This window comes from Perognathus longimembris, chromosome 18 (assembly GCF_023159225.1).
Source record: "Perognathus longimembris pacificus isolate PPM17 chromosome 18, ASM2315922v1, whole genome shotgun sequence".
Lineage (NCBI taxonomy): Eukaryota > Metazoa > Chordata > Mammalia > Rodentia > Heteromyidae > Perognathus > Perognathus longimembris.
Window position 1 is genome coordinate 46530820 of NC_063178.1, and position 72089 is coordinate 46602908.

Sequence of the window (72089 nt, forward strand, 5' to 3'; positions counted from 1 at the left end):
TAAAAACTTAAAAAAATTTTTTTTTAATTTTTTCACTTCTGAAACGTCATTGGTTTTTTTTTTGTTTGTTTTCCATTTTTACCGGTTTGTTTTATCAAGTCTTTTTGTTTGTTTGTTTGGGTTGTTCCTTTTCTGTTTTTTTTTTTCCTTATTATTTTTTTTCTTTTTAAAATAATTTTTCTCTTTTTTGTGCATCTGTCTTCCAGTATTTTTCTTTATTTCTCTCTTTGTGTTCTCTTTCTTTAAAAATTACTTTCCTATGAATAACACCTCCACTCTTTTCTGCTAACTCTCCATTGTCTATCATTTTAACCTTGTTCTTTCTACTGATTCTACTCTTCTCCACATTTCCACATCACTGAAACTAAACCAAAATCACCACCACCCCCCCAACACATTTTACTCTATTCTCTTTACTACCTCCAACTTACCCTCCTGACTTACTGCCTGGACCTCCAGGTTCCATTTACTCCTGGTTATTGGATAGAGAATATTCCTGCTTAATCGCCAAGTGAATCAAGGGGGTTCATAGAGAAAGCCAGTCCTAAAGAACTTAATATATAAAAAAAGAATTGCGTAAAGGGTTGTAACAGTAAAGAAGTAACTACTGATTACAGGGCCCAGGATCGGTTGTTATATTGAAATTGTATTCTTTAGGAACACCAAATCGAGTATAGACAGGTATACAAGGTATCTGTATATAATTGTGAACTTGTAAGATTTACACAACAGTGCTTGGTAAGGGCTGCTTTGGGTCTTAAAAAGTGCTCACAGGTGCTGGTAGACTGGCATTCCCAATTCTAATGGGCAGAAGGAATACAAAAAAGATGGCAAACAATGAAGTCTTATCCCCCACTTAAAACAAGCAGGAAGCAGAGCAGTCAATCGAAGACATAGAGGGGAACCCCCAAAATGCCCTACAAAGTCTACTGATAAACATGATGAATGAAAAGTTTGAATCTCTTCAGTCAATTATTCTAGAGCGTGAGGAGGCAAAGCAAAAATTATTGGAGATTTCATGGCATCCACAAATAGAAAGATAAATGAATTTCAAGAGTCAAATGAAAAGATAGCTACCCAGCTTAAAGATGTGAGAGACAACAGTCAAAACCAAAGTAATGAAGTTAATGAAGTAAAGAAATCCATACAAGACCTAAGAAATGACATGGAAATCATCAGGAAAGACCAGTCAGAAGGAAAAGAGATTCGAAATCAAGTAGCTAGCCTACAGTCCCGACTAACTGAAGCAGAGGATCGAATCTCAGGAGCTGAAGATTCCTTAGATTCTATGGAGAAAGATCAATAATCAGGACAAATCCAGTCCAAGCAACAAAACAGATCACTACAGGAGATTCAAGACACGATCAGGAAGCCCAATTTAAGGATAATAGGTATTGAGGTAAACTTGGAGAAAGAGGTTAATGGGATAGGCAATCTATTTAACAGAATATTAGCTGAGAACTTCCCAAATATCCAGAAGGAAAGGCCTATACAGATACAAGAAGCATGTAGAACCCCAAACCGACCAGACCAGAATAGGACATCCCACTGACACATTGTGATAAAAACAGGATCAGTAGAGTACAAGGAAAGAATCCTTAAAGCTGTTACGGAGAGGAAAACAATCACATATAAAGGAAAAGCAATCAGAATTACCCCGGACTTCTCATCAGAGACCATGAAAGCAAGGAGAGCCTGGACTGAAGTATACCAAACACTAAATAAAAATGACTACGAACCAAGAATTCTGTACCCAGCCAAACTCTCCTTCATAGCCGAAGGTCAAATAAAAGTCTTCCACAGTAAGGAAAAACTGAAATAATATATCTCCACCAAACCAACGTTACAGAAAATCCTCAAAGATGTACTATACAAGGAAAATAATCAAGATCCCAATAGAGACAGAGAAATGACCCTTAAATAATTAACATCAGATCAAGAAATGGGAAGACATAGCTTAAAACAAGATAGTGATAATGAAAGGAACAAATGATCATATCTCAATCCTAACTCTCAACATTAATGGACTTAATTCTCCAATCAAACGACATAGGCTCATAAGTTGGATCAAAAATCAAGATCCATCTTTCTGCTGCCTTCAAGAGACACATCTATCCAGGAAAAGTAAACATCTTCTAAAAATGAAAGGCTGGAATCAAATCCATCAAGCAAATGGCCCCCATAAGCAGGCTGGAGTTTCAATCCTAGTATCAGACAAAATTGACTTCAAATTAAGAAAGGTAAGAAGAGACAAAGAAGGTTACTATATACTAGTAAAGGGATCTCTCCTACAAGAAGATATAACCATTCTAAATATCTACACACCAAATGCAGGATCACCCAACTTCATCAAACAAATACTACTGACTCTAAAAACACTCATAGACCCAAACAAATTTATAGCTAGGGACTTTAACAATCCACTATCACCTCTGGACAGATCAACACGCCAAAAACTGAACAAAGAAACCACAGATCTTAATAATTGCATAGACCAACTAGACTTAACTGACATCTAGAGAATATTTCACCCAGCAACAACAGAATACACATTCTTCTCCACAACACATGGAACCTTCTCCAAAATGGATCACATCTTAGGGCAGAAAGAAAATCTGTACAAATTCAGAAGTACCAAAACCATTCCCTTCATTCTCTCAGACCACAATGGAATAAAATTAGAGCTCAACTCAAACAGCCACCACAGATAATCCTACAATTCATGGAGACTAAACAACACACTGCTGAACCATCAGAGGGTCATTGAAGAAATTAAAACGGAAATTCAAATGTTTATGGACTTCAACGAAGTTGAGGACACAAAGTACCACCTCCTTTGGGACACAGCAAAGGCAGTACTCAGATGAAAATTTATATCTCTGAGTACATACATCAACAAACTGGAGAAACAGCAACTCAATAATTTAAGGAAGCACCTTAATTTTCTTGAGAGAGAACAGCAAGCCAAATCCCAAGTCAATAGATGGAAACAAATAATTAAAATCAAATCAGAATTAAATCAATTAGAGACGAAAAAAAACCATCGAAAGAATCAACCAAACAAAGAGTTGGTTCTTTGAACAAATCATCAAGATAGAAAGACCCCTGGCAAACCTGACCAAAAAACGAAGGCAGCACACTCAAATAAACCAGATAAGAGATAAAACAGGTAACATCACCACAGAAATAACCGAAATTCAGAAAATAATAAGGGACTATTTTGCAAACCTTTATGCTAACAAATTCGAGAACTTGGAAGAAATGGATAATTTCCTAGAAAAAATTCATATCCCCAAACTCAACCATGAAGATTTAAACCTTCTAAACAGACCCATATCAAGAATTGAAATAGAAACGGCAATAAATGATCGCCCATCCAAGAAAAGCCCAGGTCCAGACGGATTCACTGCAGAATTCTACAAGGCCTTCAAAACAGATCTCACACCAATATTTCTCAAACTCTTCAATGAAATTGAAGGAGAACGTTCACTACCAGACTCATTCTATGAAGCCAGTATAACCCTCATCCCCAAACCAGGCAGGGACTCATCATGGAAAGAGGAATACAGACCGATTTCCCTGATGAACATAGACGCAAATATTCTCAACAAAATTCTGGCCAATCGACTTCAACAGGTCATCAAAATAATCATACACCACAATCAAATTGTATTCATCCTAGGAATGCAAAGATGGTTTAATATACTCCAGTCAATTAATGTAATCCACCACATCAACCAGAGCAAGGTAAAGAACCACATGGTTTTATCTATGGATGCGGAAAAAGCGCTCGATAAAATCAAGAACCCATTTATGCTAACATTCCTGGAAAAACTGGGATTCCAGGGAACATTTCTGAATATAATCAAGGCAGTTTATGACAAACCAACAGCAAGCATAACTCTAAATGGTGAAAAACTAAAGCCATTCCCTTTAAAATCAGGAACAAGGCAGGGATGTCCACTCTCTCCCCTGCTCTTCAACATAGTACTAGAATTCCTAGCCAGAGCAATTAGGCAACAAGAAAATATAAAGGGGATCCAAATAGGAAAAGATGAAGTTAAACTTTCTCTCTTCGCAGATGACATAATACTATACCTAAAGAATCCCATAGACTCTACCCCCAAGGTACTAGAGCTGATCCAAAACTTTGGCAAAGTTGCAGAATATAAAATAAACCTTCAAAAATCAACAGCATTTCTCTATGCTAACCACCCAAAGACTGAGGTTGAAATCAGGAAAGTAACTCCTTTTGCAATAGCCCCCCAAAACATAAAATAGCTAGAAATAACCTTAACCAAGGGAGTGAAAGACCTCTTTGATGAGAACTGTAAAAGCTTGAAAAACGAAATTAAGTCAGAACTAAGGAAATGGAAAAACCTCCCATGCTCTTGGATTGGGAGGATTAATATAATCAAAATGGCAATATTGGCAAAGGCTATCTACAAATTCAATGCAATACCCATTAATATCCCAACACCTTTTTTTTAATGAAATAGAGGAAGCAATCCAGAAATTTATTTGGAACAATAAAAGACCTAGAATAGTAAAAACAATCCTAGAAAGAAGTGCTGGAGGAATTACAATACCCAACTTCAAGCTGTATTATAAAGCTATAGTAAAAAAAAAAAAAACAGCTTGGTATTGGCACCAGAACAGGCCTGAAGACTAATGGAACAGAATTGAAGACCCAGAAAGGAATCCACAGAACTACGCCTCCTTAATCTTTGATAAAGGAGCTAAAACAATAGTATGGAAGAAAGATAGCCTCTTTAACCAGTGGTTCTGGCAAAACTGGCTCAACACATTCAACAAACTAAAACCAGATCCTTATATATCACCCTGCACCAAAATCAATTCCAAATGGATTAATGACCTCGAAATCAAAACAGACACCCCGAAAACACTAAAGGAATGCGTAGGAGAAACACTTGGGCTTCTTGGCACAGGACAGAACTTCCTTAACAAAGACCCAGAAAGGCTACAAATCAATGAAAGGTTGGACAAATGGGACTGCATCAAAATGCAGAGCTTCTGCACGGCAAAGGACATAGCTTGCAAGATAAACACAAAGCCCATAGACTGGGAGAAGATCTTTAACGGACATTCAACAGACAAAGGCCTCATATCTAAAATATATGCAGAACTGAAAAAATTACCTTCTTCCAAAACAAAACCGCAAAGAACCAATAGCCCCCTCATCAAGTGGGCTAAAGACTTACAAAGAGACATCTCTGATGAGGAAATGAGAATGGCCAAGATACATATGAAAAAATGCTCTACATCACTGGTCATAAAAGAAATTCAAATCAAAACAACATTGAGATTCCATCTCACTCCAGTAAGAATGCCATATATCAAGAAAACTAACAATAACAATTGTTGGAGGGGACGTGGCCAAAAGGGAACCCTACTTCATTGTTGGTGGGAATGTAAACTGGTTCAGCCGCTCAGGTAAACAGTATGGAGATTCCTCAGAAGGCTAAATATAGAACTCCCCTATGAACCAGCAGCCCCACTTTTGGGTATCTATCCAAAAGACCACAAACAAAATCACGGTAATGCCACCAGCACAACAATGTTCACTGCAGCGCAATTTGTCATAACGAGAATCTGGAACCAACCCAGATGCCCCACAGTAGACGAATGGATCAGGAAAATGTGGTACATATACACAATGGAATTTTATGCCTCTATCAGGCAGAATGACATTGTCCCATTTGTAAGGAAATGGAAGGACTTGGAAAAAATTATACTAAGTGAAGTGAGCCAGACCCAAAGAGACATGGACTCTATGGTCTCCCTTATTAGGAATAATTAGTACAGGTTTCGGCAAGTCATAGCAGAGCATCACAAGGCCCAATATCTATACCCTTATGAACACCTAAGATGATGCTAAGTGAAATGAACTCCATGTTATGGAAACAATTGTTATATCACAGTTGTAACTACTTTCAACGTCCCATGTGTATCTGTAGCTTCTATTGATGATGTTCTTGTATCACCTTCCAGTGATTGAACCTGCACTGTCACTGTATCTTATCTGAGTATATTGGAAACCATGTATACTGGTTTTGGAACTAGGAAATTGAAAGGGAATACCAAATTTGAGAGACACAGCGTAAAAAAAGACACACACCTATGAAAGCAATACTTGCAAAACTGTTTGGTGTAAGTGAACTGAACACCTCTGGAGGGGAAGGGAAAGGGGGAGAAGGGAGGGGGGTATGAGGGACAAGGTAACAAGCAGTACAAAAAATGTATCCAATGCCTAACGTATGAAACTGTAACCACTCTGTACATCAGTTTGATAATAAAAATTTGAAGAAAAAAAAAAAGAATTTACCCCCGAGAGACAGCTGAAAATTTCCCTTTCAGACAGATCAAGGAACTGATCCATGTTAGTGCCTGGTTAAACCAGGGACTTTGCTTTACACTGATATGAATGCAATAAGCTGCACGCCACATGGTACCAAAATCCCTGTGCCCTGTGCCCAGCTCTGTGTTTGTTACTCTGTTTTGTTTGAGGAGGAAGGGGAATGTTTTTCCTCACACTTTAAAGAACAAAATATCAACCCCCACCTAATGGGTTTTTCCCCACTCATTTAAAAAATTACATTTCTAATTCAAACAGGTGGCAACCCTCTATTGAGTCTATTGAGCAACTTTACAAGGACACCTGCATCTTGCTTTATGAAACAAAGCTCTGAAAGTTTACATGGACTGAATGTAAGTATACAAAGCATCAAAGGATCCCCCAAGTTCTGGGACTGTTCTCCAGATAGATGCCTTCAGTCCTGAATCTGACATGTGATCCCTGACTGAATCTGGCCCCTGCATCTCTTGCTGCTTCATCCACCTTGTGGAACAGACAGTGAAGTACTTAAGTGAACATTAAGAGTAGACCTCAAAAGCCTGTTTGATGCACATGGGACCAAAGAGGAGTTGTCCTGGGTGTCATAGCTAATGTCTATTAGCCTAGCTACTTAGGGAGCTAAGATCTGAGAATCAAGGGTGTATGCCAGCCTGGGCAGGAAAGTCTCTGAGACTCTCATCACCAATTAACCACCAATAAACTGGAAGTGGAGCTGTGGCTCTAGTAGTAGAGCACTGAGCCTTGAGCACAAAAGCTCTGAGTTCAAGCCCCCAAGATTATTGAAGCTTCAACCCATAGGGGATGTTGAGAAATCTACAGATATACTGACATTTGAATTTTTGTTTTATGTGAATAAATGCAACTAGTTTAAAGAGATATTACTCATTCTCTACAATGTAACCAGGGAACTTTAAAAAATCAGAAATGTTTGACTTTAAAGGGAACGCTCCCTGCTCTGCTCAAACTCTCCAGCACACAGCGAGCCCACCGGTGCTAATTTATTCCACAGCTCTCTGCACCCAGTCTGTCCTTTGCTAGCCAGATACCCAGTACTCTGTTTCTATTGAGCATCATCATTATACATAAGTGTTGACACTTCATTTAAAATAGTTCCAAATTTTCTCTAGCACTTAAAAGCTTGGCCTGACAAATAGGAGCACAAATTAAAGCCAGCCCAGGGAAGTCAGTCCATGGTACTTATTAGGGGCTAGCAATAGTATATAAGCCCATCAACCTGTGCCCTTTCAGGAAGGAGTAGCCTTACCCCCACCTGCATCATTTAGGGACCTGCCAAATAAACGTGCTAATCCTAACTAAAATGATTGTTGGTTCAAAGAGTTACTATGAGGCAGAGTGTAACTCCATTGGCGACCTGCCTGTGGCCTGAAATGACTATACAGTTTTTCTATAAGTGTTCTAACCTCATTTGCCACTTCCATGTGACCCGGCTAGACCATATGGTATTTCCCTATATAACCCAACCCTGAGCCTGGCCCAGGTTGCTTCTCCCCAGCTCCCAAGTTTGGGCTGTGACCCTGGCTGGCTATTCTGCTTTATACTTCCCCAATAAACCCATCTTTGTACTTATGACTGTCTCTGAGTATTGGACTGTTGGAGGGATGGATGATTCCCCCCACTCGGACCCCATTTTAATACCAAACACAAATTTGTCAAGACTTAGCAGTGGATGCTAGTGGAGTTTTATTTCTGTGTCAGGCACACTAATAAGTTCATTTTTGGTGTTGGGAATATTGCCTACTTGCAGGGAACTTGCCTCATATACATGGGTTCCACTCCTCAGCCCCATATAGAAAAAGCAGAAGTGGCTCGGTGGCTCAAGTGGTAGAGTGCCAGCCCTGAGCAAAAAGAAGCCAAGGGGGGGAAAAATAGGCCAAGGGACACTGCGCAGATCCTAAGGTCAAGCCGCAGGACTGGAAAGAAAATCACTATTATGCCTTTTGAAATTTAGAAAAAGAACATAATGAAACCCTAGTATACACTGCCTAGAATTACATGGAAAAGTCTATGGAAAAATATTTTTGTTCCTTTCCAACCAAAGACCATCGTGTGTTTGTGTGTGTGTGTGTGTGTGTATGTGTGTGTGATATTTGTATGCCCATTGGTTCTTTCTTTTTGTTACTATAAAGATGATATTCTGAAAATCTACATAGAGACCCTTTGGCTCAATACAAGGAAATAATCACACTACAAATTTAGGACAAGAAGGAGAGAAGAGGAGCCATAAAGAAAGCCATGTCAAAAGGCAAAAAACTGAATTATGATGGGACCCTGGCACTGTTCAACTTGGGAACTTGATACCAGCTTCCAAGCCGCTGTCCCCTAGAAAAGGAATGGAGGAAGAGAAGTCCCCAGCCTTCAGCAGTATGACATTGGACAAAAAGGAACTTGAAGACAGACAGCAGGCTTCCAAAAGCTGTGTAAGAAGTGGTATAAGACAGAGAAAAAGCAAGTCAGTTAAGATCCTGAAATCAATCGTGGTCTAGATCACACCATGCCACAAGACATGACAACGGGTGAAATCAGTTGGGATCATGCACCTCGAAGTCCTGAACCTGTCCCACAGGCACAGTGAGCACCTTCAAAGACACCACCATCAAGCTTCCCCCAACATTGGGCCAGGCATGCCACATATGCCTTGAAATATTCAAATAGATACAGCCATAAGAGAAAAATATGACATTTTCCACCTCAGAGCACATTTGGTGATCATTCCTATGCTGCAAAGAAGCACAGAAAGGAAAAGGTCTATCACAGGGACAGGTGCCAGCAATCATCCCCTTCCTGAGTTCTCATAAAGGCAAATTATGTGTGTGCATGCACGCATGGGTGCTAGGATAATTACCTAATTATTTTGAGCCATAATAAAATTCTACCATACTACCCAGTGTTCACCAGAATCAATTCCAGATGGGTTAAATAATCCGTTATGACAGTTGAAACAACAGTTGGGGCACTCATGGCTCATGCCTATCATCCAAGCCTCTCAGGAGACTGCAATCTGAGGATTCAAATTCAAAGCAAGCCCATGGCAGCAAAGTCCGGGACACTTACTACCAATTAATCATATGCACAAAAAGCTGTGGGCTGGGAATGTGGCCTAGTGGTAGAGTGCTTTCTTAGCAAGCGTGAAGCCATGGGTTCTATTCCTCAGTACCACATAAACAGAAAAAGCCAGATGGCTATGTAGCTCAAATGGTAGCATGCTACACTTGAGCAAAAGCAGTTCAGGGACAGAGCCCAGACCCTGAGTTCAAGCCCCAGGACTGGAACAAAAAAGCTGGCAGTGGAGCTGTGGCTCAAGGGGTGGAACACTAACCTTGAATGACAAATGTAAGTGACAGCATGCAGGTCCTGAGTTTAAGCCCCAGATTTGATACAAAAATAAAAATAAAAGGTGAAAGTAGAAAAATGGCAAATATCTAATATTTAATGCCTTGATGAGCTTGAAGATATGTTAGGGCTGAGGACTGTAGATCCATGGTAGAATATTTTGCCTAGCCATCGTGCCACTGTGTCTTTGATTTCCAGTACTGGAAAATAATAATGATAATAATAATAATAACTTGTCAAAAAAAGTCACTGAGGCCCCAACACTTCATGCTCTCATCCCAGCTACTCAGGAGGCTGAGATCTGAAGGCCATGGTTCAGAGCCAGTTCTGGCAGGAAACTAGGAGGCTCACCACCAAGTATCCACTGAAAAGTCAGAAGTGGAGCCACATCTGCTTGATAGCCAATAGGAAGTGACATCTGGGGTTCATAACCAATCAGAAACGAAGAGCCTACATCAGCCAATCAGCCCTGTTCATTCCTTTCTGTGTCTGGCATGCTGCCATGGGCACGGAAGAGCCAATATCACCATAGCCTGGGCCTGGGGCAGGTGGAGCTGAGTCTATTAGCTCCTCCCATCCATTCTTCCTGCCAATCAGTAGTGTGAATGTAGGTGGGGCATAGAGGCAGACCTTCTTAGCTACTCACTTCTGGGCACCAGCCAATAGAAACAGAAACTGCTCAACCAATTAGCGCTGCTCATCTTCTCGAGTTTTTTTCACTACCTTGGAAAAGAATGGGGCAAATCCAAATGCAGAGGGGAGCGAGGCACGGGTGGCAGCGAGGCATTTAAGAATAGCTCCCGCTTGCTTGCACACTTCGACACTGTCGGGACTGGTCTCTCCCCTTCCTATCCCGGACCTGTGGACCCGCCCAAAGGAGGAGGCAAAGCCGACTGGAGCCAGGTATCCTGAAGTGAACTTGCTGGAGTCTTCTCCGCCGAGGATCTGGTGAGGGACTCAGGCCTTTCAAGTGCTTGTTTCCAGCTTGGTGCCTCCTTCAACCGGCTCAGGTATTGGGCAACAGCCCGGCTTGCTCTTTAGGCCTGGATCTCGGCCTTTCTCCTCAAACTCTGCTCCATGTGGCCTGGAGCCAAGGCCCACGGGATCCCGGACCTGGGTTTACTGGGGTGGGGTTTGGGGAGAAGAAGCTCGGGGTGCTCTGGTGTGGACCCTGAGCCCTGGCCCGCTGTGTGATGCGGGTGGGATGAGATGGTGGGGGTTCCGGGGGAACCCCAGCCTCCACCCCACCTGTTCCCAGCCTCGCGGGGTTCACTCCAGCCTGCAAATGAGCCCCAGTGAAGACAGCCCCTGTTGGGTGCTGAGCAAAGTCCTTCCTCGGAAAGGTCGGGTCGGCTTGGCCAAGATGGATGTATCTCGCACCATCAGCCCCCAACCTCCCCTCACTGTTAAATAACAGGTTCAGGCCCTCTGGAAGGGTCCAGGGAAGGGGGAGTGATGTTTTTGTTTGTTTGTTTTTTTGCCAGTCCTGGGGCTTGAACTCAGGGTCTGAGCACTGTCCCTGGCTTCTTTTTGCTCAAGGCTAGCACTCTAACACTTGAGCCACCAAGCCACTTCTGGATTTTTCTATCTATGTAGTGCTGAGGAATCGAACCCAGGGCTTCGTGTATACGAGGCAAGCACTCCACCACTAGGCCACATTCCCAGCCCTGGGCTTCCAGTTAATTGCAGTCACCTGTTCCCTCACTGTTTTGTGTGTGAGTGTGAAATTCATATACTTGCCATTAGCTCTTACTTGGCTCCTGAGGTGGGTTTCAGATGCCTTTTTAAGTGAATTCAAAGAGATTCAACAGACAAAACAGAAAGAGAAAGCAAGGAAGACTATGCGGCCAGGAACAATACACATTGGTTAGAAAAGTTGCAAAGAAATGTAAGGAGGGGAAAAGAGAGCGTTAGGAGGGCTGGGAATGTGGCCTAGTGGTAGATTGCTTGCCTAGCATGTATGAAGCCCTGGGTTCAATTCCTGAGTACCACATTTACAGGAAAAGCTGGAAGTGATGCTGTGACTCAAAGTGATAGAGTGATACTCTTGGGGGAACGAAGCTTAGGGACAGAGTTCAAGCTCCAGAAAATGGGAGAGCCAGCTGGGTGACTATTTTGGGGGAGTAGAAAGAGTTGTGGAGATAGACTATGTGAGGGTTCCTTGGATGGCAGGTGCTGACTGTAGAGTGTCCCTCTATAGATTCATTTTCTGCAGTTTTCTGTATTTGAGTTAATTTTCCAGGTAAGAAGTTACAGTTGCTTTTTTGGTATGTGTGCACAGATGCCAGGAGAGGGCTTGATCTCAGGGCATGGTGTGGGAGAATTAATTTCTCTCACCAAGTGGAAGACTTAGCCTCAGCACAGTTACTTGGATTCCTTGTTAGCATACTAATAGGCCCTTGGGAACCTATTCCCAGTAAGGAGTTTCTTTGTGTCTGTGGGCCAAAGGGCGCCACTTCTTGTCAGGAGAATCTCCCCTTTCCCCATACAAAGTCTCCTTGAGGAGACTGGCTTGACCAGCTGCCTTTAGTGGTAGATTCTCAATATAGGTAGGACAGCCTCTCCTTAGTAAATAGCAAAGTCCCTTTACTGTAATCAGGGCAGTCTCTTCTCAGTAAATAGCAAAGTTTCCTCCCAAGTAATCAGGGCAGTCTCTTCATAGTAAACAGGGAAGTCTCTTCTAGATGAATGGAGTCCTGGTCAAAGTCCTGAGCAAACAATAGCTAGGTAGGAAATGGCTCATCCTAGATAAGTAAACTCTATTTGAAGCAGCAAACTTTTGTAGTAGATAAACTTCTGTATTAGCTTCCTTACTTCCAGTAATGGCATTCCTCAATTTTTATAATTGTAATGGATCACATGCTGTGTTAATCTTTATCCTTGAAATTGTAAGTTGATTTCTAACAATATATAAACCCTGGCCCTCCTGAAATAAAGTATGCATTGGTTCACTCACCTTGCAACCTCCATGTCCTGACTATGGCTGCAGTTACCCAGGCCCAACAGCATGGATGCTGTCCCTCCATTTTTTTCTGCACTCAAGACTTGGTGATCTGCCACTTGAGCTATGCCTTCACTTCTGGAATTTTGCTAGTTAATTGGAACTAGTAATCTTTCAAGAGCTTGGCGCTAGTGCCGCTTGCCTATAATCCTAGCTACTCAGGAGAATGAAATCTGAGGATCATGGTTCAGAGCCAGTGAACCACTGAAAAGCCAGAAGTAGAGGTGTGGCTCAAGTGGTAGAATGCTAGCCTTGAACACAAAAGCTCAGGGACAGCGCACAGGACCTAAAGTTCAAGTCCAGACCAAAAGAAAAAAGATCTCTGGACTTTCTTGTGCAGGGTGGCTTGAAACTAGGAGCTTCAGATATCAGCCTCCTAATTAGCTAAGGGTCACAGGTGTGAGACACTGGCACCTGGTTAGAAGTTTTTTTTCCTCTTTCTTCTAATATTGGGGAATTTAATTGAGCCCATAACCTCACACCTTTCTAGGCAAGCACTCTACTACTGAGCTACATCTGAAGCCCAAGATCTTATCGAAAGAAAATTGAATTATTTATGACTTGCCATTTCATTAGTCTTGTTTATTATATCGTTACATATAGGCCTTATTAGCCATAATTATGTTCATTATTATCTATAATTATGAATGGGATTTATAAGTGCCTTATTTGCATATTGAGCTAGTCACACATTTATTTGCATATTTGCATATGCATCCACTGTACCTCTCAGCGTCATTTCTGTTTTCTTTTTAGGAGCTAAAGATGCTTTCTTACTCTCTGTGAGGAGTTAACTCAGCAATGGAAAACTTCATTCTGTATGAGGAGATTGGCAGGGGAAATAAAACAATTGTCTATAAAGGGCGGCATGAGGGAACAATCAACGTTGTGGCCATCTTTTGTATGGAAAAGTGCAAAAGACCAGTGTTAGAGAATTAAAGTCTCCGACCAGTGGAAAAACTTAGCCCCAGCATAGTTACTCCGATGCCTTATTAGCACACTAATAGGCCCTTGGGAACACATCCCCTGTAAGGAGTTCCTTTGTGTTTGCGGGCCAAAGGAAGCCACCTTTTGTTGTGAGAATCTCCCTTTCCCCCTGCTTAGCAAGTCTCCTCAGGGAGACTTGCTTGACCAGCTGCCTTTAGTGTTATATTCTCACTGTAGATAAGAAAGTCTCCTTACAAGTCTCTTCACAAGTCTTTGGAGAAGTCAAGATCAAAGTTGTCTAGCCTTGAGGAGATAGTAGCTAGGAGATAATTATAGTTCTACCTCAATTGGATATAGTTCCTTGTTTTGATATCAACAATCTTTGTAGTCACTACCTCCTGTAATAAGAAAAGCATTTGTATCAAGTTCCTGCCCTCACAGTAGTAACTTCGTCCACTTTTGTATTTGAGACAAATGTCATGCTGTATTGACCTTTTACCCTGTAGCTGTAAAATTGATTTCTAACCCTATATAAACCCTGGCCCTCTTGGAATAAAGTATGCATTGATTCATTCGCCTTGCATCCCCCGTGTCCTGACTACGGCTGCAGTTACCCAGGCCCAACAGACCAGAAATTACCAATTGGGTAAGTCTACTGTGTTTCCATCTGCCTTGGGAGAGGCAGAGCTCTGATCAGAAGAGCGACTAGCAAAATACTGAGTGTGCTAGTGGACACCTGTCATCGCAGCAGCTGGGAGGTAACAGGATGTCAAGTTCAACAATATCTAGTTAGACCTGATCTCAATAAACCAAAGGCTAGGAATGTAGTTCAGTGGTAGAGCCCTTGGGCCATCATGCGCAAGACCCTGGGTTTGGTACCAACAAACACTAACAAAACAAAATGAGAGAGAGAGAGAGAAAGAGAGAGAGAGAGAGAGAGAGAGAGAGAAATAAGTTAATAAATGAGGCCATTGGGCCGGGCACTGTGGCTCACCTGTATAATCCTAGCTACTCAAGTGGCTGAGATCTGAGGATCACGGTTCAAAGCCAGCCAGGGCAAGAAAGCCCTGGAGATTTTGTTATTGTTGTTTGTCATGGGTCTTGAACTCAAGGTTTTGTGCTTTTCTTTCACTTTTTCACTCAAAGCTGGTGCTCATCACTTGAGCCCCGTCTTCACTTCAAGATTTGTGCTGGTTTATGGGAGAGGAGATTCTCTTTCCATTTGTGTGCGCAGGCTTCAAATTGGGATCATCTGAGCTCAGCCTCCCTAGTAGCCATAAGTAACAGGCTGATGTTTGTAAAGATCATGCATTGTTAGCCTGTTTCCCTATGGCCAGTGTTCCTCACCCTGCTTTCTAATGTCTGGAAATAAATAAATTACATCATTAAAAAATTCTCCTGATTACACAGTCAAGTAGGTTTTATGATCAAGAGTTCAAGAACTTTTTTCTCTCCTCTTCGCGGTACGTCCGTCTCACATATGAAAATAAGCACAAGAATATTTTGACTTTTTATGAATGGTACGAGACCAGCAATCACCTGTGGCTCGTGGTAGAGCTCTGCACAGGTAAGAGTGGGCGCCAGGTGTTGCGATAAATGCTGTGAACGTACTCATATCACAATCTAGTGTATTCCTTGAGCAGATCAGTGACTCTTGTGGTGTTCTTCATGTGTGAACAGATTAGGAAGAATGGGAGCCCATCACAGGCCTGTAATCCCAGCTACTCAGGAGGCTGAGAGCTGAGGATCCTGGTTCGAAGCCTGGCTGGGCAGATAAATCTGAGAGACTCTTCCAATTAACTTACCAGAAGCTGGAAAGGGAGATGTGATGCAAGTGGTAGAGCTCCAGCCTTGAGAGAAAAAGCTAAGGGATAGCTCCCAGGCCCTGAGCTCAAGTCCCAGTACTGGCACAGGCACAGTCAGAAATCCATCTCATCTTTAAGATCTGCACTGTTTTTGTAAGGAAACAATCACAATGGCAGCTAATACTTAAATATTCATTGAAACTGTGATTAAAGGACTATTGAGCTAGATGCCAGTGCTCACACCTCTAATCCCAGCATCTCAGGAGGCTGAGATCGGAGGATCATGGTTTAAAGGCAGCCTGGGCAGAAAAGTCCATGAGACTCTTGATCACTGATAAAATACTCAGAAAAATCCAAAAGTGGTGCTGTGGCTCAAGTGGTAATGTGCTAGCCTTGAGCACAAAGAGGCCCAGGGACAGCACCCAGGCCCTGGGTTCAAGCCCCAGGCCTGGCAAAAATAAAAATGTCTGTTGATTCTAAGAACTTTAATATTAGTGAGGGAATGAAGGAAAGATTCAAAACCCACATGCCAGACTCAGAGCAGACTTATAAATAATTTCCATCTCACATCTTCAGTGTCTACCAAGAAAGAGGATGGTTCCTACTTTCAAGTTCTTAGTTTAAACAAGTCCTTTCAAGTTGCATTCTGGTTGGCTCACACCTGGAAATCCTAGCTACTCAGGAGGACATGTGAGGATCACAGTTCAGAGCTAACCTAGGGTAGAAAAGTCCAGTCAGTGAGACCTGCCGTTAACCAGGCAAGGGCCAGAAGCATGTCTCAAAGGGTAGAGCACCAGCCTTGAGCAGAACAGCTAAGCAAAGGTCCTGAGCCAAATCTCAGTGCTGGCACATATTATCCCCCGCCAAAAAAAAATTATAGGACAGAGCCTCATCCACCCTACAATTTTTTTTCACCAATCCTGGGACTTGAACTCAGGGCCTGGACACTGTCCTTGTGCTGCTTTTGCTCAAGGCTAGCATTCTACCACTTGAGCCACAGCACCAATTCTGGCTTTTTCTGTGTATGTGGTACTGAGCAATCGAACCCTGGGCTTCATACATGCTAGGCAAGCACTCTACCACTAAGCCACATTCCCAGCCCATACCCTTCAGGTTTATAGTTTGTTAGCATTATTATTATTGTGGAAAAGAGAATTGCACTTGAGAAAAGCTTGAAGACATTTGAGCTAGTAAATGTCACCACCTAGTGGCCAATTCATGTCACAGTAGTTTCTTTGCACAGTTTGCTGGGAATCCAGTGGAGAAGATGGGTGTGTCAGTTGCCTCCGTGGCTTTTAGCTTGAAAGTTTTTATATTTTAGCAGTAATAGAGCGTGGGGGAGGGGAGTGGGGACAAATGGGACTAGACACCAGTAGCTCACACCCATGATCCTAGCTACTCAGGAGGTAGAGATCTGAGGATCATGGTTCAAAACCAGACTAGGCAGGAAAGTCTTTAAGACTCTTTTCTCCAATAAACTTCCCCCCAAAGAAAATGAAAAAGGAAAGAAAAAGCTGGAAGCCGGGCGCTGTGGGCTCAAGTGGCAGAAGACCAGCCTTGAGGAAAATAAGAAGCACAGGGACAGTGCCCAGGTCCTGAGTTCAAACCCTAGAACCAGCAATAATCAAAGCAGTAAGTTTACATACTTCTATGTATACACTGAATAATAATCAAAGACCATCAAATGTTGAGATAGTTTAACTTCTCAGGAGGCTTGATACCTGAGAATTGAGGTTCAAAGCCAGTCCAGGCAGATAAATCAGAGAGGCTCTCTCCCCTGATCACCCACCCCGCCAGTCCTGGGGCATGAACTCAGGGCCTGAGAGCTGTCCCTTAATTAGTTAATTTATTTTTTTCTGCCCAGGCTGCCTTTGAACTGTGATCTTCAGATCTCAGCTTCCTTGAATAGTTGGTATTACAGGTGTGAGCCGTAGTACCCAGCTTCACTCTTTTGTTAATATGGTAGTGTGTTATGGAGATGACTTTTACTCAACTCCTTGCAGGAGTCTCCTGAGAGACAGTTATTGCTCAGGATGAAAACCTTCTGGAAGATGTAGTCTTAAAATTTGGTGCTGACATGATTGCTGGATTACACCATCTTCACACCCTGGGCTTTGTGTTTTGTGACATTTCTCCAGGCAAGGTAAGCCACTAATTTTCATTTCCTACCTGCTTACCTCTCAGCTTACAGATTTTTTCCCCTTCCCTGTTCTGGAGTGAACACAGGGTCTGGGCTCTGTCCCTGAGCTTTTGTGCTCAACGCTGGTGCTCTACCACTTGAGCTACAGTGCCACTTCAAGCTCGTTCTTTGGAAAGAATAGTCTCATGGACTTTTCTGCCCAGGTTGGCTTTGAACGGTGATCCTCTACATCTCAGCCTCCTGAGTAGCTAGGATGGTAGGCATGAGCCACCAGTGCCCGACTCTATTATTTTTACTTTTTGTATGTGTTCAACTTTGTGATTTGCATCTATAACCAGAGAGAGAGAGTTTCAGTATTACGTGTGATTACCTTGGCTTCCTCCTGTTTAGTAGCAGAAGCATCATGGCATGTTCTGAGCTCCAAGATTCCAGGGAATTTTGGAAGAGCCCTCAGTTGACAAGCAACAGGTCCAAGGAGTGGCCAGCAAATGTGCTGCTCTTTCAGTCTACATTAGCTTTTTAAAAATCATTTAAAATTTGTATTTTTTTCAGTTGTAGGTTGAACTCAGGGCCTGGGTGCTGTCTTGAGCTCTTTTGCTGAAGGCTAGCCCTCAACCACTTGAGTCACAGCACCACTTCTTGTTTTCTGGTGGTTCATTGGACATAAGAGTCTCACAGACTTTCCTGCCCGGGCTGGCTTTGAACTATTATCTATAGATCTCAGCGTCCTGAGAAGCTAAGATGGCAGGCATGAGCCACTGGTGCCTGGCTTTCAATCTTTATTTTAAAATATTTTTCTTCTGCTCATGAAAATTGTTATTTTCCTTGTAAAGAAAATCCCACTGAATTGTGCCCTAAGTGTATCAGTGGGGGCCAATTAAATGAATCCATGTTTCTCCTCAGCTATGTCAAATGGAAAATCTGTAAGAGAGTCTATGATGGATGAAAATCTCATCTTTGTTTCTTTGACAGTGCAGTATTTTGAACTCGGGGCCTGCATGTGCTAGGCAGGTGCTCTATCACTTGATCTAGGTCCCCAGCCCTTTGTCTTTGATGTTTATTTTTTCCTCTTGGCAGTAATTTGATTTGAACTCAAGTTCCAGTGCTTGCTTACCTGAGCCACACCTGTAGCCCTGTTGACTCTGACTTTAAGATTAGGGTGTGTCACCTTTTGCTTAGATGTGAACTGGGATCCTCCTGATGTTTTCTTCCTGGCGTAACAGGCTTAGACTCCCATATTCAGCTTCTTCTGTTACCATGGAGTCTTGTAGACTTCTCTTCCTGGGTTGTCCTAGATTGTAATTCTTCTGTTTACATTCCTGTGTGCCTGAGATGATAAGCACCAGCCACAACACTCAGCTTTTCTTGGTTGAGATGGGATCCTGACAACCTTCTTTATCCCCAGCTGGCCTTGAACCAAAAGTCCTTTCAACCTCTCAGGACAGGTAAGATTAGAGGAGTGAGCCACTGTGCCCAGCTTGGATGTATTTCTGAGATGTGGAAAACTGAAAACTGTAGTATAGAAGCCCATGGAATCATGAATGTATTCCCTTATTCCTTATTCTCACCAAGCGCAAATATGAAAGTTCCCTTTCAAGTGTTTTCTGAAGTAAAGCTGTACATATTTTTCATCTCTTATGAAGTACTTGATCTATTTTATTATGTTCACCCTCCCTATGCAAACCTACTTGTACAAAATAATAAAACTAGTATTTTAAGGTTTCTAGTTAAAATACACATAGAAAATAACCTGAAATTTGTAAATAAAAGATACAATAAATGGCTGGGAATATGGCTTAGTGGCAAGAGTGCTTGCCTTGTGGCAAGAGTGCTTTGCTTTGTATACATGAAGCCCTGGGTTCGATTCCCCAGCAACACATGAATAGACAATGGCCAGAAATGGCTCTGTGACTCAAGTGGCAGAGTGCTAGCCTTGAGCAAAAGAGAAGCCAGGTACAGTGCTCAGGCCCTGAGTCCAAGGCCTAGGACTGGCAAAAAAATGAAGCAGTTGTCTAAGAAAGTACGTGAGAAGAGAGAGATGGAAAAGAATGATAGAGATAAAGAAGCCCCAGCTGAGCATACTGACATGTACACATATAGGGGAAAGTAAGAGTTAAATGCCCAAGCTTCAGAAAGAAATTGACAAAGAAAGGAAAGCCAAATGCTAGGGCAACAGATGAGTTTCTGGACCCACCAAAATCTAACAAAATGTAAACCGTGGTAAAAAAGAGGAAGAAAGACCGAGAGAAACCTACTAGTTCTGAGTTGACATTAGGAACTAAGCACAAACTCACAGAGGAAAGGTTAGAAAAGAAGATGGAACAAGAAAGAATACGAGGGGCTGGGGATATGGCCTAGTGGCGAGAGAGCTTGCCTCGTATACATGAGGCCCTGGGTTCGATTCCCCAGCACCACATATACAGAAAACGGCCAGAAGTGGTGCTGTGGCTCAAGTGGCAGAGTGCTAGCCTTGAGCAAAAAGGAAGCCAGGGACAGTGCTCAGGCCCTGAGTCCAAGGCCCAGGAGTGGCCAAAAAAAAAAAAGAAAGAATATGAAAGGCTTTGAGCAAGTTTGCAAGTGGAACTATAAGAACATTCTAATGGCAGCTACAGACAGATGCTTGCCAGGCAGATAGCACAGATTAATGCAAAGTCTTACCTTGAGAAAGAAGATGATTAATACCTAACAATAGACACCCATGTGTGCTATCACAGAATACTGCCACACCTGCAACTTGCTTTGTAAAAACTATGGAGGAGCATATTAACAGGTGTTAACGGTGCTTAGGAAGTCACTCATGTTTCTATGTAGTTTTAAATCGAAAGTCAGTCCTTTCATCTTGAAGCGTGATGTATATATCTCCCTATAACTATGATATCCATGGTGGTAAGGAAAAACAGTATGAATGTGCCAAACTGACAAGTACATGGGGACATTGGCTTGGCAAGAGAAAATAACTTTTCTAATGCTAAAAAATAAAAGATACAATAAATTAGCCAGGGAATAACCTTAAAGTGACCCAAAAATAACAGTGTTATGTAAACAGAAATGAGCTAAAAGCATTTTTATTTTGATGAGTCTCTAGATGCTTATTATGCCCTAATATTTTCTTGAATGTAATAACAATAATTATTTGTGTTGGTCCTGGTACTTGAGCTCAGGGCCTAGGCACTGTCCGTAAGACTTTTTTGCACAAGAGTGGTACTGGGCTTAGGCTAGAACTTTGGAAAATTGAATACCACTAAAACAACTCTTGTATATTTTCAAGTTCTCATCTGATCTGACCCCAAGAACCAGCAGTGGGGCTGTAAATCCTGAAGACCTTGCTCTGAACTCCCCTCAGATGAAACAAAGTGAGTGAGCACTCAGGAGTACTTGTCTAAGAAATAGGCAGCTGGGCGCTGTGGCTCACACCTGTAGTCCCAGCTACTCAGAAGACTTGACACCTCAGGATTAGGATTTGAGCTGAGGCAGGAAATCCCATGAGACTCTTACCTCAGGTGAACTACCAGGAAGTTGGAAGTGGCACTGTGGCTCAAGTGATAGAGCACTAGCCTTGAACAAAAGAAGGTCAGGAACAGCCCCCAGGCCACGAGTTCAAGCCCCAGGACCAGCACAAATAAGAAATATGCACTGAGAAAAGAGTAATGGCAAGTCAATGAATGAAATAATGTTCATAGTTACAAAACTGAAAGTTGTTCTATGATCTTCATTGTTTTTCTTATTAGGGTTGATAATTGTTATTATGTACTCATAGTTGATTTTTGTTTTGGTAAAATTTAACATTTTTTTTCTGGGTTTGTAAAGGTCATACAAAAAGGTTACCATGTAATATGTCTATGTCTGTCCAGTGTTTGTTGTTGTTTTTTTAATTGGCTGTGGGGCTCGAACTCAGAGTCTGGGCCCTTTCCCTGAGCTTCTTCTTTTTTGTTGTTTGTTTTTTTTATGCTAATAAAAATGTAAATGAGAAAAACAAAACAAAGAACAAAACACAAGGAAACTAGTTTTCCATACATGGGAACTGGGAGGAAGGTTAGCCTCTGAGGAAGCATTCCCTTGCTATTCTACAATGTCCCAGTGTCAGAAATACTCCCACCAAGGGAGGGAATGCCTTAATCTAAACGGATAGGGAGATACAGGCAACACTTTGGCATTTGTAAACACTTGTTTTTGTTTGCTTTTTTGCCAGTTATGGAGCTTGAACACAGGGCCTGAGCACTGTCCCTGGCTTCTTTGCTCAAGGCTTTTGCTCTACCACTTGAGCCACAGCACTACTTCTGGCTTTTTCTATATATGTGGTGCTGAGGAATCAAACCCAAGGCTTCATGCATGCTAGGCAAGCACCCCACCCCTACTCCACATTTCCAGCCCCCTGAGCTTCTTTTGCTCAAAGCTAGCACTCTACCACTTGAACAACAGTGCTACTTCTGGCTTGTTTTGCGTGGTTCATGGGAGATAAAGAGTCTCACACACTTTTCGTGCCCTGGCTGGCCTCAAGGTGCACTCTAGATGTCAGCCTCCTGGGTGGCTAGGATGACAGGTATGAGCACTGGTGGCTTTAATTGTGGTTGTGATGATAAAGAGTGGAGGAGTCATGGGCTTTGATTTTGCTCCTCTTTAAACCCTTTTCCTCTGCTTCCTTCCTGTCCCAGCCAAGAAGTTGCTGTGTCTGAAAGAGTACGGCTGGAATGAGTTTGTGCAGCAAGGCTGCTTGCAGATAGACTCCATCTAGAAGACCATGGGGGCCTCCCACGCCAAGGTCAACCTCCTGTGCTGTTTGTGTGTGGGTGGTGACTCAACAGGACATGGTCACACGCCTCCTCCAACCCCCCCCTTGGTGGGGCCTCGGCAGAACATTCTAGTGCCTTTTTTCGGTGCCTGTACTAGGGCTTGACCTCAGAGTCTCATGTCCTCCCTTGGCTTTCTTGATCCTGGATGACTACTGCTTGAGCCTCATTTATGCTTCCAGCTTTTTTGTGGCTTAATATGGGATGAGAGTCTCTTGGATATATCTGCTTGAGCTGGCTTCGAACCAGGATCTTCTGATCTCAGCTTTAGGAGTAGCTGGGATTACAGGTGTGAGCCACTGGGTTCTGCGTTGGTTTTTCTCCACATCCTGCATGTGTTTTTTGCCTATTTGTAAATCCTTAGCTCCTTCCTGTGGGCAACCATTTACCTCTTAGACTGAGTTATTCACTTAGCTGTTCCCTTTTAGCTGGTGGTTTGTAGACTGAATGTACAATGCTTAATTTTTATTCTAGTTCCACCTGCTCACCCAGCATTTAAGGATCGCTCCAAACTGGGATGTGTATGTACATGTAAAGTGTGGCTCACCATTTTAGGAAGTTACTGCAGCCTGTGTGATGCCACAAGTGCAGTCCTAAATGAGCACATACTGTGGAGCAATGATAACTCTGACTTGGGCCATTTCTGGAGACTGCTTGACTATAAACTTCAAAAGTTAAGAGAGTCATTATCCTGAATGTTCTAAATACAAGTCTGAGATTATGGGGAGTTGTAGAAACTTGAAGAATGCTTGTGTATTTGATGTGAAAAATATCAGTCAGTCTATGTGCCAAAAGTGGGATTTGAACTCGGGACCTCTTGTCCACTCAAGTCTGGTCTCAGATTTGTCTTCCCTGGGGCTGGCTTCAAACCTTGGTCCTCAGATCTCAGCCTCTTGAGGATGACAGACTCAGGAGGTTAAGATCTGAGCATCACAGATCTTAGCAAGCCTGTGCAGGAATTGGAAACACATCTCCAATTCACCCCCCAAATTCACCCCCCAAAAGCTAGAAATACAACTATGGCTTAAGCAATCAAATGCTAGTCTTTAGCAAATGAAGTTCAAGGACAGCACCATACCCTGAATTCTAGTTTCAGAACTAGCACACACACAAAAAGATGAATATATAAATTAGCTCTCAATGCTGACTTTAAATTACTATTTCATATTTACTGGAATATAATTCCATATCTGTTATCTACCTATGGGCATGTCTACATTTGTACATGTTTGTATACATTTTTATTCCAAAAATGTTACTTGCCAGATTTTAACGGTATTCAGCTGGGCAGGTTGCCTAAATTATTCAAGTACTTTTTTTAGAAAAGACAGTTTCACATGCTTTTAATCCTAGCTACTTGGGAGGCTGAGATCTGAGGATTATAGTTTAAAGTCAGCCCAGGATGAAAAGTGTCAGAGACACTAAGTAGTCCAAAAGCCAAAAGTGACAGTGTGGGGCTGGGGATGTGGCTAGGTGGCAAGAGTGCTTGCCTCCTATACATGAAGCCTGGGTTCAATTCCCAGCACCACATATACAGCAAACAGTGAGAAGTGGCGCTGTGGCTCAAGAGGCAGAGTGCTACCCTTGAGCAAAAGAAAATCAGGGACAATACCCTGGCCCAGAGTTCAAACTTCAGGATTAGCAATACCTAAAACAAAACAATACAGTCTCTCTCCCTGCTTCTCTCTCTCTCTCTCTCTCTCTCTCTCTCTCTCTCTCTCTCTCTCTCTCTCTCTCTCTCTTTTCCTCTTCCCTCCCTCTATCTGTTTTCTTTTACATGTCTCCCCACAGACCCACATGAGAATGAACTCAGGCATGCTTACATCTCCAGGCAAGGTTCCCAAGCACCTCTCTTCATGTCACTACCCATGGATTGAGAAATATGGAAAACAAGAAGGAAATCAATTCCAGGAACCTCCTCCAGCCAGTAGGACAATAGGTGTTCACCAGGTGACCATCCAGGCCAAATCCATGCCTACCTTCTATATTCAGAGACTTACATTGCTGACATTCACTGTGAAACCATTTTCTTTCCACATTCCCGTCAACTAGAACTCTGTTCTTCCTTCCACATCCCAGCAAATAGCTCCATAGTTCACCAGGAAATTAAAAAAAAAATCTTTGCTTCTTTTTCTCCCAAGCCCTACTCACCCCATCTATTTATTTGATTTAATTAATGAGACTAAGTTTTGAGTATCATGCAAACACACCCAAACCATTCCTGGGAATTAGGGAGAATGAAACCGTGTCATTTGCAGTAAGGAGGACAGCAGTAGAGCACAGGATGTGAAGGGATATGCACCATACAAAATGACAAACAGCCATTCTCTTATATGTGGAAGCTGAAATACTGGCTTTGGTATTAAAGGTATGGGGAAAAGTGGGTGTCTACAAAGAAAGGTGATATTTGGTCCGTGGGAGGCTCTATTCATGTGTGAAAATATCCCAGTATTTCCGTTCAGTTGTACAATAAGCCTACAATGAAACAAAGGTGAAAACAGATAAGCTTCTGGAAATTACAATCCCATTGTGGCTCAGTGTTGGATTGGTTTTGAAATCTAAAACATGAACCTACTTGGATTTCTGGCTTCTCCTCACTTCTCCAGCTAGGTTGTGCTGTGTGTTTCTTTTTTTGTCTTGAGACCTGGTGACTGAATCTATGAATCGGTGGGCCAGAGAGCTTCTTCAGCACTGAAACTCTTCAAGAACCAGAAGCGCCAGGGATGCTGAGCACTGACCAAGGCCTGTCGTGTGGGGATGACAGTGGCCACCTGGGTGGACTAAGATGGTGAGAGAAGCTTCATTTGCAAGAAGTCAAAGTAGAGGCAACACCAAAGTCTTACAATGGGCACAATGACAAACATACTCTCATGGGTCCTTGAAGAAAATTGTCTGCATGCAAGAAAATGGAATAAGGGAACACAGCCAAATGAGGGGAAGGGGGCTTAGCATAACAGAGAAAATATATGAACAAAGTGCATTATATGAATATATGAATGAACCCAGAATGAGGTCACTTTCTGAAAAAGCTAATGAAAAAATTAGCTGGGTGACAGTATCTTATTTATATAATCTTAGCTACACAAATGTAAGATTTTGAGGATCATGGTTTGAAGTTCAGGACACTCTGAACTCCACTAAAGTACCAAAAAGATGGAAGTAGTTTTTGCTCAGTTGGTGAGATTGCTAGCCTTGAGCAAAGAAGGTCATGAAAATCATCCTGGCCATGAGTTCAAATTAAAGGATTTGTAAACAATAGAGAAAGCAAGCAAGGAAAGAAGAAAAATACAACCCACCCCCACCCCCAGATCCCTACATAGAGAAACATAAACAGAGAGAAAGAGACAGAGATAGAGAAAATTAAGAAAATAGGAAGACAGGCACAAAGGAAGAAAGAAAGGAAGGAAGGAAGAAAATGTACTAAAGGTTATTACTAAAGTGATTTAAAGAAGTAAACTTATAAATGCCTGCAATAATATGGATGACTGTGCACTGATGAAAATAAAAGGAAAAAGGAAAAATGAGTTCTCTTGAATGGTCCAAGTCATGCAACAGTTTCCAGAGACAGGACCACAGAGGTGGAGACCAGATGAGCACTAGCTAGGCTTGGGGTGGTGGGAGGCTTGGGGAGGCACTGGGTGTGGCTACGGGGGGCATATACCCCAGGTGTCTGCAGTACAGTCACCCTGGGGGCCGCTGTGTCTGCATGAATGTTCTGCTGCTTTTCTCTGGCTTGGTTTACCACAAGCTGATTCAGAATGAAAGCTGTGCACAAATGCACATTGTGGAGAGATGTTGGGGACTGCATGAACAGGAAGCCCTGGGAAGATCCCCATGAGTGGGGCGCTGCTCTCTGAATGAGGAAATCTCTATAGATCCCCTTAGTTCTCCTGAGAGGACTGTACTGAAAGCAGAGCCTCTGCCATGGCCACTGTGCCCATCATCCTGCCTCAGTGTAGGCTCTCTCCACAGTGCTCCAGGTCACTGAGCTATGACCCAGTCCAGGGCCTTGACCCCAGGACCAGTTTCACAATGCCATGAGTTAGGACTTTCAGCCCTCCTGATTATGAAGTAAACATCTTTTCTTTATAAATATCCAGGCCCCTGCATTTGAATAGCATAGAAATTGTAGCAAATAGACTGGGTTATTATGCATTGTAGCACAGTCTAAGGCTGTTAAAGTGAAATGGAAAATATGTGTATGTGAACTCTTTCTCACAAAGGCAAACATATAACTATCTCAAGAAGATTATATTAAATCTGCCAGGAGCCACTCAGGAAGGCAGAGGCTGTGTCATCCTGGCAATTGGGGCATGAGCCTTAGAACCATGACGTCACCTAGAGAGGAACTCCCAGTGCTCAGACTCCAGGCAGTTGACTGATGTGTCTATTGGAGCTGTAGCCATGTCTGATATCCAGAGCCTCGAAATTGATGAAGACAAGTGTTCACTGTGACCACCACACCCTCCATGCATGGCTTCCCTGCACCAGATAGTCTGGGAAACACCTGCTTTGAGGTTCCTCCTAGGGGTGGCCCTGGCCAGGGTTCTGTCTCCTTTCTCCTGACCTTTTTGAACTGCCTCTGACCTTCAGACCTGTTCATGAAAAGTGACCCCTGTTCACACTGTGCAGGGCTGAGTTGTCTTCACATTGTCAGAGGAGATGGAGTGAGGCTCTGCCAGTGCTTGAGCAACAAGCAGAGCTGTCCACACTCTTCTGTGCCATCACCATACCCAACAGAGCCACAGTGCGTCCAGCAAACCTAAGTGCTTCCTCTCTAGGGGCATCATGTTCTGCTCGGTGTTCTTTCTCATGTTTGCTTCCCCAAAACAGAATATTGATATAAATAAGATGGGAATAACATTTTAAGGAGTCCAGTTGTGTGACGAATCTTGTTAAAACAAAAGCAATTTGGAATTGCTTCTTTAAGAATATCCATGATATGCCATAAAAATGCTTTTCTCAAGTTGACAGATGACATTTGGTCACTTTGCAGTGGCCATCTCCTTAGCCTTGCTCTATCACTTCCCTTCCCTTACCAGATTCTTCTCCTTTCCTCTAAAACGTGCCTCAGTTTCTGGCCTTGGTCTTTCCCCATCTCTTAGAGAAGAAAAGGTCCAGGACTCTGTTCCTATATGTGACCTCTTCATGTCTTAAAAAGTGATACAGCTTTTCTGTTTGTGTTAAAAAATCAAATAACCAACCCCCCTGGGTGTGAGTGATAGAGTCAGGCTGGGATTGGGAGGGCCACGTGTGGAACTGTGTCCCCACTACACTTGGCACAAAGCCCTACACCATACTGGAGCCTGACTATGTGTGGTGTTGTGTGCAGCAGGAGAGCCTTCTTCCTGAGGAAGATGGTCAGCTTCACAGACCTGTGTGCCCAGAGGTCAGCAGCAGAGCCCTGCTCATCCACAGCATGATGCACATGAGAACAAGCTGGAGGAAGAGGAAGCAGCACCTATTCCTATTCACTGATGTGATCCTCGTGTCTAATACCAATACGTGTGGACCACACACTCTCCTGCCCACCACAATATGCCTTCTATTTGTTTCCGCATGATTTTAGATCCCGTGTTTTTTTTTTTTTTTTACTAAGTACACATGCAACACCTGTGTTGGCTCCTGCAGAGAGCATTGTCAGGAGTGAAGACCATGTGGTCTGCTGGCCCATCCCTGTAGTCCCAGCACAGAGGGTCTGAGGCAGGATGATCAAGAGTTTGTGTCTCAGCTAGGTTACATGCAAAGGCCCTGTCTCCAAAAGCAAATAAAACAAGCAAAATAATAACGGTGATTGGCTTTATCTGAGTTAAATATGACAAAATAGTTAGAGTGATTAGAGAGTAATGTGTTCAGTTAACCTTAGCCAAACTTCCCAATTGGTAAGTAACAAATTAAGAAGCCTAAGGCAGTATTCTCACACCTGCAATCCCAGCTACTCAGGAGGCTGTGACCTGAGGAAAGTCAGTCAAAGCCAGGCTGTGCAAGAAGTCCATACAACTTACCTTTAATTCCCCTCCAAAAAGCTGGCAGTAGAGCTCTGTCTCAGGTGATAGAGGTCTAGCCTTGAGAAACAAAGCTCAGAGATAGCACCCAGGCAGGCCCTCAGTACAAACCCTGGCTCTGAGAAAAATGATAACAAAGTAAGAGTGATAGAGTTTAATTCTCTTTGAAGATATAAGAAATGCTTTAGGATAAAACATACGATCCCACTGCATATCCTGTCTGTGGTCAAATGTGGGGAGAAAGTGGGAAACAGGAATGGGAATTCCAGAAAGTCCTTTGTCTTGAGCTGGCCCCAGGAGAAATTCAAAGTCACTTTCTGGTAAGACTAACAGGTATCAGGTAGTTGTAGATCCATACAGCTACATGCAAATTTTTCAGAAAAGATGGAAAGAATGATGCAATTTCATCTAGAATTTACTATAAAACAAAAATGTTGTGATATGATTGCTTTCTTGGCTCCTTTCTCAACTTTGACCTTCATAATGACCTTCTATGCACACACCCCACCATGTTCACATGGGTTAGTATTGCACTGGCTGTACCAGTGGTTTCAGTAGGTTTAGAGAACCTTCTTGGTGGAGGGTGGATGCTCAGACTGGGGAGGCCAGGTGTTACCTATGTACTGCATCACAGTAATTGAAATTAGCGAGTATTAGTGAACCCTGCAAGTATGCTTGACAATTTTAGTTCACACTCCCAATAATTCCCTGTGGAGATAGATTTTAATTCCATAATATAATTAGGTCAGCAAACAGCAAAGGGCTTGAATTGCTCTGAAATGGGTTTTACTGATAAAGTACAGGTTAATTTTCCAGCACACATCTCTAAGTCTGCATGAAGATGGAGAATGGCCCCAGACAGGTTGAGACACATGGATTCACAAAGTGGTGTAATGTGTATCATCCATGGTCTCAAAACCACACCCCTCACTTCCACCTGTTTATTCATTGTGTACATGTTGAACATGCAATTCACCTTTCCTCTCTTTAGAGACCGCACATGTTCTCAGAAAATTGAGACGAACAAGACAAATAGTTCTCACATTGTCTATTTGTTAATTCTCTGATGGATGCATCTTGGAAATAATTATCAAAAATGATTGGGAAGGTGGGCATGTGTGTGTCCGTCTCTGCAGGTTTTCTCCGTGGCAGATTTCATGGAATGTTCTGGGTTCTTATTGCACTGTGGGTACTCAGGATGCAAATTAAAGGAAGCTGATGCAACTCAGAGAAGAGTAGACATTCCCCCCAAACTACTCTTTAAGGAAAACTTAAAATGTGGCTATTAGATCATTTTAAGCTCCATTAGTTCTAAAGCTATTGCACTGTCCAGCCTCCTTGTTGTGTGGTAGATGGCTGTTATTACATTTCTGCCACATGGCCTCAGTAAACAGGCATTGTGTGTATATATATAGGCAGGTTAGGGGCCTTCTAAGGTGGGCTTCACTATTGTGGCAGAACACTTTTCAGGACAGCACAGCATTGGAAAGGAGAAGAGCTGTTATTGATGGAAATAAAAAACAAGCAAACATAGAATAAAGTCTGGTGTTTCATATGACGATAAATATTGGATGGCTAAGTGCCCACTGTTTCCACTCATGGTGTTTTCACACACACACACACACACACACATACACACACACACACACAATGCCTCCACACAAAAATTCAAATATTAATGTTTAAAGTCATCTGGTTTACAATACCCAGGTAATAGTTGTAAAAGCAAAATGCATGACTAACGCAAATATATGCCAGATTGTGAGGAGTAACATGTACATACATTGATTTTCGATATTTTTAGAGAAGGAGAATATAACAATACAAGGTGATGATGACAAACACAAATGTCGCAAGCATTCAAATATTAGAAATATACTCTTATTCATGGTGATTTTTATGTATGTATAAATTACCAGATTTTTAAAACGTGCAAGGTAGAAAATCACATTATGTATGATATGTAAACATTGGATAAATTAATCATACAGTAGAGAAACTGATTGGGAGTAACTTAGCTGTCTTGGCATTCATCATTAAAGACTTGGTGTGGTATTGATTATTGATCGTAACAATGAAAAGGATGTTTCCCAGGAAATAACACAATACATTACAGGTCTGAAATTTCTATAAAGAAATGAAATACAGCAATTTCCCCATGTTTTCATTTTTATTGCCAATTTTTATCCTTGTTTACTGAATTGAAAATATTCCATCCAATTTTCTTCATATGATTTAGTGTATATATATAATACTATTTTTGTATTTGAACAGCACTCCTTGCTCTGTCTGGTGCGATCACCATGGACACTGAAGACAGTAGAGGTGTGAGCTCACCTATGTTGAGGTGGCTTGCAGCACACAGTAGAAAATAAGTTTCTCCATGTCAATCCAATTTCTCTTCCATACTAAAGTCTAATTCACATCAGAGTAAGATCACTGGTCAGAGCCAGAGTCCATCAAACCCCAGTTATGAGCAGGTTCTTATTCCACCCATACTCACAGTGACACTAATGGACCACCAATCTTTTAATCTCTAAGGACAGACTTAAAATCATAGTATGAATGTGAAATGTACTATAATATTGTCTCATTTTCAACTGCAGTTCCTCACAGCTAAAGGGCAAATGGTGATCTTTACTTCGAAGGTAATTCCCAACTGTTCATACTTAATATTTTAATTTGCTAGTGAGTAAAAAAAAGTCCTAGTAAAGAAATGTTCCCAATCGATTCTCCTTATTTGTAATAGAAAGTATTTATTGTGGCTTCTTTTAGAAATAAAATGCATTTTTTATTTTGTAAGACATTTTTGTTGTAAAAACTAAGTTCTTGTTTACTTCAGCAGGTGAGACTTAAGGGAATATTTTCTAAGTACATATGTAGGATCATAGTCACTGTCATCCTGGCTATTCAGGAGGTTGAGACCTGAGGATTGTGGTTCCAAACAAGCCCAGTCATGAAATGATTTTCCAATAAGTTGGAAGGGGCAATCTAGATCAAGTAAGAGTGTGTTAGCCCTGAGCTAAAGAGCACAAGGTCAATGTTCAGGTCCAAGGATCAAGATCCAAGACTGGCTCTGTGTGTGTGTGTGTGTGTGTGTGTGTGTGTGTGTGCTCAAAGCAATTTTTTTTACAACAGGCATGCTTCCCAAATGTAATCTCCTCAGGCTATCTCTTCCGTTCTAGATCTCTTTTTTTTTTTTTCAAATGATAGGCTACATTTTAAAGCTACTACCTCATTCTTTGTGCTCTTTTTCATTATTGTTGTACTTTTCAGCTATATCAACATTCAAAAAGGGAAAGAACTTCAGAAGAATATTCCATTGTGACCCCCTGGCAATGATTTCCAGAAGGATGGCTCTGTAAGTGGTTTTAAGAATAAGCAGGGATTATCAAGTTCCTTACTTACTTAGGAGAGGAGCCTGGATAGTCCTTACATAGGAAATCACAGACTTGTCTCTGCCTGATTCATTTTAATGGTGACAGTGTTTAGAGATAGAATGTAGTAGGTCAGCTGGTCACCAATGACTCACATCTGTAATCCTAGCTACACAGGAGGCTAGATCTGAGAACCATGAGTCCATGAGACTCTTATCTCCAATAAACTACTCACAAAAAGCCAGAAGTGGTTCTGTGGTTCAACCAAGAGAGTGCTTAAGACAAAGAAGCTCAGGGATAAGCTCCCTTGCCCAGAAGTCAAGCCCCAGTAAACAAACAATTTGTTAGGTTATCTTTGCATTAAAAATTGGCTTCAGTGATTTTTATTGTGTAGTACAGTTGAGCTAAAGAAAGATTTCTTTCAGACATGAGCTTGTCTTCATGGATAATAATTTGGGTTGTGTCTGGAAATACCTGAGCCAACAAGATTTTTAAAAGATCCCATAAAATTATTCTTACCTGTAGAATGATAGTGCGCCTTACAAATCACCGTAAATAACTGTAAAACTTAATATTTCAGAACCTTGTTGGTGTTTTAAGTATTACTTCATATTTTCCTCCTCTTTCTCTACAAATTTGAATATTGATGTAAATTAGATGTGAAGGACATTTGTAGAATGGACATTTGTCACTTATAATGCTATAAGAAAATCAAATTGGAATGATCTTTTCACAGATATTCATAGCATAACAAAGATTTTTTTCAACTTTACCAATAACTTCTTTTTTTTTTTTTTTTGCCAGTCCTGGGGCTTGGACTCAGGGCCTGAGCACTGTCCCTGGCTTCTTTTTGCTCAAGGCTAGCACCCTACCACTTGAGCCACAGCGCCACTTCTGGTCATTTTCTATATATGTGGTGCTGGGGAATTGAACCCAGGGCCTCATGTATACGAGACAAGCACTCTTGCCACTAGGCCATATCCCCAGCCCCCAATAACTTCTTTGTTAAATACCAAACAGAAGAGTGGTCAGTTTCCATAAACATTGGTTCTCCTTGCTCCTTCATTTCCCCTGGCTCATCACTCTCTCACCAGCCTCTCTCCTCCTCTCCTCTAACAGTAGATTCAGCTTCTGGCCTTCTTCTTTTGCCCATCTCCTAAAGTGGAAAAGGTCCAGGGCTCTGTTTGCATATCTGTCCTGCATCCATATTCAAACTGACCTAGCTTTCGCCTTGCTTTTCCACCCATAACTAAGTTTGTTGGATGTTATTTATGAAGTCAAGGTTGAGAAGGGTAGCATTGTGCACCATTAAAGTCTGGCACAAAGCTCTCTCCTGTGTTTGAACACTGACCATGTGTGGTGTTTTCTGTGCAGCAGGAAAACCATCTTCCTAAGAAGGATGACCATTGGGATACATCCCTGTCCCCAGGGGACCCTGGCAGAACCCTGCTCATCCACGGCCCAGTACAGATGCAGGAAGGATGTAAGAGGAAGAAGCAACACCTCTTCCTGTTCAATGATTTACTGCTTGTGTCGAATACCAAGTACGTGTGCACTGCACACTCTCCTGCTCAGCACAAAATGCATTTCACTAGCAAATAGCATTTACATAGCCCTGGCTTTAAGAGCGCAGGTTCTTTTTCAATTTTGTTTGCAAAGGATTGTATTCTTTGTTTCCCACATGTCCCTGAAGTGGTGTTACTGTTTAGAATATGGTCAAGAATGAAGAACAGCACGAGGCATGCTGTCCATCCTGTAGCCACAGTGTGCAGACTTTGATATAGGAAACAGAGTTAAGATCAGGCTGCACTACACCGAGAGGACCTGACTCCAACACAGATAGGACAAAATGATTGAGAATGTGAGAGATTGATGCTCTCCTGTCCATAGTTGAAAATGATTTTTAAAAAAACTAAGAATAGTTGCAGCTGAGAATATCACTTAGGGGGAGAATGCCCACCTAGCTTGAATGAAGCCCTGGGATCAATTCCTCAGTACCACATACACAGAAAATGTTAGAAGTGGGTTTGTGGCTCAAGTGGCTATGCTTGAGCAAAGAAGCTCAGAGACAGTTTAGGCCCAGAGTTCAAATCCCAGGACTGGCAAAAAAAAATCAAGTGAGTAATTTGGGAGACTAGTTCTTAACACAACACATTGTGGATGTAAATTAAGAGGTATGGTGTTTGTTGCTCTTTTTAGGTATAAGAAATGCTTTAAGATTAAGAATGTTATCCCGCTGCATGCCCTGTGGATGACTGAATGTGGGGACAACGAGAAGGGTGGTGATCATTCCAGAAAGTCCCTTCTTTTGGGCTGGCCCATGGAGAACATCAAGGCCACCTTCAGGTAAGACTTATGGCTGGCCCCTGAACCTGCAGCGAAATAGCAAAGAAGTGATTCTGCATTCATCACTTAGCTATTCTAGCTCGCACTACCATGACTTACAGTAATCTTGATCATTGTTCATGCTAATGTAAAATAAATTTTCCAGGATATGAGACAACATTCTACACTTCAGAAAATGCTTTAAGGAGGTGAAACATTCTAGTTTTTCTCATGTTTCCTGTTGGTTAATTGCAAATTTTTCTATGTATTTCTGGATAAAGAATATTCTATTTAAAGAACATGTTTCTTCTGTGTACTTTAATCTGGATGTTCTTTAAATGTTTGAATAGCACATCCAGATTTGTTGGTATTATCACAGAGAACTGAATGTAGGGCAGGTGTGAGACTGGCCCATGGTGAGGGGGCTTCCATCACAGGTAGCAGTGATTCCATTCCAATCCACTCCTCTTCTCCAATAGTTTACTTAACATCACAGTAACATCACCATAAAGGCCACAGTCCATCAACACCCCAGTTAACACTAGGATTGAGTTTATCTGTATTTACTGGATACCAATGGATTGACAGTATTTTCACATTTCATGATTTCTTAAGATCATGTCTATGAAATGTCACTAAATATTGTCTATCATTTTAATTCGCAGTTCTACCAACAAAAGGAAAAATTATATGTAATATTTCACTTTGTTTATGAATGGAGAGTTGAAAGCCAATATCCTTAATATATGCCCACTCATTTATTATGGTTGTTTTTTATCCTGGCTGCAATTCTAAATAACATTCATTCTGGATTTTATGACACTTCGATTATAATCTCTAAATTTTCCTTCACTTTAAGTGATAAGTTAACATTCTCTGAAAGTATATATCTAGGTCATCAGCCACTAGAGGCTCCATCCTGCAATTCATCCTCCTCAGGAAGCTGAGGATTGCAGTTTGAAGGCAGTCTGAGCAAGAGAGTCCAAGAGACTCTGATCTCCAATCAACTCCCAGTAGATTCAGAAGTGGAGCTGAGGCACCGGTGGTAGAGCCATAGCCCAAAGCACAAAAGCTTAGAAACTGTGCACAGACTCTGAGGAAAGCCCCAGGTTTGGCACTATCTATGCTCTTATGCTGCATGGAGCTAGCTCCCAGCACCTCTTGCTTTTGGTTGTCTAGGTAATTGTTGGCCCTCCCATCTCGATAGTCACGCTTGAAACACTGGCTCTGATTCCTTCCCAAATGTCACTGTGCAGGACTCTTTGCTTGCTTCTCAATCCTATCCTACTTTCCTCCAATGTTATTTCATTTATTCAAATGCATAACTGATCCATGAGTGTTGTCAACAACAAAATATAGATCGAAAACATATTAACTATGAAGACTGATGTGAAAAATCAGTTACTAGCTAATAATGTACTACTTTGGGTTCTTATTGAATGGCTTGGGTATACCAGCCTGGCAAAAGAGGAAAACCTGGACGATAGCATTCCACTCCAGATTTTCACCAATGAGTTCAAGAACAGTTGCCTTGTAAGTGATTTTTACAGCAGAGAGGACATTTCTAGTTACTTGCTCAGGCTGGAAGGGGGAGAGAGTTTAAAAATTATCAAATGGAAGGAAACATTTTAAGAACAATGATAGGAGGAAAATTAGGAAAGAAAGAAATTGAGGGATGAGCTTAATTACATTTAGGTAAATGTGATAGCAATGTGTCTTAGTGCAATTACTATATGCTATTGACAATTATCTTCTATTTTGGAACAATTCTGTGACCTTCTCTTTGTAGAATAGCTCCCTTTATTTCAAAATCCCTTTCCAGCATTCATGCTGAATCTTGCTAGGGGTATTTTGTATTTTTAAATCACTGTAATGTAAATTGAGAAACTTTCTTGAAAATGCAATACCTGTTACACCCAGCTGGCTCATGCCTGGAATCATGGCTACACAAGAGTTGAGATCTGAGCACTGTAGTTGAAAGCCAGCCTGGGAGGAACGACCTTGAAATGCTTACCTCTAAATGACCAGCAAAATAGCTGGAATTGGAGCTGTGGCTCACGTGGTAGAGCTAGACTTGAATAACAATCCTAAGATACACACCCTGTTTGTGGATTCAAGCTCCATGAGGTGCACAACTTAACTAAGTCAGTTGTGTTTGCATATGTTTTTAACATAAGAAAGGAAGACCAACTGGGCCGGGCAGAAAAGTCCCTTTGAGACTCTAATAGACAATGAACGACCCTAAATCCAGAAGTGGAGCTATGTCTGAAAGTGCTAGACCTCTAGCCTTGAGCAAAAAGAACTCTAGGATGGAGTCTAGGACATGAGTTCAAGTCCCCAAATAAGAACAACAACATCAAAAATGAAAGGGAGACCATTTAAATAATGTATTATCATTCATACATTTATGTCTTTCATATATAAAACTGTGTACTAGACAATATGAAACTTTATCCACTGATTTTTAGCTAACATGTATAAACAGAAGCAAATTTTAATATTAAATATATACAATTTGTCACAGTTTTGCGGTACAGAAGGTCGTTTCTATCATTCAGGGAGGTATTCTTCCTGGAATTAAACTACTTTTTCATGTTATTATTATTTATATATGGAGTGGTTATCATTAATTTCATACATTTTTGTGGAATTAAAAAACAACGGAAAGGTACCAAATATTAAACAGAAATCAGAATATTTCCCCCAAAGTTTCTTACTTAGAATTTTTCACATAATTGTTTTTATTTTTCCCTGTTCTAGAACAGTGTCAGCATACATGACAGCATACATATTTTTGAGAATCTTTACCAAATATCATAGTCCTTCATGCTGAAATTTATATACTTCTGAAAAATAATGGTATTCTTTTATATCTATACTCTTTCCTACTAAACTTAATTTTACTGTGTGTATGTACATAAGTATGTATAACATATATTGTACATATATTCATATACATCTTACATTAATAGAATGTACATAAGCCTATATAATTATACACAAATATAGGTGGCTATTCATATATACATAAAACATAACATGCATGTTTACATACACATTTCTATGTATGTACACATAAAACATACAAATATTTATACACACATAAGATACATTTAAGGTATACATGAATATACACATAATCATTATATGTATTCTCTGTGTGGGGTGTGTGTGTGTGTGTGTGTGTGTGTGTGTGTGTGTGTGTGTGTGTGCTTGCATGATGGTAGGAATTGAACCCGGGGCTCATACATTCTAGTCCAGTATTGACTGAATCAGCTACACTCCATGCCATTTCATATTTTCCAACTACGTAGATTTTCTCAATTGTCCCCCATAGTGTTCTTGAGCCAGAACAAAAAGCTCCATGTTCAAATATTGCTTTAGAAATTATGCTAAATTATCATGTCCTGCTCTTGTTAACATCAGGACTCAGTTCACCTGAAATCCATGAATCAGAATATGTTCACCCCATCGCTTATAATGCCTGTGAGAATATCAACTGATACTTACCACAGTGGGTCACATATATATGCTGACATTGTAGTAGAGTAATAAGGAGTTCATAGTGATGAACAAAACACATCATAAAATGGTACTTTGGTCTTCAAGGGGGCTCTACGTGACACAAAATAGTATTGTTCATTCACCATGGCGGGTAGTGAGTGCCTTGCAAATGATCTGAGCCATTTCATGAGCCCGATTCATAGCTGGAGGGAGAAGAGAGTGGATAGGTCTGGTGTGGAAAGGGTAGACTTCTCTCTGCCTGACTCCCTCCAGTGCTGACAGGGCTGAGAGACACATCTGTTTGGTCAGCTCTGCATTTTTAAATGGCCTTCAGTGAGGTCCAATTTTCATGACATGAAGGCTGCAGAGGTGCATGATTACTCCTGAAGAGCCAAGTGTCTGCCTATGGATTGGTGTTCTGCCTGTGGAACGTCTCCACATCCATGCTCATGGACCACAAGGAGGTCTTTCCTGAAAATGTCCTTATTTGACCTTGACTCTTGGAAGACATTTTCACTGAATTGTCAGCTTTGTGAACATTTTTTTTCCTGTCAGTATTTTATGGTATTCCAGTGCCTTTTGTCCTCCATATTCTCTGCTGTTTATTCAGCTTTGACTTCTGTGGGCTTTTTCATGTGTCTGAAATGCATTCTTCTGGCTTCATGTTATACAAAGAAATGAAGACACAGTTCTACTCAAGGTTTGTACTCTTCACAGGAGTTGCCTTTAAATACCAGGAAACAAATTGTGCTTTGGAGATGAGGAAACTAATTTGGAAATTACTATATAATGATACCATTTGCATTCTTAACATTTTTTCTCACATGTCTTTTCTAGCCAATAACAGTAATAGCAAGAAACACAGATACAGTGAAGGACATTATGAGCAAGTCACTATCAAAACTGGGAATAAGTGTAAGTCACCTGTAAGCCATTTGTAAATTAGAAAGAGATTTCCTGTTGGTGATGAATAGAGATGCACTTCTGCTCACATGCCTATTGTGTACTGCCATCATAGCATTGCTGATGTCATACTTGTCCCTCTCCCCCACCTCTTGAGTAGTTAGGATTACAGACATGAGCACCAGCGCCCGGCTCCCTTTTGCTTTTAATGTAATTCAGTGGGACAGAATGAGGTAGAAAGGTTTCTGAATGCCAACATGTTTCATTCTTCTTTTTTCATCCCCTGAGCTTTCAATAAAAGTTTGAAAGATACATTCAGGCACCAGTGACTCACACTTGTAATCCTATCTACGCAGGAAGCTGAGATCTGAGGATCACAGATCAAAGCCAGCCTGGGCAGGCAAATCCCAGAGTGTCTAATCCCATAATTAATCAGCAAAAAGCCAGAAATGGAGGTATGGATCAAGTAGCACATGGCCTGCCTTGAGCAGAATGAGCCAAATAAGAGCTCAAAGTCAAGCCCCAGTACCTGTGTATGTATACACACACACACACACACACACACACACACACACACACAGAGAGAGACACATACACAGAGTTTGGAGGACGGTAGAAACAGTGTCGAATATCTTCATTAACTATCTAAAGGGAAATAAAATTACTATTCATGCAAAAGAAGCATTTAATATTGACCTGACAAATGGCTTGGATTTTGTTCTATTATGTCAGTCCTTTCAACTTATGTTAAAACACTGGGCAATGGCATAAATATTTAGTCTTTCATCCATCCTCTGATGAGCTAGTTGTATTATAACTGCAAGTGCTGGCAACATAAATGGCCTGATATCTGATTTCCTTTCAGTGAAAATTCTTCCCATATAGGAGGTCTTGTCCACAAAAGAACTGTGTGAAATGTATGCTTAATGTTTTATTTGAGGAAATTACCATTGAGAACGCAAGAAGTGATGTTTGGCCAGGCACTGGTGGCACACACCTGAAATCCTTACTGCTCACGAGGTTCCAATCTGAGGATCAAGGTTAGAAACCAGCATTTGCAGACACACCCAAGTGACACTTATTTCCAATTACCTAGTACAAAGCTGGAATTGAAGCCGTCGCTCCAGGCATAAAGCACCCCCCACCACCTTGAATAAAAGAGCTAAGGGACAGTGCCCAGGGCCTGAGTTCATGACCCAGTACTTTCATTAAACAATAAATGGGTTCCATTATATATTTTAAGCAGGCTCAAATTGCAGTAATTGCAGTATGAACTGCGATTTAACATTCTCTGCCACCCACATGTTGGTGCTAAGATAAGCACCCCCTTTTGCCCCCCCCAAATCGTTGGGTGTGACTGTGTCACTACTGATCACATTTCCTTTCCTTCTGTTTCCTATGTACATCACTGCACTATTCCCTTGCGTGTTAGGAGTTCTAAGTGGTTCTAAGTGGCCAAACCTCACAGGCCTTTGGATCTATCATAGGCCATTGCTGTCAATATACAGCATTCATCGATAACAAAGAAAGTAAGAAAAAGAGCTGCACCAGACACTCAGCAAAAGAGATGATACTTTGTTTAACAAAACTCACTATCATTTTTGGAATTATAACAGAGGAGTAGCAGAGATCAATGAAGGAAAGGTTGAAAAGAAAGTTGTTCCTCAGAATGGAGGTCACAGAAATTCCCAAGAAGAGGAAGAGAAGAGGCAATTGGAAATCTGGCTGTTGTGTCAATTCAAGTAGAATAAAATCCTTCACTAAAGAGCCATTTCCTGAGGCCATTTTTGCCTAGGTTAAATCTATAAAAAGAGGGGGAAAACCCCAATAACTTCAAAATAAATTCAGTTCTATCTATCCAATCCCACCAAACAGACGCTGAGGCTCAGATTAGAAGAAGTAACCCAGCCTCCAACCATGTCTGTGAGTTTTCCATGTAATTCATAAGATTTGGAGACTTTATAAAGAAATGTAAAACATAGGGAAAGTAATTTCTTTGAGAAAAAGATTCAAATGGTCACTAATCACTCTTGCTTCTACAGCATCATTCTTCATTTCTGTCTTCATTACACCATCACCTCACGATCACTTATGGCTTGAACACAGAGAAGTTGTCAGCATATCAGAAACTCACGGATTCCCATAAAGGGTGTCATAAAACAATCACAGTCCCTACAATTCAACATCCGCTCATCTTTCTGCATCAAGATTTTAGAGATGTTCTTTGTTAACTCTGTCCTTTATTCCTATAGAGGTAAACGCAAAGCTCTTTGATGAATTTTAGAAGTGCACAGAGCTGAAAAGAGATTTGTCTTTCATATTCCCTTTCTTAGAAATGAATTTTGTGCCAAGGAATATGAACATAGTTCTCAGTACCTGGCAATGAAAAATAAAGACAGGCAGATCATTATTTCTGATGGTGGCTTTTCCCAGACTGTTCTTATTCATCAGGGAGGTTGTGAATACCATGTGTTGTTGCCAAGAAAATCATCTGCTATGCTACTATGGCTCAAGAAATTTTTGTGATCTCAAATGTCCTCAGGACCTAATTAAAAAATGGGAAGATTTGTGTTTCTTGAATGTTTTTCCCAGAGATTATACTTCACTGCTAAAGAAATCAACCCAGAATCAACCCTAATTTATAATCATGTTTATAATTATAAACCCTTACTGGAACTCTGTTAAGTTGATGGATGCCAGTTTCCTATCGAGTATGGCAAAATTTCAAGTAGAAAGCAAAAGTAAGTGTTCCTTATTCACAAGGGTTTCTTCTTAGCACCTCTTACATAACTGGAATACTATCCACTCATTTTCTGATTGTCTTGTACTTACATGGTAGGAATTTTGTCTATTCCTTTCAGGTATATATGTCCTATCTTGAGTAATAATCATCCTATGAAAAATCTATCAATAAAAATATGTATAATGAAATGATGAATGAGGGAAAATTTTGATCTCACATTCTCTGGGATAGTGGCCACTGTACTTTCACCCCATCACATTTCCTTCTATGTCTCTGAAAAGTTAAAAGAATCCCTGTGGTACATACTTGAATTTGTTTCATTATTTTTTATTTTAATTTCATTGTCAAGGTGAGTTACTGAGGGGATACATTTAAATATGTATGTTAAGGAGCACATTTCTTGTCATACTTCTTAAACCCTCCCCTCCTTTTCTCCCACCTTCCATCCTCCCACCCCCTCCTGATTTGTACAGTTAGTTTCCAACATATTGTAATGAGAGTATCGCTGTTGCACTGGATCACTTTATCCTTTGTCTCACTATTTTGAAATTCCTCTTCTCTTTCCTTCCTTAATTCAGATAAATGTGTATATGATACCCAGGCGCCTAAAATTAAATACAGTAACAACAGAGGATAAACCATAGGAAAGATTATACAATTCAAGTGTATTTTTGTAACATGTGAAACCCATTCTTGAAATTTTGAAACAATATGGGGAAGGCAGAGAGGGACAGGAGGAAGAAAAATGAATGTAAAAAAGTCAGGGAATGCAAATGGAGAGGATGAGGGGAGATTGATCCAAAGAACTCAGATTGAGGAATATGAAAAATGCAGACTTATGAATAGAAATATGCAGCACATATACAAAACACTCTAATGAGTATATGGAAAAAGTGGAACTTTGATGAGAAGAAAATAATACAGAAATGTATTTGAGAATTAAGAAGGAGAGTGATGTGCTGACAGGAAGTAACTGGTTTTTTAAATTTAGAAAATTAACCTTAATCACAACTACTCAGGAAGCTGTAATCTTGGGGGTCATGAATTGGCGCCAACCTGGGCTGAGAGTCCAGAGTCAAAAGTAGAGCTGTGGTTGAAGTGGTACAGTACTAGGTTTAAGCAAAAATACTCAAGGACATTATGCAGGCTTTCAGATCAAGCCACAGGACTGGCACCAGAGAAAAAGAAATCTTAGGCAAATTATTAAGAGAGGAAAATTAGAAAACAAGTTAATAGTGAAAGAATACTAGTGAAGGTGATGGAATATGTGAGGGGTAAACATGAAGAATTAACAATATACAGAATAAAATTCAAATTTAACTGGCTCAGGCCACAACTAGTGACATTACCATAACTGGAAAAATTTGTAAGTGTCAGTTATTCATAGAAGTGATTCCAACAGCACAAGTTTGTATCAGATGGAAAAAGGGAGTAAAGATTTACTATACACCTTCTATACATTTGAACAAACATGTAAGTTTCATCTTACTAGGACTTATTTCTCCCAGTGTGTTTTATCTCAGAAGCCATGCAGAAAATTTCTGTCTGGCCTTAAGAAGATGATGTAGCACCTAGGGGCAAAGATGCAGCCCAGGAGCCCTGCACCAGAAGCCAAGATGGAGAAGACCTCCACAGCCACCATGACCTTTCCCCTTGGCACTGTGGGAGACAGGCAGGAAGGTGAGCCACACACTGCAGAACCCCAGCATGCTGAAAGTCAAGAACTTTGCTTCATTGAAGGTGTCAGGCAGGTTCCTGGCCAGGAAAGACACGGTGAAGCTGGCCGGGGCCAGGGAGCCCAGGTATCCCAAGACACAGTAGAAAGTAGTGAGAAAGTAGTGAGTACTTGAAGAGGTGGCCATGTTCAGAATGTGCATCTGTGTCAATGAAGAGAGGTTCAATGAAGAGGTTCCCAGTCAGAGTCCACAGAGTCACCTGGATCAGGGTGCCGATGGGAATGATGAAATTAGGAGCCCCTGATACAGCTGCCACCTCATCCTTCTCCCTGGAGAAGTGACCTTGAAGGCCAGAACCACAGTTACAGTTTTGGCCAACACAGCAGAAACAGCTAGAGTGAATGCAACTCCAAATTTGGTTTGCTGCAGAAAGCAGGTGAGTGTGTTGAGTCAGCCAATAAAGAACAAGGAACAGAGAAAACAGGAAATGAGGGAACTGAGCAGGTTGTTACTGAGAGCCTGGTTATTAGCCTTAACAATGGGGGGTGGTGTGATGTATCACAATGATCCAAAGAACAACTGCTGTGAGTATAGATAAGCAAAGAGCCATGCAGGTCAAGGCCATCCCCAAGGGCTCTCCATAAGCCAGAAAACTTCCACCTCTTAGGAGGCACTGGTTTCTCTATGTGTTGGCATACTGATGATCTGGCCGTTTCATACACTGCTCCATATCTGATGAGGAAGTACAACAGCCATGAGTAACTTTTCAGTACTTAAAAACAAATTAGGAAGTCCCTACATAAAGATAGTTCTACCATGTCAATATTTAAAAGCATAAAAAACCCTTACCAATTATTACCAGGTATCATCTCTATTTAATTTTTTGTTAGTTCATGCTCTCACAGACATTCCCACACTCTATTTTAATCTAATTGAAAATGTTTTACCCATAATAACTATTGCTAATATTATTCCTTGCCATTTCTAATTTTCTAACAAAGTTTTCTGAACCCTTCATGCTGCCATCATGATTCTCAGCCTTGTTTGCCCCCTTCAACTCTTCATCCAATATTGTAGATAGTAACACTTGCACTTTTCTGTATGTTTCTGAAAGTAGGCTGTATGTAAAGCCCAGACCTCACTTTTATAGTGTTATATGAACTCCAGGACCATCATATTTTCTTCTTTTCCCAGTGGCCATAATGTGAGAGTCTTCTTCTCACATAGTCTACTGATTCCTCTCACCAAAGAGGTTTAAGTAGCACGACAACTAACCATTGAAGAAAACATCCACAGAACGAAGCCACATATACCTTTCAAACACTTCAAGTGATTGACTCCTCCGGTACATTGTCTGAGTATAGAAACCTGCTAAGAAAAATGCCATTTATATTTTATGATGACATTCTAAGTAAACATTTAGAAACACTTTTAACTGTTTTTTGGGTGCTAATCCTGTGGTTTGAAATTAGAGTCTGGACACTGTCCTGGAACATTTATTTTTCCTGAAGGTTATCACTGTACCACTTGACCCACAGCTCCATTTGACTTTTTGGTGGTTAATTGAGATAAGTTCCTCAAAGAATATTCTTTCCACTGGGCTTTAAATTGACCTGTAATGGTAAATCTGAGGACATCAGCCTTCTGAAAGGATAGGATTATAGGCATGGGTCAACATTTCCTATCCCTGTTAAATTCGTCTGTTCCCTTTGTATGTAAGAATCAGTTAATACAATTTCTTAAGCTGGAAATAGATTCTATGGCCCACTCTATCATATCTTCAGAAAAAGACAGTTGATGGCCATACAGAGTATTTGGGGAAAACTTTCCTACATTCACTTCAAGTTGAAGATGTTCTGGAAAACTCTAAATGTTCAAAATGTCATACTCTGCCCCCAATGTCTTTTTCTCATGCAAAATGACTTCATCTCCAGCAGGATTGTGAAACTGGATGTTCTTCAGAAAAGGTTGAAGCTGAAAGAGATACACCATCTGATGGTGAAAAACATCCCAGGGTTAACACTGAAAACCTGAACTAAGTAAACCTCTTCACTGACTTTAATTTTTGCTTCAAAATTTAAATGTGAGTGTAGCAGAGAGATCTAATGAACTATCCCAGAAAAAAAAAAAAAACTATGGAGGAGTAAAAGCAATCTTTTTAAAATCTTGGTCACTCAGCAAAGAAGTAGAAGGCTTCTTTTCAGCAGAAACTGATTCCATGTAAATAGTCATGAGTGAGAGAATTTCCATGTAAATAGTCATGAGTGAGAGAATTCTCAGTTGCCTAGATACATTTTTCCACAATAATAAATTTTATGAATGCCTATAGTTTCAGGTTAATATAATTATAATATGTAAAGCAGAACTAAGCCAGAGCACTTAGGCAAATTGTGGATAATTCTGTTTTACCAGGTCTCACTTTGCTCTTGCTTAATAAACTCATAGAGAAAAGGTAAACCTACAGTTTTCAAAACATTAACTATGAGCATGTTGAGGTTATTTGTAACTAAAAGAATATATAGAAACATGGAATATATTTTGTCCTTGCTCCTGGCCTACATTTCCTTATAGTGTTCCTCACAGACATTTAAACAAGTATAATTTCTTGGGTTTTGGAAAAATATTTCATTTCATACAATTAAAAAAAACATTTAGGAAGTGGCTTTCCTCATGGTGTGTACCATCCAAAACAGAAGGCCTTATCTGTGTAGGGGAAGGCACCATCCCTTTCCTATTTCCCATTATTGGTACTTCAGTTTGATGAAGAAGCAGCTCATGCAGAGCCTGGGCCACAGAATACACAGTGCTGTATATATTCATATAAAGTGAGGCAAGCGAGGATGAGGAAGAAAGAAATAACACACGTTTGCTCTCAAAAGTGGAAGTCAGATCTAGAATGCAATGAAATATGTTAAAAAATACAGGGTTTGATGCATTTACACACAAACTGACTAGAGGTTGTTATACTTGTGGGATGAAACCAAAGGCATATCTCATCTGAAAATCTGAAGTTCAGTTAAACATAATTGGTATCAGGAAATGGAGACATGTTGAGGGGCCAAAGGGAGGCAGACATATGTAGAGTACAAAGGTGACCAGTTCATTGTATTCAAGGCACACTATGTAACTTGTAGCTAGGGATGGGAGGGGCAAATGTGGATGAATAAAGAAAAGGTAACATTTTTCATAGAAGCATTGTATTCCCAACACATTTCTGGAACTGTAAACACTTTCTACAATTACTTAGCAGTTCGAGTTTTTAAAAAGGGAAAAATCTAATGGGAAAAGCTTGAACATTTTAATAACAGGCACATGTAATGCAGAGAGCTCTATCTTCCATCACTCTACTTAATGGATTATTGTTGAAAAATGAGTGGTTCTTTTGAATGCTATGCCTTCCCTTTGTCATAAGAATATCTAAATTTCTTTCAATATTTTTGCCTTTATAATTGATAGACACTAACTCAGAATTAAGATCAGGTGTTCAGTTAAAAGTTCTTTCAAGATTGCTTTCAGAGAAACTGCTTTGATAATACAACTATTATCTCTCATTTAAAAATAAGTAATGACTTAATGTTATTAGAGCATATGAGGCATATATGCCCAATGGAACACAAATATTACACTCAGTATACTCAGTAGAAAAATTCATTTTTTGGTACCAGTACAAGTACTTTCAATTAAGATCTAAGAGTTGCCCCTTAACACTTTTGGTTAATCCTTCTGGTGCCCTACCATTTGTGCCACCACTCCACTTCTGGATTTTTGGTGGTTCAAGACTTTTGTGGACTTTCCTTACCCAATATTCCTTGAACTTTTGTCTTTAGTTCTCCCCTTCTTGGGTAGCTAGGATTATAAATGCAAATTATGAGCACCTGTCTTGCAGACTTCATTCCTAAGAAGCTATAAGAGAACCAATGCTAGCAAATAGAATGATTTACATTAGGAATATAAATAAGTTGTCATTTCATGCAACATATTCATCAGCATTTCCAAAATAACATTTTAATGATTATGGGTTTTGTCTCCAGATTAGTCAAATAGTGTAAAGTAATTACATGTCAATAGCCTTCATCCTTAAAATGTGATATGGCGGTGATGGGTCTAGATGAATGATTCCTTATAAACAGAGGATAAATATCTGTTTTCAAGTATATATTTCCCTATTTTAGAAAAATTGTGGGATCTGTTCTATCATTAACCATTTCAGAGGACAGTTGTGAATAAAATATGTAAAGCACCCTACCATTATCCCTCCAAATTCAGACTACCATTTCCATTGTTGCCATTCTTACAGTTCTTATTCTTTTCCTTTATCTTCCTGATTGTTTGCTTCATTTTCTAATGTTCCCAGAGTTTTTTCCATGTCTTTCATCTTGGCTAGAGGAGAAATTTTATTTCTGGCCACTTTCTGTAAAGAGATTATATTGTTGGGTCATGACTATAGTATAGTTTCAGGTAGAATAATTTTATTAAAATAGTCTCACTGGTTACTTCAGCTATCTTCAATCTACTATTATTTCTTTATCATACTCTTATCAGAAAAAGAGTAATATGGACTGACATAGAAAATATTTATATTATTTGAGCTGAGAACACCATAGTGAAGGTATAGAGTGGGCGCTGAAAGCAGTTGAGAGAAGGTAGTAACCATTATGACATCAGCATTCACCCCTTCCCAGGACTGCCTCTGAGAATCCTCTGAGGTAACGTCTCCATAGTTACGAAGTTCTTGTCTCAGAGCAGTTTTGATGTGAATCCTGCCCCTGCTTTGACATTTACAACCCTCAAGGTTGGACAGCTGGAGGGAGAGTTCCATAGTCTTCTATTGATGAGTAGATCTCAAGTCAGAAGTGGGTAAGTATGAAATGAATACTACTGGGCTCATCCTCAATACACCACTGACCCGATGAGAGCTGGACCAACCTAAAATGATAACCCAGTCTCCATTCCAACTCCATCTACGATGAGAATATGTGAGTATTCCTTCTTTCTTCCTGTCTAAAATTGGAGAAATGTATTTTATCTGACGAAAACATGTCTATTTCAGTTTCCAGACGTCTTTGAACCCCAGGGCCAGAGTAAATTTACAATGTCATATACATAGGTAAATGTGGCATATAATTAAGAAAGCAGTAGTAGAGCCATAGATATCCCAAAGATTGGAATTACCAATATAATAAAATAGCTATTTTAAATAAAGGAAACTATTAAAATATGTGTACAAAATGCAAGTTAATGAAAAGAATTTAAACAGAGAAATGTAATTTCTAGAAATAACTGTGTAAACTTTCTAGTATATGAAATTCAGGTAATATAAAATGAGCCTAAATTTAAAAGCAGATAAAATAAATATATCAAGTGTATCACTGAGAAAAAAATTAAAAATACAAAGGTTGGATAGTTAATACACACCTTTTTTCCCAGATACTCACTAACTTGAAGTGGGACCTGAAATCTGCCTGAACAAGAGAGCTAGATTTCTTTGAAAATAAAACTAAATGCAAAAGTGGTAAGCATATAGCTTGAAGGATTGAGCAATTTCTAAGGACAATGAGTATCTAAGCTCACACCTTAGTGCCACCAAAAATCAGAAGAAAATAATAGACTCCATTAAATGAACAGCTATTTGTGCAATTTGTGTATTGGGGAAGACCAGATGGAGAAAATACAGTATTTGAAAAGATTTTATCTATAAACTGATGAGTATTCCAAAGCGTGCAAAAGATTTAAAGCACATATTCAAGAATTTCAGTGAGTGTAAACTGAATAAATGCGATGAAAACATATCCTAAGAAACTAGAGCTGAGAGTAAAAATTTAAAACAATCTTCAAACTTATGAAATAAAGTACATAAAAATACAAAACTCCGATTCTAGTATGAGTGGAAGACTTCTATCTGATGGGGTTAGTGATAATTTTATCCATCCATGATGGAAATCAGTCTGTAAATTCCTCATAAAAGTATAAATAAATTTATGATATGAATCAGTGCCACTACCTTGTGAGATTATGGTCCACTGCATGCATACGTATAATGTGTCTAAATAAACGCTTTGGACAGCTATCATGTTTTACTGAGAACATAAACAATAAGTGATAAAATCCTGTGTAATATAATGAGTATGCAAGTATAATAGATGAGTTGCAACATCATTAGAAACGTTTTTTTTTTCCTTCTGCTACTTTAAAGTACATATGTTTAGTCCTTCTTTTATACTGTGATGCATAATTTCAGATTCCCAGTGCATGATGATCAGTGTAATGTATATCCAACACTGGAGCCTTATACAGAATACCTTCACTGCTCTTGAATTAGCTCTCTTCTCCAGGGCCTTTGAGGTCTGTGCATGGAATTTCGTTCTACTATATTTTGAAAAGCAAAAAACATAGAGTTGATTTTGGTGTCCATTGAGCCTTGTGATAGAGAAGTGTTCTCTCCATTACCACATGTTCTCAGACCAGTGCATCATGGGGAAACAATCTTGATCTATGTTATCATGTTGAGTGCTGAGTAAAAATGAGCATTTTGAAATTGAAAGTTAAGAATGCAAAGGTGCAAATCAACTTCTGCATTGACCTTGACTTATTATTGTTTTGTTCAACAATAGTGAAGGAATGCATTTGTAGAGGTCTCTGCACTTGAAACCTGCTTGGGTCAACCAGTGACGTTCTGTATCTATTATGGGCATTGGTGTGTGAAGAGATTCTCTGGGTGTGATGCCATAATAACTGGCTGATATCTCACTAGCATACATTGTTTTTCTGGGCATATTCTGTCACCCCTGACCTGGCATCCTTTGATGCAATCCAATTTCATCATCCTGAATGGATTTAAGGCAAATAGTTCCTTAAGACAGATATTGGACCAAATATATGCAAGTAACTTCATTCCTGGAGCATCAATATCTGTCATCTTGGGGAGAATCATGGTGCCTGAGATGAAGAAGGAGAATCTGCATACATGTTTTCCAATCCATGTTTTTATCCTGGATTGAAATATTCAGATGCAGAGCCCCAGGGAAGAGTGTTACACATTTTTTCTTAAGTACTCACCAAAGGCATCAATGAAAGAAGGTGGCTTATAGTGTACATCTGTGAATAAGAAGACACACATACAAAAATATATACACCTAACCCTATGGGCATAACTTCCAGCCAGAATTTCAGCTTGGAAAATGTTTCAGGAATGTGTCTTTAACTTTCATATTCCTTCTTCTCCAGTTGCCTCTCCCTGTCAGGTCCTTGGCTAGCACTAGCTGCATTTCCACAACGAAGCACCAGGTGCACATGGATGGAGATGTGATGATTGCTGGGTTTTTTCCTCTCTACACTTTGGAAACTGATAGAAGTAACAGTGATGCTTCTAGGCAACAAGAGAACAAGCCGTAAGTGAGTCAGTATTTTATGCCCATTAACTGTTTTTGTTCTCAGTATGGGCAACAGCTGAGTGAACTTGGGTGCACACATCAATATTATTTGTCTTCTGTACCCTGACTTCCAATTCCTATTGCACCTGAAACAGCTTCATTTCATGATTTTATTTTGCATCTACTGTTGAGTAATTTTCTGCCTGCTCATAGGAGAGGACTCTGATTTCCTTCAATGTAGCTTCTTCTTTCCAGGGATACAATTTCTTCACTTTATTCCAGAAAACCTATATTTTCGCAATCCCAGCTGTCATTGCAGAGGATAAAGTGATTACAAACACCTGAGTCAGTAGCATGAGTTTTGTACTAGAAGGCTGCAGAAATATTTCTTTCCCCACAAGCTAGTGCTCTGAGTTTTCTTTGGTAACACTTAAATTTGAGGTCACTGCTTAAACATTCTTATTGTAGGCTAGTGGCTCACAATCATAATCCTAACTACTTGAAAATATCTGAAGATAGAGATTTCAAGCCAGCCTGGTCATGAACATCTGTAAGACTTTTATGTCCAATTATCCAGGCAAAAGCTGGGAGTGGCTCAAGTTAGCAGAGTGCTGACCTAAAGCACAAAAGCTCAAGGACAGTATCCATGCTCTGATCGCTCTCTCTCTCTTTCTCTCTCTGTCTCTCTCTCTTTCTCTCTCTCTCTCTCTGTCTGCTAATATAGACACATTGAGTATTATAGTTTCAGTCAATGGATATTTTTGTTACCTACAGATATGAAGAGAACTATGGTCTGGTTAGTAAAATTTTATGCATGCTACAGACTACAGGTAGTACTATTTATCCCCAAAGTCTTTCTTGTAGGTAAGTGGGCCACTGCAATTGGAAATCCGAAGGTGAGCCATTTGATGCAACTCTACATCCACTGATATGACAAGGTTTCTTAATTTTTATACAGTACTTAGTGGAGTTTCTTCTTTTGTTGTTGAGATTTGGCGCTATCCTTATAGTCATGGTCAAGGTAGCACTGGTGGAGTAGGTTAGTTCACAGGAGATGTCTGTGATGTTTAATACATGTTTGTTTCTCCACTGTTTGAGTGCAGGGGGCTGGGATACAATTGAATTCTGAAGCCTTCCTAATATGGGAGTGTGGTTGTTACCCTGACTCCCACTCTTAGAATAACTGAGAAATAGCTGGGTTTTAAGGCCTGTTTGTAGCTTCTAAATTATAGAGAAAAGATGAATTATCTAATCCATTTGTTTCCATCCAGGTGCTTAGGTGGTCTCTTTGTCACACTCCAGAAATGGTACATTTCTTAGTTGGGAAAGAGGTTGCCAGCCAGATGCTGTTCTCCAAGAGGGACATGTTCTTAGTATGGCAATCATGATTCCAGTGTTGCTTCAGAATTTCCCCTCCTATGGTGAATTTTCTCTGCATCTCACTGTGACTAGTTCAGTTGTTCACTCCCATTGCTACTTTTCTTGAGCAGGATCTTTAAATTCTATAGTGAAGGTAGGTGCTAAGCTACCATAGCCTTTACACAGGTTTCACTGCTCTTATGCAATTAACCTTCTTGTTTAGTGTTTATCTCTGTTAAATTGGGGGCCATTGGCACTGAAGTAAGTTTCTTAGAATCAACCTATGCTTTGCCTAGTGTTTTTTATTCATTCAGCTATTCTGGCTCCTCTTGATAGAATTTCCTGTATTTCTATTCCCAGTCAGTGTTGACAGATCACATCTTCCTATAGCCATTGTGTGTCTCTAGGTTTACTGAAGTTTCTTCCACTTCCTGTCCTTTTAGAGTTCTCAGTGGTTATTATGTGAGTTCAGTAGTAGTATGTTTGGGCCATGAGTTTTCATTTTACTGTTATATGTTTTCTTGTACTTAGGAGGCTTAAATAGATTACAACAAGCTATTATGGAATGATGACAACTATCCAGGATGATGAGGATGAAAGTAAAAGAGAAAATGCACACACAAGTAACAGAGGTATATGATCATATATACATAAGAAAATGTACAGAAATGTGAGGATTAAATATTTTCGTTTATTTCTAATGAAATTTTTAATTTAATATTTAAAGATAAAATATTGAAGACAAACAAATGAATAAAGAAATGGCATTGTATTGCTCTCATTGATTGTGATATTGAACATCCAATTTTACATGGTTCAGTAGTCATTAGTAGACATAGTTGTATTAAACATGTGTCTCACTTTATAAGAATTATGTGTAAGATATGGCATTTAAAATATTAGAACATCCTCAGCTTGCTTTTATAGCTACTTAATAATAAGCATTGCATATTTTTATATATTTATTGTTCATTCATGGCCTCTGTGCAAAGGATTAAAAGACTTTAGCATTATTGTAGTACAGGTCTTATGGAGATATATTCTCTTAACTAAGCTTGTCTTGGAATATCTTTATGCCTTTATCCTTTAAACTCACATCTGGAAGATACCTTTGCAAGGTAATCTAAATGTCATGGTGAAAAATTTGATTAAAATTTTCTGTTTATTTTATATTTATATCCTGTGTACATAGGAAATTTAAAATTCTGTCATTACATATTAAAACAAACATTTTATTTCAAATTTATTTCTTTATTGTTAAAGTGATGTACAGAGGGGTTACAGTTTTATACATAAGGCAGTATGTACATTTCTTTTTTTTTTTTTTTTTCGGCCAGTCCTGGGCCTTGGACTCAGGGCCTGAGCACTGTCCCTGGCTTCTTCCCGCTCAAGGCTAGCACTCTGCCACTTGAGCCACAGCGCTGCTTCTGGCCGTTTTCTGTATATGTGGTGCTGGGGAATCGAACCTAGGGCCTCGTGTATCCGAGGCAGGCACTCTTGCCACTAGGCTATATCCCCAGCCCATGTGTGTACATTTCTTATCCACCTTGTTACCTCCTCACTCATTTTTTCCCCTGCTTTCCCCCTCCCAATATCCCTCTCTCTATGAGTTTTACAGTTGTTTTATCCCATCTACTTTTATAAGTATTGCTGTTGAATTGGTTTTTCTTTCATCCTTTGTCTCTCCATTTTGATATTCTCCTTGCCTTCCCTAGCTTCAATACATATATATGCAGTAGCAGCCAAACAAGCATTTAATCCATCAAAATCAAAACTTCTCCTGAATTTCCATGCTCATTATGCAGATTTATCTTCATGAACTACCAGTTTGTTTTGGCTTTGGCTTTTGCTATTGAAGAGATCAACAAACACCCTGATATTTTGCATAACTTGACTCTGGATTTGACATATATGTTGTTCAATATGGAACTTGTACATCATTTACAAATCCCTTCATTTGCATATTTGGGGAGTAAAAGACTCCAAACTACAACTGTGTGAGAAACAACAAGGCTACAGCAGTACTTACAGGACCATCAGGAATAATATCTGCCCAGATTGGGGCACTGCTGAATCTCTATAGGTTTCCACAGGTGACCGTGGGAGCATTACAGGAATAGTAACAAATGTTTAATTTGGTAACATTTTGGGTGTTAGAAGAGAGTGATAGGAAAAGACTGGACTTATGAACCTCTCAAATATTGTGATATCAAGGAGTATGTACTCAAAGAAAATGTGATGTATGGAACAAATATATGCACATATATACATGGCCAATCTCACAATCTATGTTAAACATGATAGAATTTCATGATGTAAGTTCTTTGATCAACTAACAGACAGTATTTTAAAAATGAACACCAGAAAGCTGAAGCATATCTTGTCTGACAGGGGTATGTGTTCAAGGCATGTGGAAAGGGGCAGAGGAATAGGAGTCAAACAGTGAACAATTATAACATAAGATCCAATGTACATACGTGAAATGAAACTAGGAAAGTAAGGTGATGGAGTTGATATGGATGACAGGAGCTGATTGAAACAGTGACAAAGACCAAGAAGCATTGTATAAAGTAATCAATAATGTACAATAATTAAAAATAATTTATAATTCATTTTGTTCAGACTAAAAGTAAAACCTTCTTTTCACATACTTCTAATTTGTATTTAATATACATCATGTCTTAGATTGTGATGGTTTTACACCTTCGCATTCATGTACTGTCCAATTTTTATTCCCTGTAACTTACCTTTGGACCTTTTGATCATGCGTTGAGTGACCATAACAATTTCCTTGGCCTCTGTCAGATGGCCCCATAGGACAGATCTATGGACACTGCCATGATTTTATTGCTTCACTTCAGCTGGAACTGGGTGGGACTGTTTACCTTAGAAGATGAGAAGGGCTTGTGGATTCTTCCTTTGTTGAAAGAAGAGATGGCAAAGAACAGAGTCTGTGTAGCCTTTGAGATAGTGATTCCAAACCATGCCATGTCATATATCTTCAAAATCATGGCACGTTACAACCAGATAAACAAATCTTCAGCAAATGTTTTTGTCATATATGGAGATAATGAATCGCTACTATATTTAATGATGAGTGTTGAGAAAATTTTAATAAAAGGCAAAGTTTGCATATTGAACTCACAGTGGGAATTAACTACAAGAAGGAAGTATTTCACTCTAGGTTCATTCCATATCCCTCTCATTTTTTCATACCATCACTCAGATGTTTCTGGATTCACAGATTTTGTCAATGCAGTTAACCCTTCCAAATACCGAGAAGACTTCATTGCTTGGCTATGGTTTCTCTCCTTTAATTACTCAGATTCTGAGTCTGACTGTGAAATGTGGCAGAATTGTCCTCATGAGGCCTCCTTGGATTGGTTGCCTAGGCATAATTTTGACATGACTATGTATGGACACAGTTACAATATTTCCCTGCAATTGATCTATTGTTCTCTCTAATGAATATGTAAAATTCCATTGGGAATTTGTACCTTGATGCAGATTTTGTTGTGGAGCATTTGGACTGTTTCCACAATTTGGTTATTGTGAATTCAGATATATCATTTCTTTAAAACTACACAAATACAAACACCTCCTGTTCTTCCAGCCTTAAGTGGAGACAGACAAAGGACTATACCCTGGCCTTGAGTTCAAGCCACACTAGTTGCACATAAAGTAAAAATTAAGAGAATGAGCATACTGAAAAAAGATACACTCTCCTATGCCAAATGCAGCTCAGTTTTAAAGACTGTAAAAGATAAAATTATTTTTGGTACTTCTTGATATTATGATCAAGATGTCATGGGATCTGATCTTGGTTCAAGTTGAACAAAGAGAAGAATCTCATATTTTGACCATGTGCCTCTATTTTCATCTTTGCACCACCTCCAAGATTATAACTTATAGTCTTAAAAGTATCTTCAGGAGTTAGAACTTTTCCCCAGGCAGGAAAACCCATGGCGCCCTTCAGTTTAGCACAAAAACATATCAAAACCCACAAAAACACTGTAGTTCAAGTGATAGAACACTTGAGCAAAAATACCTAGGAACAGTGTTCATGCTTTGAGTTCAAATCAATTTTTGCCAGAATTTGCTTTGAACTGACATCCTCAGATGTCAACTTCTCGAATACCTAGGATTACAAATAGGAGCCACTGGCAAGTAAAAGATTTTTTTTGTTTTTATGTAATATAAACAAATAAATATTAACAACCAGATGCAACTCTGTTTCATTTGCAACACCTGGAGAAAAGAGAACCATCAGAAACAACATAAATGTACCTGTTGTGTTCTTCACTAATTTGACTTTCTGATTCTATGTCCATCATTTTTGGTCCATAGGAGAGAAGGTCAACTTACAACTTTCCTCTCAAGGCAGTCATCTTCATTATACTTTGTCCTGGAGTTGTTAGGTTCAGAAGGCATCGAAATTCTCTTATCAGGGTCAATATTCCTCGATTGGATTCAAGGGTTCTACATATCTTCCCCTGAGAGAAGTGAGATGAGTATATCATCAGAGTGGCCAAGGACATCTAAATCTACTGACATAACCTGTTCCAGAGAAGACAAGGGTATGGGTAAATATGTAAAAATAATCTTAGTTTATTTGTAAAGCATGTGTTTCTTTTTAACTACTTTGTTGCTGTTTTAGAGATGATATTCAGTGGGGTTACCTTTACACTAGTCAGATAATAAGTACATTTCCTTTGACTTAGTATCATCTGTTTCCTCATGTGCTCCTATTCCCCTCTTCCCATCGCTGCCCACAAGTTAACTGGTTCAAGTTCATCAATTTCCTAGTGCATCTGGTGGTCTATGTTGCACTTTTTCCACCGATTCTGTACCTTCCTATCAGCTTTCCTCAGATGTGCACCAGTACACACCATAAATGAGGTAAAGGATACAGTGTCTTCTGAAAACACAAAGACAAATTAAGAAAAATTCCCTTATTTCCTTAACTTTGGATTTCATTTCGTTCTGTATATTATTTTATAGAAATATGAAGAGGTTCTTTAATGTTACAGACTGGTGATTATCTCCTAGGACTATCTTCTTTTGGTCTTTGTGCATATGTGTGTCTAAAATCCTATATACATTGTCATATCCCACTGCATTTTAAATATAATTTCTGAGTATCAAGTACAACACGTGCCAATTTTCTCTCTGATCTTGGCTTATCTCGCTCAACATGAATTGTTCTAGTTCAAACCATTTTCCTATGAATGCCATTATTTTTTGCTTTTTGTTGGTTGTATGAAAATGTTTTGAATATAGGTATAATTCATTTATTGTTGGGCAGTTGTGTTTTTGTATCTTGTTATTATGGCTTTATAGTAAAGCTTGAAATTTGTTATTATGATACTATCTGTAATTGTTTCTTTTGCCTCAAATTGCTTTGCCTATTTTGCCTCTTTCATTATTTGATGTGGTTTTCCTGACTTTTTCCCTCTTTTTCAGTGAAGAACATGGTAAGGACTTATGGGGATTGATTTGAATTTGCATATCATTTTTTGCACTGTGGCCATTTTGACAATATTGATTCTACCCCTCCAAGAACATGGAAGATCTTTCCATTTCCTGGTTTTCCTCTTTGAGTTCTATGTTTAGGTGTTTACAGATTTCACTAAATAGATCTTTTACATCATTGGTCAGGTCAGATTTTTTTAGGCTATAGAAAATGATTTAATGATTTTCTCTTTCTCCTGTTACTTTGATAGCATACAGAAAGACTACTAATTTTTGTAGGTTACTTTTACATCCTGCCAAATAGCTGAGGCAGTGGATTAGTTCTAGGGGTTTGGGAGTGGACTTTTCAGGATCCTTCAGATATAAGATCATGTCATCTTTAAACAAGGATAGTCAAATTTCTTTCCCTATGTGGATAGCTTTAATATCCTTATCTTGCCTTATTGCTCTGGCTAAGAAATTCAGAATTCTATTGAAGAGCAGTGGACAGAATGGACATCCTTGCCTTGTTCTTGATTTTAGGGAAAATGGTTTTAGTTTTACCCCATTTAGTATGATATTGAAAGTTCCTTCTATTTCTAATTTTTCTAGAGCTTTTAACATGAATAGATGCTGTAATTTGTGGAAGGCTTTTTCATTGCAGAGGTCTTTCACTTCCTTGGTTAAGTGGATCATAGGCATTTTTGAGGCTATTACAAAAGGAATTACTTTCCTAATTTCAGCCTCTCCTATCTCATTGTCAGCATAGAGAAAAGCTACTGGTTTTTGTGAGTTTGTTTGATACCATTCTACTCTTCCAAATTTCAGATAATCACTAGTAATTTGGGAGTGGAGTCTAAAGGATTCCTTAAATATAGGCTCATGTCATGTGCAAAAAGGGAGGGTTTTACTTCTACTTTCCCTGTTTGTATCCCTTTGTGTTTGCATCTTGCCTTATTGTGCTACATAGGGCTTCTAATACTGTATTGAAGAGTAGTGGAGAAAGCACATATCCTTATCTCGTTCCTGGTTTTAGAGTATTGTTGTGAGTTCTGTTTTGAAGGCCTTATAAAATTTGGCTATGAATCTGTCTGAACCTGGGTCCAAGTAAACGCACCTACCAGAATGGCAGGGGTAGCCATCCTGAGGTCAGACAAGCTAGCCTTCTCATTATAATCAGTTCAAAAAGATAAAGAAGGACACTACATATTAACACAGGGAAGAATCCAGGAAGAAGACATCACAATGATAAATTTATATTCACTGAACAAAAGAGGCCCTAAATATGTCAAATTCTTTCAGAATGGCAGAGCAGGATAGACCAAAATACAATCATAGTGGGAGACTTTAATACTCCACTCTCTCCAAGAGACAGATCCAACACACAGAGGATTAGCAAAGGAGGCGAAGACCTAAGTAACACCATATCACACATGAATCTGACATATCTGTACAGAGTATTTCACCCTACCGGGACTCAATTCCCATTCTTCTCAGTAGCCCATGGAACATACTCCAAAATACACCATATCATAGTCCACAAAAAGAGACTCAGCAAAAACGAGAGTATTGACATCATCCCATGTACTCTATCTGACCACAGTGGAATCAAGTTAGCCTTCAATAACAAAGGGTACCACAGAAATTACACAAATACTTGGAGGCTAAACCCCTCATTGTTATCTAACATTAAGGCGACAGAGCAAATTAAGGATGAAGTTAAGGAGTTCTTAAGCCACAATGATAATGAAAATACATCACAAAGAATCCTATGGGATACAGCAAAGGCAGTACTGAGGGGGAAGATTATTGCCCTCAGTACACACATTAACAGAATGGAATCAGATCAGGTGAATAACTTCACAATGCATTTAAAACTAGTGGAGAAACAAGAAAAAATTGAATCTAAAATGACTAGGAGGGAGATAAAAAAGATTAAAGAAGAGATAACTCTGATTGAGAATAGAAAGACGATTCCAAAGACGATTCCAATAAATAAAACTAAAATCTGGTTCTTTGAGAAAATAAATAAACTTGACACAGCCCTTGCAAGACTAACAAAAATAGAAGAGAAGAGACTCATATCTGTAAGATCACAGACTCCACCAGAAAAGTTAAAACAAATACACAGGATATTCAAATGATTATAAGGAACTATTTCCAGAAACTTGCCTCACTTTTACCGAGATTGAGCAATTCTTTGAGAAGTATAAACTGCCCAAACTGAATCAAGAAGAAATAAGTCAATTAAATAAACCAATAACCTACAGCGAGATACAGGATGTAATCAAGTGCCTTCCAACAAAGAAAAGCCCAGGCCTGGATGGATTCACCAATTCTATAAAACCTTCAGTGAGAAGTGAATACCAATATTCCTCAAACTCTTCTGTGAAATAGAAACAGAGGGAAAAAGCCAAAACTCATTCTATGAAGCTAATATCATACTCACACCCAAACCAGGCATAGACCCAACCAAAAAAGAGAATTACAGACCAATATTACTAATGAACACATGCAAAGATCCTCAACAAAATATTAGCTAACAGGATCCAGAAACTGATGAAAAAAATTATACATCATGGTCATGTAGGCTTCATATCACAGACACAAGGATAGTTCAACATCTGCAAATCAATAATTATAATTCACCATGTCAACAGAGCTAAGACCAAGACATCATCATCTCAGCTAATGCCCAAATAGCCTTTGAAAAAATACAACACCCATACATGTTAAAAGTCCTGGAAAGAACAGGAATAAAGGGAACATTCTTTCAAACAACAAAAGCCATATACAACAGACCAACTGCTAATATCATATTAAATGGGGAGAAACTAAAACCGTTTCCCCTAAACTCAGGAACAAGACAAGTATGCTCACTTTCCTGTCTTCCTTCAACATAGTGCTGGAATACCTAGGCATAGCAATAAGGCAAGAGGAAGACATCAAAGGGATCCACATTGGCAAAGAAGAAATCAAACTATCCCTATTCACAGATGACATGATTTTATATCTGAAGGAACCAAAAATCTCAGTCCCCAAGCTCCTAGACCTAATAAACCTTTTTGGCAAAGTAGCAGGATACAAAATCAACCCGCAAAGATCAGCAGCTTTTCTATACACCAGAAATATACAATCAGAAATGGAAATTATGAAAATAATACCGTTTGCAATAGCTAAAAAAGGAATAAATTAGCTAGGGATTAACCTAACTAAAGACCTATTTAATGAGAACTATAAAAATCTAAAAAGGGAAATCAAAGGGGACCCCAGGAGATGGAAAGACCCCCCATGCTCATGGGTAGGCAGAATCAATATAGTGAAAATGGCAATATTGCCCAAAATGTTATACAAATTCAGTACATCCCCATCAAAATCCCAGCTACATTCTGCACTGAAATAGAGAAAACAACCCATAAATTCATATGGAACAGCAAAAGCCCTAGATAGCCAAAGAAATTCTAGGCAAAAGAAACAGTGCAAGAAGAATTACAATACCAGACTTCAAGCTCTATTTTAGAGCCATCATAAGTAAAACAGCCTGTTACTGGCATAAAAGCAGACCAGAAGACCAATGGAATAGGATAGAAGACCCAGAAATAAAGCCGCATTCTTACAGTCAGCTTATATTCAACAAAAGAGCTAAGGACATACAGTGGAAAAAACATAGACTCTTCAACCACTGGTGCCAGAAAAACTATGCAGCCGCATGTAGAAAACTCGAAGTGGACCCTAATCTATCACCATGTACCACAATCAAGTCAAAATAGATTAAGGTCCTCAATATCAGACCTGAAACCCTGAAACTACTGAATGACAGAGTCATAAAGACACTAGAACTTATAGGCACAGGAAGGAACTTCCTGAACATAGTCTCAGGGGCACAACAGATAAGGGAAAGACTCAACAAATGGGACTACTACAAAATAAAAAGTTTCTGCACAGCTAAAGATATAGCCACCAAGCTAGAAAGACAGCCAACTGTATGGGAAATGATCTTCACCAGCACAGCAACAGACAAAAGCCTAATATGTGTCATCGACAGAGAACTCAAGAAACTAACCCCGGGGCTGGGGATATAGCCTAGTGGCAAGAGTGCCTGCCTCGGATACACGAGGCCCTAGGTTCGATTCCCCAGCACCACATATGCAGAAAACGGCCAGAAGCGGCGCTGTGGCTCAAGTGGCAGAGTGCTAGCCTTGAGCGGGAAGAATCCAGGGACAGTGCTCAGGCCCTGAGTCCAAGGCCCAGGACTGGCCAAAAAAAAAAAAAAAAAAGAAACTAACCCCATCCAAACCCAGTAAATAAATTATTAAATGGGCAAAGGAGCTAAAGAGAGACTTCACAGGAGATGAAATAAAAATGGCAAAGAAACCTATGAGGAAATGTTCAACATCCCTGGCAGTAAAGGAAATGCAAATAAAAACAACCCTGGAATACCACCTCACTCCAGTTAGAATGGCCTATACTCTGAACTCTGTCAACAACAAATGCTAGAGGGGATTCAGGGAAAGAGGAACCCTTTTCCACTGTTGGTGGGAGTGCAAATTAGTACAACCACCTTGGAGAACAGTATGGGGGTTCTTCAAAAGCTCAGCATAGACAGTAGAAACCAGGTCTGCAAAATAACAAACTTTTCAAATGGTATTTCCACGTGTGGGTCTGTGACTTACATTATGTATCTAAAACAGAACAACTACTAAACAAACATAAAATGGTCTAGGATAGACCTATCAGTGGATCACAATAGCTCATCAGCTATGTATACAGATATATAAGATGAGGATAAACAAAAATAACTCCAAGAGGACACAGGAGGATTCTACTGTTGTCATTACATTTAATGTTCTAGATGAATTTCCTTTGGTGTACCCTATGTGGTTACTGTATATGATTTTGGTAACTGTCTATTGTATTTATGTCTATTTGATCTAAGGAAGGGAATGAAAAAGGATGGTGTAACAGATATGACAAGAAATGTACTCACTACCTTTTTATGTAACTGTACCCCCTTTACACAACACCTTGTCAATGAAATTTAATTAAAAATAAGAATTGAGAATTGGGAAGATAGAATAGGAAGAAGACAGAGACAGGGGACAGATAAAAAGAAAGAGGGGTGTGAGGGATGGGAGATAAATGGGAGGGAGAGAGAGGTAGAGGAGAGAGAGAGAATGTACCTTGTTAACAAGTTGAAGAGCAGATCCTCAAGGGGCCACCTTACCCATTAAGAGTTTTGATTCAAGAAAAAAATAAAAGACTTACAACCCAAAAGGACAAGGACACAAACCAAAGGAAATTCTATGAGAGCAAATCTTCTCCAGGGGACAGGGGTTGTAGCCCTGGGGACCATTGGTGTTGTCAGAGTGTCACTTGTATAACCTTGGTACCCTCCCCCCCCCATTCCCTATTCAAAACCTCATCCTCTTGCAAGATGCTGACTATGGTTGGGCAGATCCTAAGCTACCATCTATCCCTAATTTTCCTCATACTAAGGGTTGGGGATTTAACATAAATCTAGGATTCTAACGGAGAGACATCACAATCCTAATTTCAAATGAGTATGTTCTGTTCATTACAAAATTAAATATATTAGAAATTGCTTTCTATAACCAATTCCTACTTTTTGACGTTACATTCTCACTCTACTTTCCCTTGGTGTGGTAGATTGACTGTTGGTGTGGCTTGTACATTCTATGGAAACAGCCAGGGTTTGGGGGAATAACTACGTGTGCTCCACATGAGTGTGTTTCACCATTTATGATAAATAAGAAATAATTTTGCAACATCAGTATCATTCAAAATTACACAACTCTATTTGGTATTGATGAAGCATCTTTATTTAGGCTGTGGCTTGGTATATTCCAATTCTTTGGATGCAAGCATGGGAAAAAGTAGAGACTGACATTGAATTTTACCGATACACAGTGAGTACTACTCCCATATCTTTTTTTTTTTTTTTTTTTTTTTTTTTTTTTTGTTTTTTGGCCAGTCCTGGGCCTTGGACTCAGGGCCTGAGCATTGTCCCTGGCTTCTTCCTGCTCAAGGCTAGCACTCTGCCACTTGAGCCACAGCGCCCCTTCTGGCCGTTTTCTGTATATGTGGTGCTGGGGAATCGAACCTAGGGCCTCGTGTATCCGAGGCAGGCACTCTTGCCACTTGGCTATATCCCCAGCCCTACTCCCATATCTTGACCACACATTATTTGGCGGACAACCTCAGAAAGGGCAGAACATAGCGACTATGAAGGTGAAGCAGAGAAAGAGGCTACCAAAGATCAGAAGGAAACCACACAACTTTTCCTTAGGAGGTAAAGAATGTTTTATTGGTTTGAATGAGTCTTTCCTACGTTATGTGATCTGATGAATAAATCATATCAATCATAGTTAAAATTACTATTTTGAATATGATCCATATGAAAAGTATAAAAACCCTGGGCATTTTGGTATTTATCAAAAGTGAAGGCTGATGGTCTTTATTAGGTAATTAAGACCTCTGGTCACTGCATTTTTCCTTGGGGTTGCTGTTCTGGGCAAAGTAAAACCAGAGAATTGACAAATTGATGCAGTTTCCATGTATTCATAGGTGTTTTTAAATCAAGAGGGAAAGATGGATTACCAAGCGGTCTTACGTTGGATCAAAATCTGGCTGTGGGTCTGGGAAGGTGGCTTACTGGTAGTGCACTTGCCTTGCATGCATGAAGACCTGGGTCCAATTCCTCAGTACCACATACATAGAAAAACCCAGAAGTGGTACTGTAGTTCAAGAGATAGAGTGCTAGCCTTGAACAAAAGAAGCTCAGGGATAGTGTCCAGGCTCTGAGTTCAGCCCCAGGACTGGCAGAAAACAATCTGGCTGTGGAAGAATCACAGAATTTCATTCATATTTATATGAATATTTCCAATGATGTAATTAATACTCTTCCCACCAGCAGAAAAATCTCTGTTCTCTTGGCTTTGGAAAACATGTTCATTCTAATGGAACTCTCAATAATATTTCCAAAGCACTAAGTGCATTTTGCATTCAAATTGTTCTCATTTCTTTTACACAGCAAAGGAAATCCCACCATTTCTTTCCCCAAATCATAACCCTTGGTGCACCGGTCTGGATGTGTCTCCACATACCACTGTTCAGTAGAAGAAGCAAACCCGGCTCTCAAGCAACCTGGCCTGCTCCAGCCCTGGGCAAGTCAAAGTGATTCTCTTTTTACTGGGGAGTAAGGCATAGAGTTGTGTGTGTGTGGGGGGGTGTCTGTGTGAGAGAGAAGTGTGCATGTGTGTTCAAGACAGAAAGAGAGAGGTGAAGAAAGAGAGGCAAAAACAATGGGACAGAGATTGGAGAAAAACATGTTGAGACAAAGAGATGCAGATGTGGAGACAGATAGAAGCACAGTGATAGAAAAAGAGAAACAAAGACAGAGACAGGTTGGCAGGCATATACATGATGTTTGGAATCAGGTGAGAAATAAATTTTGCCTTTTTATCAGGCAGGATTCACTGTTTGTAATAGCCTCCTCCCTCACAATAGCACCATCCGCAACTTTTGTATTGATATGGATGTCATGCTGTATTAATTTTTACTCTTGAAGTTGTGAATTGATTTGTAACCCTATATAAACCGTGGCCCTCCTAAAATAAAACGTGCATTGGTCCACTTGCCTTTGCATCCCCCGTGGCCTGACTACGGTTGCAGTTACCCTGGTCCAACAAGTGTCACGGCTGCATTTGTTCACTGTGTTCCCACCAATTCCACACCTCTGTTGCTCTCCCAAAGACAGATAAACTACCAATTAAGACAAAGGGAAATTAAAACAAAAAACAACAATGAAGGAAGAACAAAGAGCAGCAAAACCATCCCCACTTCTTTCCCCTTCCTGGAGTTCCCTTCAATAAATATTATTTTATGCAGTCTGTTACACATAGCTATTGCAACTATGTGATCCTTTCCAGAGAATAATCTTCTTTGTTCTCACTGTGTGTGAGTAACTAGAGGCCTGCATACTTTATCATATTCCAGATTATTTTTGTTCCCTTTACTACCCAGTGCGGTCACTTGTAGATCTGTAGGCATATTCACTTTACCAAACATGAGGGAAATCATACAACCTATATTAATTTGGGTCTGACTTACTTCACTTAATATTATTTTCCCAAGCATTACCATTTTCCTATGAATGGTGCAAAAATCATTTCTGTAGAATCATTTCTGTAGAATATATATATATATATTTTTTTTTCTTAGTCCCCTTTTCTGTGGAGGGTACATTTGGGGTGATTCTATATCATGGCTATGGTAAGCACTGCATCAATGAGTATGTTTGTACTGGTGGCTTTAGTGTGGCTTTAGTGTGCAATCAGATAAATGCCTAGGAGTTGGATTGTTAGGTCCTAAGGAAGCTCTATGTTTAGTCTTTTGAGGAACTTCCATCATGCTTTCCAGAGTGGTTAACAAGTTTGCATTCCCATCAACAATATAGTTGTATTCCTTTCTGGCTACATCCCCTCCAGTATCTGTTATTGATAGTTTTCCTGATAACAACCATTCTAACTGATGTGATTGAGAATCTCAGTGTGTTTTCATTTCCATTACTTTCATGGCCAATTTGACCCTTCAAGTGTCATTGTTCAGTTGTAAGGAAGAGTGAAAACACCTGTAGTCTATGCTCCTCCCTCAGGCTGTTGAAGACAACATTTCCAAGAAGACCAAATGCCTAAGCAAACTCCTCCAGTTATGCTCCCATAGATGAACTTAGGATAGGAATTTCTCCAGCTGTGTTGTGATTTCTATAGCGGCCTCCTTGCTGTCACACACAGAAAGCCAAGTCCCCAATAGGTTTGTTTTTCTTTCTAAGAATATAATCTGCTTCCTTCAAACTTATGGTATCTCTTAGATTGCAGAACGGTAAGTAGAGGCTCCTCAACTGCCAGCAATGTTGAAATGAGTGGTATGAACATGACAGAGATTACTAAACTGGTTATTTCCTGTTTTTGACATTCGTATTGAAGACCAGAAATAATCAATATTCTTAACTAGCTAGGGAAATACATAGTTCATTTAGGAGTAAAGAATTTTCTATCCTTAAATCATGCTTCAAACATTTACCCAAAACACAGCATATATGACAAAGTCAACCAGAGAAAAAGAAATAAAATGATCCTCTATTCCCCTGTGGTGACTGTTCTCCATCCATACTGCTAATCCATACCTGCTAATTCTGGATCTTAAGACTCATTGGAATGGAAAGATTTCAAATCAATCAACTGACATTTAGATTACAGTCAAAGAACAATTACATATTTCCACGCATATATATGTATATATAATATATATTCATATACATATATATTCATATATATATATTCATATGTCTGTGTGAGCACCTGGTTTCACCCAAGTGAAACGAAGTTGGTATTTCTCATTCTGTGGAATAAACAGGAATGACCATGACCAAGTACCGGCACATTCTTTTATGTATAACAGAAGGCAAAGTGATGTTTTCCTCAAATTTCTGACATGATACGTTTTTTATGTTACCCTAGAGCTTTCAGGTATGAACTCTGGCTATCCTGGCACCCTCATTCTTGTAATCACCTTCGTCCTCATATGACGACCACCCCACCCCTGATCATGTCCTATAAAATCCTCATACATTGAAAATTCTACCCACTTACCTTAAATAAAATAGTAAATAGGATAAATACCTATGAGCAATTCAAAATTCTTTTCAGCTGTCATCAAATGATGTCAAATCCTCATGAGCAGAGCCTTCCTGCTTTTGTCTCACAGAAGTGTGAAGACATAAACATATCATGCACAAAACTTATATGTCATGGGGATAACATGAAATAAAAAGAGAGGAAAAACAATGAAGCCTAATAAAATTCAGTGATATTGAAGGATATAATCAAACAAAATTGCATAGAATATCAAATGAAATAAGATATATACCAACAGAGTAGAGAGATGGTGAAAAAGTCAAGCTGAAGGGAGGAGGAGCAACAGAGCCCTAGCTAAGCTCCCTCTGACATCCCAGTTTGTTCACTCCAGAGAAACTTTTACTCCCAGAAAGACAGTCCAAGTAAGTTATAACAGTATAGGTATTCTGGCCAGAAAGGAAAAATCAACTTTGCTGGCCTGAAAACACAGATATGAGTGTCACACCATGCCACCATGCCATTGCGGCACCTGCCCAGCACCCAGCATTCTGTGCACCTAAAGCACACAATGGTAATCAGGAACAAATCCTCCAGAGAGCAGCAGACAGACACAGATCTCAGGCTGAGCACAGATGGTCCTAAATCACAGAAAAAACATGAGTAACCCACAAAAGACATTCTCACTCACATCCACAGAGCAGCTCTGGAAGATACCCTTCCCCCTTTGTCAGAGAAAATTGCCATCTTTCACACTGGCATAGACCCAGTCAGACAAGACTGGAAATAAGGCAGGCCAGGGGAAAGTGAGGACAAAGGGGTCATCTCTGAAAAGGGCAAGAGTGACTGAACTGTGAGAGCCAGAGAGAGCAACCGCCACCCAAGCAGGAGTATCATTCCTGGGCCTAGGCTCACAGACTCAGGTAAAATACTCAGCCAGAGGTGCCGTGCCACACCCTGCCCCGCCCCAACAATGCTGTGGCTGTTGACTCTCCAGTAGCTGGCATTTCTAAAATCAAACCAAAAGTGACGAGCAGGTACTGGTGGCACAGAACAATCAGGCAGGAGAGTAAACAGTTCCCAAGGCAGATAAATGGTCCCATTTCAGAGGTAGGAAAATTCAGACCAGCAAACAGAGCTAAATTCCACAGCCACCATGGCCCAGGAGAAGGTTGCACTGCCCAGGAGGGAGGAACATCCCCTGGGACAAGCAACTATCAGTCAGGTAAACAAGGCTGGAGTCACCCCACCCTGCTGAGTCCAAAGCCTATTGAGAGCCAAGTGTTAAAGGCAGTGGGCCCCATAGCAGATGGGAGGAGTCACAATTCCTGAGACTGCTCAGAGTCCCCCATGTACTGAGGACACCTAAGTCCTACCTGCAAGCTGTGCAAAGCACAGATCCCCAGGTTTTAACTAACAGGGAAGGAGGGTCAGAGCAGATCCACCCCCTGCAAACTGAAAGCATATCAAACCAGCCAAGCAGCAGGAAAATAGACTGTAGACCATCGCAAGGAAACCATACACTGGAGAGAGTCCACCCAAACAAGGAATACTCCATTGTTTTGAACCTTTTCTAAACTTTTTAGTTTTTTATTTTCGAGTTGTCATTTGGTTTTTGCTTTCTGTTTTTATTTGTTTGTTTCATTGTTTTTTTTGTGTGGTAATTCTTTTTGTTTTGTGTGTTTGATTTCCTGTTTTTTTCTTTGAGTCTCTTTTCACATTTTCTTTCTTTAAGATTACTTTCCTTTGACTAACACCTTTGCTCTTTTCTTTTGTCTCTTTATTGTCTATCATTTTAATCTCATTCTTTGTATAGATTCTACTCTTCTCCACCTTTCCACTTTCCTGAAACTAAACCAAAAACATCACCCTCCTTTCATTTTACTCTATTCTCTTCACTACCCCTAACTTACCCTCCTAAATTTACTTCCTGGAACTCCTGACTCCAATGACCACTGGTTGTTGGATAGAGGGTATCCCTGTTCAATCCGAGTGAATAAAAGGGGTTCATAGAGAAATCCCACCAGTTCCAAAAGAAGTAAATATAAGAAAAAAATGCTCATAGGGTTATAACAGTAAATAAGTAACTACTGAATACAGGGCTTGTTATATTAAAATTGTATTCTTTGGTGACAACAAATCTGATTTTATAGACAAAACAGAGAGAGAAGGTATTTGTATATAATTGTGAACTTCTAAGATTTACACAACAGTGCTTGGTAAGGTCTGCTTTGGGTCTTAAATGGTGCTCATAGGTGCTTATAGATTGCATTTTCCAATGAAAATGGGCAGAAGAAGCACAAGAAAGATGGAAAGCCAGGGAATCTCACCTCCCACGCAAAACAAGCAGGAAGCAGAGCAGACAATCAAAGGCCTAGAAGAAAACCCTCAAAATGCTCTACATACTCTACTAAAAAATTTTAAATGAAAAGTGTCAATCAATATATCAATGCATCCATAAAGTAATAGGGGATTTCAGGGCCTCCACAAATAGATAAATGAAATTCAGGAGTCCAATGAAAAGATAGCTACCCAGCTAAAAAAGTTGAGAGACAGCACTCAGAACCAAATTAAGGATGTAAAGAAATTCATACAGGACCTGGGATAAAATTATAGCAAAGACATGGAATCCATGAAGAAAGACCAGTCAGAAGGAAAAGAGATTCAAAATCAAGCAGCTAGCCTACAGTCCAGACTAGATGAAGCAGATGATCAAGTCTCAGAAACTGAAGATTCCCTAGAATCTATGGAGAGAAAAAAAATACAAAACCAATTTAATTGTCAAAACAGATCACTCCAGGAGCTCGAAGATAAAACAGGAAGCCCAACTTAAGGCAAATAGGTATCGAGGAAAACCTAAAGAAAGAGGTCAATGGAATAGGCAACCTAGTTAATAGAAAATTATCTGAGAACTTTCAAAATATCCAGAAGGATGGGCTTATGCAGATACAAGACACTTTTCAAAACCCAAACAGATCAGACCAATATACGACGTTCCACCAACACATTGTGATCAAAAAAGGATCAATAGAGTCCAAGTAAAGAATCCTTAAAGGTGTTAGGGAGAAGAAAATAATCACATGTAAAGGAAAACCAATCAGAATTATCCGACTTCTCAGCAGAGACCATGAAAGCAAGGAGAGCCTGGAATGAGGTATGCTGAAACCTAAATAAAAATAACTATCAACCAAGAATACTGTACCCAGCTAAACTCTCATTCACAGAAAAGGTCAAATAAAAGTCTTCCACAGAAAGGAAAAACTGAAACAATATATCTCCACCAAACCAGCTTTACAAAAATACTCAAAGATGTACTATATAAAGAAAATAATCAAGATCACAATAGAGACAGAGAAATGAATCCTAAATAGAAAACCAGAATACTAGGTCAAGAATTGGGAAGAGACAGCTTTTAACAAAATAGCTATAATGAAAGGATCAAACAATCATCTCTCAATCCTAACTCTCAATATTAATGTAGTTAATTCTCCAACTAAATGATATATGCTCATAAGTTGGATCAAAAATAAAGATCCATCTTTCTGCTGCCTCCAAGAGACACATCTATCCAGCAAAAGCAAACATCTTCTAAAAGAGAAAAGCTGGAATAAAATGTACCAAGCAAATTGCCCCCATAAGCAGGCTGGTGTTACTATTCTAAGAATCAGATAAAATTGACTTCAAACTAAAAACAGTAAGAAGAGACAAAGAAGGTTACTACATACTAATAAATGGATCTCCCCTACATAACCAACATAAATATCTACACTCCAAATACAGGAGCAACCAACTTCACCAAACACACACTACTGACTCTAAATACTCTCATAGACCCAAAGACATTGATAGTTGGAGACTTTAACACTCCACTGTCACCTTTGAAGAGATCAACACACCAAAAACTGAACAAAGCAAACACAGAACTAACCAACTGCATAGACCAACTAGACTTAACCAACATCTACAGAATATTCCATCCAGCAACACCAGTATACACATTCTTTTCAACAGCACATGGAACATTCTCCAAAATAGATCATATCTTAGGGCAAAAAGAAAATCTGTACAATTTCAGAAGTATTGAAATCATTCCCTGCACTCTCTCAGACCACAGTGGAAGAAAATTAGAGCTCAACTCACACAACCACTGCAGAAAATCCTGCAATTCATGGACACTAAACAACACATTGTTGAACCATTTTTGGGACATTGAAGAAATTGGAATGAAATTCAAATGTGTATGGAAATAAACCAATCTGAGCACACAAAATACTAGCTATTTGGGACACAGCAAAGGCAGTACTCAGAAGAAAATTTATATCTCTGATTGCCTACATCAGCAAATTGGAGAAACAGCAATTCAGCAACTTAGAGAAGTACCTTAAGCTCCTTGAAAGAGAGAACAACGAGCCAATCCCCAAGGCAATAGATGGAAGCAAATAATTAAAAACAAATCAGAATTAAATGACTTAGAGTAAAAAAAAATCGAAAGAATCAACAATACTAAGATTTGGTTCTTTGAAAAAATTAACAAGATAGACAGACCCCTAGCAAATATGATAAAAAAAAAAAAAGGCAGCACACCCACATAGACAAGATCAGAGATGAAACAGGTAACATCACCACAGAAACAACCAAAATTCAGAAAACAGTAAGTGACTACTTTGCAAACCTTTATGCCAACAAATTTGAAAAACATTCGAACGATTTCCTAGCAAAAATTGATATCCACAAACTCAACTATGAAAACTTAAATCTTCTAAACAGACCCGTACCCAGCACTGAAATAGAAACAGCAATATGAGGTCTCCCATCCAAGAAAAGCCCAGGTCCAGAGAGATTCATAGCAGAATTCTACAAGGCCTTCAAAACAGAACTCACACTAATATATCTCAAACTCTTCAATGAAATTGAAAGAGAAAGTTCACTACCAAACACATTCTATGATGTCAGTATAACACTCATCCCCAAACCAGGCAGGGACTCATCAAGGAAAGAGAACTATAGACCGAGTTCCCTGATGAATATTGATGCAAAATTCTCAACAAAATTCTGGCTAATCGACTTCAACAGGTCTCAAAAAATCATACACCAGGATCACACTGGATTCATCCCAGAGATGCAAAGTTGGTTCCATATATGCAACTCAATTAATGTAACCCATCACATCACCCACAGCAATGTAAAGAATCACACGGCAGGTAAGCATGCAGGGAGGCATTCTTAATAATGTATACAACATGCCCCCAAATCCTTTTTACAATGTGCTTAAGGGCAGCCAGTTTGGTTGAGAAAATAATGTCCATAATGACACAATATTAGCTATGTATTTTTGG